Source organism: Lynx canadensis, chromosome X, assembly GCF_007474595.2.
Source record: "Lynx canadensis isolate LIC74 chromosome X, mLynCan4.pri.v2, whole genome shotgun sequence".
In the NCBI taxonomy this organism is placed as follows: domain Eukaryota; kingdom Metazoa; phylum Chordata; class Mammalia; order Carnivora; family Felidae; genus Lynx; species Lynx canadensis.
Genome location: NC_044321.2, coordinates 61,768,010 through 61,840,098, shown reverse-complemented (window position 1 = coordinate 61,840,098; position 72,089 = coordinate 61,768,010). Strand labels below are relative to the sequence as shown.

The window sequence follows — 72,089 nt, the reverse complement described above, 5'->3', positions numbered from 1 at the left end:
ATAGAATTTTTTAGTTTCTCAAGACTGTTTCTTAGTCCCTTGATCTTTGTAGTAGATTCTCTGCTGTCCTCTATGCTTTTTTCTAGCCCAGCAATTAATTTTATGGCTATTGTTCTAAATTCTTGTTCCATTATATTGCCTAAATTGGTTTTGATCAATTCGTTAGCTGTCGCTACTTCCCGGAGTGTCTTTTGAGGAGAATTCTTCCGTTTTGTCATTTTGGCTAGTCCCTGTGGTAGCTCCCAACTGCAGGGCACTTCCCTTGTGCTGTCCGGAGAAACTTCTGTTGGTGGGCGGGGCTTCAGCCAGACCCGATGTCTGTCCCCAGCCCACTGCGGGGTACACAGTCAGACTGGTGTGTACCTTATCTTCCCCTCTCCCAGGGTCAGGACTCACTGTGGAGTGGTGTGGCCCCTGTCTGGGCTGCTTGCACACTGCCAGGCTTGTGGTGCTGCTTCGAGGAGATCTGCCCAAGGGTGTATTAGCCGGGGATGATCTGCAAGGTGCACAGGGGCCGGAGGGGTAGGCTTAGCTAGCTTTGCCATTGGTGGTCCCCTGCTGAGGGGCCCTGCAGCACCAGGAGTAGGCAGGGCTGTTGGAGGGGTGGATCTACAGAAGCACAGCATTGGGCGTGTGCATGGTGCAAGCAAGTTCAGTGACAGGAACTAGTTCCCTTTGGAATTTTGGCAGCTGAACTCTGTCTTCCTGGGCTCAACAACTTTCCCTCCCAGCATCCTCTCACCCTCACTGCTCTCTGAGAGCAGAGTTGTCGACTTTTAACATTCCAGATGTTAAGTCCTGCTGGCTGTCAGAACTCACACAGTCCGGCCCCTCTGCTTTTGGAAGCCAGACTTCGGGGGCTCTGCCTTGCCCGGCACATTGCCCCTCCACCGCCCTGGCTCCCTTCTGCCAGTCCGTGTAGCACGCACTGCCTCTCTACCCTTCCTACCCTCTTCCGTGGGCCTCTTGTTTATGCTTGGCTCCAGAGAGTACATTCTGCTAGTCTGCCGGTTGTTTCCTGGGTTATTTAGGTTGATGTGGGTGGAATCTCAGCAGTCAGCAGGACGAGGTGAGCCCAGTTTCCTCCTACGCTGCCATCTTCCATACTTCCTCTCTCTGGGTCCTCTATTCTGTTTCATTGACTTATGTATCTTTCCCTCCACTAATACTACACTGTCTTGATTACTGTAGTTAAATAGTAAGCTTTAACATTAAGTAGAGTGGTTTTGTCCACTTTCTTTTTCTCTTTCAAGATTGATTTTTCTAGGTCTGGTGACTTTCCAAATGAAAGTTAGAATGACATTGCACATATCTATAAATAAACTTGCTGAGATTTCCATAGAAATTACATTAAACTTATAAATCTTCTTGGGGAAAACTGACATCTCTACTATATTTAGTCTTCCCATCTATGAACATGGTATGTCTCTTTAGTTATTTAGGTCTTTCTTGATTAATTAGCATTATGCAATTTTCAGCATACATGTACAGTATATGTTTTGTTGGATTTATACCTAAATATTTTCTTAGAAGTGATGGTAAGTGGTACTGTGTTTTTAAATACATACTTTATTTATGTATTTATTTATGTATTTGTATATGTATATATGATGTATGTATGTATGTATTTATTTATTCTTATTTCAAATTCCAGTACAGTTAACATACAGTGTTATAATAGTTTCAAGTGCACAATATAGTGATTCAACAATTCCATACATCACCTGGTGCTCATCACAAAAAGTGCATTCTTCAGTCCTCATCACCTATTTAACCCATAAACCCATCCCCTCCCCTCTGGTAAGCATAAGTTTTGTTTTCCATAGTTAAGAGTCTGCTTCTTTGTTTTTCTCTCTTTTTTTCCCTTTGCTCTTTTATTTTATTTCTTAAATGCTACATATGAAGGAAAACATATGGTATTTTTTTAACTAACTTGTTTCACTTAGCGTTATACTCTCTAGCAATTTGCAATGACATGGATGGAGCTAAAGAGTATAATGGTATTGTGTTTTAAATGTCTGTTTATACATGTTTGTTGTTAGTAAATAGAAATGTGGGTTGTTTTGGGGTGTTGATCTTGTGTCCTGCAACCTTGCTGACCTCACATATTAGTTCTAGGAGATTTTTGTACATTCCGGGTGGTGGTCTATGTAGATAATCATATTATCTGCAAAATAAGTAGTTTTATTTCTTCCTTTCTAACATGGATGCCTTTTATTTCCTTTACTCACCTTATTGCAATGGCTGAATTAAGATTAAGACTGATTAGAGCTGACATCTTTGCTTTGTTTTTGGAGGAAATCACTGGTACATAGGATGTTAGCTGTAGGTTTTTTTGTAGATGCTCTGTATAAGTTGAGGAAGTCCCCATCTATTCCTAACTTTATGAGATTTTTTCATCACTAATGGGTGTTGGATTTTGTTAAATGTGTTTTCTGTGTCAATTAATATGATCATATGATTTTTCATCTCCACCCTGTTTGTATAAAAAGTTACATTGGTTTTTCAATTTCAAACTAGGGTTGCATAGCTGAAATAAATCCCACTTGGTCTTGGTGTATAATTCTTTTTGTACAGTGCTGGATTTGATATGCCATTATTTTGTTGAGGGTTTCTTGCATCTAAATGAGTTACTGGTTTTTGGGGTTTTTTCTACACTCTTTGATTTTGGTTTTAGGGTGATACTTTCCTCATAAAAGGAATTGGTAACTCTCTCATCTTTTATTTTCTGGAAAATATTATTTTAAATTGGTGTTACTTTTTCTTTAAAGACTATGTGGAATTCTCCAGTGAAACTATCTTGACCTGCAGATTTCTCTTTCAGGGGCTTTTTAGTTATGAATTCAACTTCTTTAATGGCTATAGGGATATTCAGATGTCTATTTCATTTTGGCTGAGTTTCCTATATCAGTTCTAGCAATATTTTTGTGGAGTCTTTTGAGTTTTCTATATATAGTATCATGTCATCTGCAAATAGTGAAAGTTTGACTTCTTCCTTGCCAATTTAGATGCTTTTTATTTCTTTGTGTTGTCTGATTGCTGAGGCTAGGACTTCCAGTACTATGTTAGATAAAAGTGGTGAGAGTGGACACCTGTTTTGTTCCTGACCATGGAAGAAAAGCTCTCAGTTATTCCCCATTGAAGATGATACTAGCTATGAGTTTTTTAATATATGGCCTTTATTTTGTTGAGGTATGTTCCATCTATCCCTACTTTGTTGAAGTTTTTTTTTCCTTTTTTTTTTTTTAAGCAAGAATGGATACGAGGCACCTGAGTGACTTAGTCGGTTAAGTGTTTGACTTTGGCTCAGGTAATGATCTCATGGTTCATGAGTTCGAGCCCTGCATCGGACTCTGTGCTGACAGCTCAGAGCCTGGAACCTGCTTCAGATTCTGTATCCCCTTATCTTTCTGCCCCTACCCTGTTTGCACTCTCTCTCTCAAAATAAATAAACTTTAAAAAACTAAAAAAAAAAAAAAGAATTGATGCTGTACTTTGTCAAATGCTTTTTCTGCATCTATTGTTCATATGGTTCTTATCCCGTTTTTTATTAATGTGGTGTATCACATTAAGTGATTTGTGAATATTGAACCACCCTTGCAACTCAGCAATAAATCGCATTTGATCATGGTGAATGATCTTTTAATGCACTGTTGGGTTCAATATGCTAGTATTTTGTTAAGAATTTGTACATCCATGTTCATAAGGGATATTGGCTTGTAGTTTGCTTTTTTAGTGGAATCCCTGTAGGGTTTTGGCATCAGGATAATGCTGGCCTCATAGTATGAGTTTGGAGGTTTTCCTTCAATTTCTATTATTTTTAGAATAGTTTGTGAATAATAGATATGAACTGTTCTTTAAATGTCTGGTAGAATTCCCCTGTGAAGACACCTGGTCTTGGAGTTTTGTTTGTTGGGAGTTTTTTGATTACTGATTCACTTTCATTGCTGGGTATTGACCTGTTCAAGTTTTTTATTTATTTCTGTTTCAGTTTTGGTAGCTTATGTGTTTCTAGGAATTTATCCATTTTGTGCAGGTTGTCCAATTTGTTGGCATATAATTTTTCATTATATTCTCTTATAATTGTTTGTAGTTCTGTGGTGTTGGTTATTTTTCCTTTCTCATTGATTTTACTGATTATGGTCTTTTTTCTTTTTTTTTAATTTTTTTAATGTTTATTTATTTTTGAGACAGAGAGAGACAGAGCATGAACGGGGGAGGGTCAGAGACAGAGGGAGACACAGAATCTGAAGCAGGCTCCAGGCTCTGAGCTGTCAGCACAGAGCCCGATGCGGGGCTCGAACTCACGGACCGTGAGATCATGACCTGAGCCGAAGTCGGATGCTTAACCGACTGAGCCACCCAGGCGCCCCATGGTCTTTTTTCTTTTTGATACGGTTGGCTAGGGCTTAATCAATTTTATTAAATTTTTCAAAGAACCAGCTCCTGGTTTCATTGATCTGTTCTGTTTTTTTTTTATTTGTTTCTATAACATTTATTTTTACTCTAATATTTGTTATTTGACTTATTCATCTGGCTTTAGGCTTTGTTTATGTTCTTTTTCTAGCACCTTTGGGTGTAAGGTTAGGTTGTTTATTTGAGATGTTTCTTGGTTCTTGAGGTTGGCCTGTATTGCTATATATCCCTCTTGTGACTACTTTTGCTGCATCCCAATGGTTTTGAATCATTGTGTTTTCGTTTTAATTTGTTCCCATGTATTTTTAAAATTTCTTCTTTGATTTACTGGTTGACTCCTTCATTCTTTAGTAGCATGTTCTTTAACCTCCATATATTTGTGGTCTTTCCAAATTTTTTCTTGTTGTTGACTTCAAGTTTCACGTGTTGTGGTTGGAAATATGCATGGTATGATCTCAAATGTTTTGTAATGGTTGAAGCCTGATTTGTGACCTAGTATGTATTCTATTCTGGAAAATATTCCATGTGCACTTGAGAACAATGTGTATTCTGCTGCTTTAGGATGTAATGTTCTGAATATATCTGTTAAGTCAATCTGGTCCACTGTGTCATTCAAAGCCATTGTTTCCTTGTTGATTTTCTGTTTAGATAGTCTGTCCAATGATGTAAGTAGGGTGTTAATGTCCCCTACTATTATTGTATATTACCAATGAGTTCCTGAGTTCCTTCATGTTTGTTATTAGCTATTTTATATATTTGGGTGCTCCCAAGCTGTTGGCATAAATATTTACAAATGTTAGATCTTCTTATTGGATAACCCCCTTTATTATGATATAGTGCCCTTCCTTATCTCTTGTTACTATATTTGGTTTAAAATATAGTTTGTCTGATATAAGTATTACTGCTCTAGCTTTCTTTTGATGTCCATTTGCATGATAAATGTTTCTCCACCCCTCACTTTCAATCTGCAGGTGTCTGTAGGTCTAAACTGAGTCACTTGTAGGTAGCATATAGATGGGTCTTGTTTTTTATCCATTATGACACCCTATATCTTTTGAGTAGAGTGTTCAGTCCATTTACATTTAGCATAATTATTGATAGATATGTATTTAGTGCCATTTTATTACTGGTTTTATCATTTCTAGAGATTTTCTCTCTTCTTTTCTAGTGTTTGTCACTTTTTGTCTTTCCTTCCCACTCAGAAATCAAGAAAAATCTCAAACAACCTAATCTTACTGTTAAAGGAGCTAGAAAAGAAGAACAAACAAAACTCAAAACAGCAGAAGGAAGGAAATAATAAGATCAGTGTAGAAATAAATGATATATAAAGTAAAAAAATAGAACAGATCAATAAAATCAGGAGCTGGTTCTTTGAAATGATCAACAAAATCAGTAAATTTCTAGTCAGACTTATTGAGAGAGAGAGAGAGAGAGAGAGAGAGAGAGAGAGAGAAAAGAGAGAGAGAACTTAAAATCACAAATGAAAGAGGAGAAATAACCAACACGACAGAAATAACAGGCAATTGTCAATGAATATTATGAAAAGCTATATGTCAACAAATTGGTCCACCTAGAAGAAATGGATAAGTTCCTAGAAATATATAACCTACAAAAACTGAAGCAGGAAGAAATAGAAAATTTGCACAGAACAATTAACAGCAAAGACACTGAGTCAATAATCAAAAAACCCCAATAAAGAAAAGTCCAAGACGAGATGGATTCATAAATGAATTATAGCAAACATTTAGGGAAAAGTTAATACCTTTTCTTCTCAAACTATTCCAAAAAATAGAAGAAGGAAAGCTTCCAAATTCATTCTACAAGGCCACTATCACCTGCCAAAACCAGATAAAGACAGCACAGAATGAGCTACGGGCCAGTATCTCTGATGTACATAGATGCAAAGATTCTCAACGAAATACTAGCAAACTGAATCTAACAATGCATTTAAAAATCATTCACCACAATCAAGTGGGATTTATTCTCGGGATGCAAGGGTGGTTCAGTATTTGCAAATTAATCAATGTAATACATCACATCAGTAAGAGAAAATATTAAAAACACATGATCATTTTAATGGAGGAAGAAAAAGCATTTCACAAAGTACATCATTCATTAATGATAAAAACCCTCAAGCAAGTAGGTTTAGAGGAAATATACCTCAACATAATAAAGGTCATATATGAAAAACACTCAGCTAACATCATACTCACTGGGGAAAAAATCAGAGCTTTTCCCCTAAGGTCAGGAACAAGACAAGGATGTCCACTCTCAGCACTTTAATTCAACATACTACTGGAAGTCCTAGGCACAGCAATTAGACAATAACAACAAAAATAAATGGCATACAGATTGGTAAGGAAGAAGTAAAAATTTCACCATTTGCACATGACATCATACTATGTATTGAAAACCCAAAAGACTCCCATTTGTAGGATACAAAATGAATGTACAGAAATCTGTATTCTATACACCAGTAATAAAGCAGTAGAAAAAGATGAAGCAAACAATCCAATTTACAATTACAACAAAAAAACAAGATACCTAGAAATGAACCTAATGAAAGGTATGAGGGAGCTGAACTCTGAAGACTATAAAAAATTGTTGAAAGAATTTGAGGATGTCACAAAGAAATGGAAAGACATTCTATGCTCATGGACTGGAAGAACAAATATTATTATAATGTCTATGCTACCCAAAGCAATCTACAGATTTAATGCAATCCCTTTCAAACTACCAAGGGCATTTTTCACATAACTAGAATAAACTATTCTAAAATTTTTATGGTATCACAAAAGATTCTGAATAGCCAAAGCAATTTTGGAGAGAAAAAAAAAAAAGCATAGCTGGAGGCATCACAACTCTGGGCTTCAAGTTATATTGCAAAGGTATAGTAATCAAAACAGTATGGTACTGGCACAAAAATAGACTCACAGACCAATGCAACAGAAAGGAAAACTCAGAAATGAAACCACAATTATATGATCCATCTTTAGCAAAGCAGGAAAGAATGTTCAATGGGAAAAAAGACCATCTCTTCAACAAATGGTGTTGGGAACACTGAACAGCTACATACAAAACAGTGAAACTGGACCACTTTCTAACACCATACACAAAAATAAACTAAAAACGGATTAAAGACCTAGATATGAGACCTGAAACCATAAAAATCCTAGAAGGAGGCATAGGCATAAATGTCTTTAATATTGGCCATCAAATATTTTTTCTGGATATATCTCCTGAGGCGAGGGAAATAAATACAAAAATAAACTCGTGGAACTACAGCAAAATAACACCCTTCTGTATATGAAAGATACAATCCATAAAACTAAAAGTCAACCTACTGAATAGGAGAAGATATTTTCAAATGATATATCTGAAAAAGGGTTAGTATCCAAAATATATAAAGAACTGGTACAGCTCCATGCCCCAAAATCAAATAATCAAATTAAAAGTGGGAGTGGAGGGGCACCTGGGTGCCTCAGTTGGCTAAGTGTCCAACTCTTGATTTCAACTCAGGTCATGATCTCATGGTTTGTGAGATTGAGCCCTGCATTGGGCTCCATGCAGTGTGGAGTCTTCTTGGGTTTCTCTCTCTCCCTCCCTCTTTGCTCCTTCCCTGCTTGCACACACACTCTCTCAAAATAAACATGTAAAAAATGGAAAGAAGATATGAACAGACACTTCTGCAAAAAAGACGTTCAAATGTATTACAGACACACAAAAAGATGTTCAACATTACTAGACATCAGGAAAAATGCAAGTCAAAATTTCAGTGATGAAAAAAAAACTACAGTGAGATATCACCTCACACCTGTCAGAATGATTAAAATCATAAACAACAAACATTGGCTAGGATGTGGAGAAAATGGAACCTGCTAGCTCTGCTGGTGGGAATGCAAACTGGTGTAGTCACGGTGAAAAGTAGTATGGAGGCTCCTCATAATGTTAAAAATAGAACTTCCCTACAGTCCAGTAATCACACTACTGGGTATTTACCCCCAAAAGACAAAAACACAATTCAAAGTGATACATGCACCCCTTTGTGTACTGCAGTATTATTTAACATAGCCAAATTATGTAAGAAACCCAAGTATCCACCAATAGATGAATGGTAAAGATGTGGTATGTATGGGGTGCCTTGGTGGCTCTGTTGGTTCAGTGTCCTACTCTTGATTTTGGCTCAGGTCATGATCTCGTAGTTTGTGAGTTGGAGCCCCACATTGGCCTCTGAGCTGGCAGTGCAGATCCTGTTTGGGATTCTGTTTCCCTCCCTCTCTCTGCCCCTCCCCCACTTGCACTCTATCTCTCTCAAAATAAATAAACATTAAAAAAAGATGTGGTATATATGTATATTTATAGGCTCATTATTCAGCCAGGAAAAAAAGAATGAGAAATCTTGCCATTTGCAGTGACATGGATGGAGCTAGAGAGTATAATGCTAAGTGAAATAAGTCCGTGAAAGACAAATATGACATGATTTCATGCATATGTAGAATTTAAGAAAAAAAAATGAGAGGAAAAAATGAGAGAGAAAGAAACTAATAGACTATAACTATAGAGAGCAAACTTTTCATTACCAGATGGGAAGGGGGTGGGAGGATGAGTTAAATAGATGATGGGGATTAAAGAATACACTTGTTGTGATGAGTACTGGGTGATGTATGGAATTGTTGAATTATTATATTGTACAGCTGAAACTAATATAACACTGTATGTTAGGTACATTGGAATTAAAATACAAAAAAAAAGGGTGATGACTGCCATTCTGACAGGTGTGAGTTAATATCACATGTAGTTTTTGTTTGTATTTCTCTGATGTTTAGTCATGTTGATCATCTTTTCATGTACCTGTTGGGTATTTGTTTTTTTTTTTTAATTTTTTTTTCAACGTTTTTATTTATTTTTGGGACAGAGAGAGACAGAGCATGAACGGGGGAGGGGCAGAGAGAGAGGGAGACACAGAATCGGAAACAGGCTCCAGGCTCTGAGCCATCAGCCCAGAGCCCGACGCGGGGCTCAAACCCACGGACCGTGAGATCGTGACCTGGCTGAAGTCGGACGCTTAACCGACTGCGCCACCCAGGCGCCCCACCTGTTGGGTATTTGTATGTTTTCTTTGGAAATATGTCTATTCTTGTACTCTACTAAGTTTTAAATTGAATTATTAGTTTTTTTGCTATTGAATTGTATGAGTTCCTCATATGTTTATGATAGTAACCCTTTATCAGATATATGATTTGCAAATATTTTCTCCCATTCTATAGGTTGCCTTCTAACTTTTTGGATGTTTACTTTGCTGTGCTGAAGGATTTTAGTTTGGTGTAGTCCCACTTATTTATTTTTGTTTTTGGTTCCTTTGCTTTTGGTGTCAAATCCAAAATATCATTGCCACAACTAATGTCAAGAGGCCTACCCCGTATGTTTTCTCCTAGGATTTTTATAGTTTCATTTCTTATGTTGAAGCCATTAACTCATTTTTTACTGATTTTTGTGTATGATGTAAGATAGTGGTTCAGTTTCATTCTTTGCACATGGCTGCCCAATTTACCATTTAGAGGAGATAATCCATTTCCTCTTATATATTCCTGGCTCCTTTGACATAAATTAACTGACCACATATCCTGTTTATTTCTTGGGTCTTTATTCTGTTCCATTGATTTATGTATCTGTTTCTATGCTAAAACCATACTGTTTAGATTACTATACCTTTGTAATATAGTTTGATAGGAGGAAGTATGATGCCTCTCCTTTGTTCTTTGTCAGGATTTCTTTGGTTATTTGGAGTCTTTTGTGGTTCCATAGAAATTTTAGAATTGTTTACTTTATTGATGTGAAAAATGTCACTAGAATTTTCATAGGGGTTGCATTGAATCTATAGATTCTGTGATAGTTATGGATATTTTAACAATGTTAATTCTTCTAATCCATGAGTACAGAATATCTTTCCATTTAATCGTGTCTTCTTCAGTTTCTTTCAACAATGTCTTATATAGTTTCAGTAAATCCTTCACGTTGGCTAAATTTATTCCTAAGTATTTTATTCTTTTTGATACAATCATAAATGGGATTGTCTTCTTACTCCCTCTTTCATATTGTTTGTTATTAGTGTATAGAAACACAATCGATTTTTGTATATTCATTTTGTATGCTGTAACTTTACTGGATTCAATTATGATTTCTAACAATTTTTTGGTGGAGTCCTTAGAATGTTCTCCATATAATGTATCATCTGAAAATAGGGATGGTTTTACTTCTTTCTTTACGATTTGGATGCCTTTTCCTTTTCTTCCCCAATTTCTCTGGCTAGTACTCCTTGGACTACGCTGACTAAAAAGTGACAAGAGTTGGCATCCTTGTCTTGTAACTGATCTTGGTGGAAAAATTTTCAGCTTTGTACCATTGAGAATAATGTTAGCTGTGAGCTTGTCTTATCTGGCCTTATTACGTTGGGGTATATTTCCTCCATAAGCAGTTTGTTGAAAGTATTTTTTATTTTGAATGGATGTATAATTTTGTCAAATGCTTTTTCTACATCTATTGAGAGGATCATATGATTTTTTTGATCATATGACTTTTATCCCTCATTTCATTAATGTGGTATATCACATTGATTGATTTGCAGATGTTGAACCATCCTTGAATTCCTGGAATAAATTCTACTTGATCATAGTGCATTATACACTTAACGTATTGTTGAATTTGGTTTGCTACTATTTTGAGGATTTTTTGTTTCTCATCTATGTTTCTCAGGGATATTGGCCTGTAGTTTTCTTGTACTGTTTTTGTCTGGTATAGTATCATACTGCTGACCTCATAAAATGAGTTGTGAAGTATTCTCTCCTATTTTTTGAAAGAGTTTGAGAATTGCTATTAGTTCTTTAAGTGTTTGGTATAATTCACTAGTAATGCTGTCAGGTCCTGGACTTTTCTTTATTGGGAGGTTTTTTTATTATTGATTCAATTTCCTTATTCATTATTGATCTGTTCATATTATCTATTTATTCATGATTCAGTTGGAGTAGATTGTATGTTTCCAGGAACATATCTATTTCTTCTACGTTTTTCAACTTGGCATGTAATTATTCATAGTAGACTCTTATGATGCTTTGTATTTCTATGGCATCTGTTGTAAAGTCTCCTCTTTCATTTCTAGTTTTGTTTATTTGAATCCTTATTCTTATTTTCTTGGTAAGTTTAGATAAATGTTTGTCTATTTTGTTTAAGAAAAACATCCAAGTCTTAGTTTTGTTGATTTCTATTTTCTTTTTAGTCTCTATTCATTTCCGCTCTGATCTTTGTTATTTCATTTCTTTTACTAGTTTACTGTTAGTTCATTTTGTGATTTCATTATTATACTAGGCTTAGTTTGTTTTCTTTTTTTAGTTTGTTTAGTTTGTTTTCTTTAAGGTGTAAATTTAGTTTATTTGAGCTCTTTCTTTTTCTTTATTGTAGGCATTTATCACTATGAAGTTCTCTCTTAGAGCTTTTGCTGCATCCTATTAAATTTTTGTATGTTGTATTTACATTTTCATTTGTCTCAAGATATTTTTTTTATTTCTCTTTTTATTTCTTCTTTGACCTATTGGCTATTCAGTGGTATGTGGTTTAATCTCCACATATTTGTGAATTTTCCAATTTTCTTCTTGCAATTAATTTCTAGTTCCATACCACTGTGGTTGGAAAAGATACTTGATATCATTTCAATCTTCTTAAATTTATTAAGGCTTTTTTTGCGACATAACATATGATCTATCCTTGAGAGTATTCCATATGTGCTTGAGAAGAATGTGTATGCCACTGTTATATAGAATGTTTTATAAACGTCTGTTAAGTCCATCTGGTCTAACATGCAGGTTAAGTCCCATGTTTCCTTACTAATTTTCTGTTTCGGCAATCTATCTATCCATTGTTGAACATGGAATATTAAAGTTTTCTACTGTTATTGCATTGTTGTTTATTTCTCCCTTAGGTCCGTTAGCATTTGCCTTATATATTTAGGTGCTTTGTGTTGGGTTCATTAATATTTACAAATGATATTGTAATGGATTGAGCCATTTTTCACTGTATAGTAACCTTATCTGTCTCTTATTAACAATTGGCTGAAAGTCTATTTTGTCTAATATATGTATATCTACCCCTGCCTTCTTTTGATTTCCTTTTGCATGGAATATCTTTTCCCATCCCTTCACCTTCAGTTTGTGTGTGTCTTTAAAGCTGAAGCAAATCACTTATAGACATTATATAGCTGGGCCTTATTTTATCAGACACTCTGTGCCTTTTGATTGTAGAATTGAATCCATTTACATTTAAAGTAATTATTTATAGGTTTGGGCTTACTACTGCCATTTTGTTCATTGTTTTCTGGCTGTTTTGCCAGAATTCTCTTGTTTCTTTTTTCTTCTCTTGCTTTCTTTGTGATTTGATAATTTTCTACAGTCATATCCTTAGATTATTCTCTTTATCTCCTGTGTATCTATTATAGGTTCTTGCTTTGTGATTACCTCCAGGCTTATATAAAGCATATTTATAACAGTTTATTTTAAGCTGACAGCAACTTAAATTTAAATGTGTACTAAAGATATGTATTTTTTCTGTACCCCCCCATTTTATGTCTTTGATGGCACAATTTAAATCTTTTAATTTTATGTATCCATTAAATTTTTGAAACTGTTTTTAGTACTTTCATCTTTTAACATTCATAATAGATTTATACATGTCTTACCCACCACCATTACATTATAGTATTCAGAATTTAACTATATAATTACCTTAACCAGTGAGATTTATAGTTTCATGTTTTCCTATTACTAGTTAGTGTCCTTTCATTCAGTTTTAAAAGTCCCTTTAACATTTTTTGTAGGACCAGTCTGTTGGTAATGAACTCCTTCAGGTTTTGCTTGTCTGGGAAATACTTGATCTTTCTAATTCTGAAGAACAACTTTTCTGGGTAGAGTATTCCTGGTTGGAAGTTTTTTTCTTTCAGCTCTATGAATATATCATGCCACTCCCTTCTGTCTTGCAAAGTTTCTGCTGAAAAATCTGCTGATACTTTTATGGGGGGTTCTCTTGCATGTAACAAGTTGTTTTTCTTTTGCTCTTTTTAAGATTTTTTCCTTGTCTTTAACTTTTTACAATTTAATTATGTGTCTGGATATGGGTCTTTTTTGGATTATCTTAGTTGGACTTTCTGGGCTTCTTGGATCTGGATGGCTGTTTCCTCCCCAGTTTATAGCGTTTTTAGCTACTGTTTCTTTGACTAAACTTTCTTCCCCTTTCTGTTTTCCTTTGGGGATCTCTATTATGCATATATTTATTTGCTTTATGGTATCCCATAAGTCCTGTCTTTTTCATATTTTTGCTTCTATGGTGGATGAGTTCCACTGCCCTGTCTTCAGATTTGCTGATCCTTTCTAACACTTGATCTTGTCTGCTGTTCAGCACTTTTATTGAATTTTTCATGTCAGTTTTTATATTCTTCACCTATGTGATATCTCCTTGGTACTTTTTAACTTTCTATCTCTTTGTTGAAATTTTCACTTTATCCATGCACTGTTCTCCTGATCTAGAGGGCATCTTTATGACCACTGTTTTGAACTCTTTATCAGGTAAATCTCTTGTCTCCATTTAATTAAAAGCTGTTTCTGGAGTTTTGTCTTATTATTTTGTTTGGAACATATTGTTTCCCCATTTTACCTGACTTTCTGTGCAATATATAAAACATCTACTTCTCCCACAATCTTGAAGGAGTAGCCTTGTGTAGGGTATGAACATTATCATTTGGCCTCGTCCTAGCTCTTAGTTTTCTCTCAAACCTTAGTGATTTTGCAAGCTAGCATCTTTGTTCTTAGTGGTTCCAGTAGTTGAAGTTGTTGCCAATATCTGTCAGTGTCCGAAAAGGATGGATACCAGTTAGCACTTAATTTGAGCTTATTGGAAGCTGGACCCTCAGCTATAGCTTCTATGATAGGCAAAACAGTCTTTTTCAGGGAAAGACTGGGAGATGAGTATTTCTAACTTGTGCCTCTGTACTGAGATCTTGGGTTATAGCCAGTAAAGAACTGTTTCTTTGTTTGATACAGTATTCTGAAACCTACCAAGTTTCACTGGTCACGAAAGCCAGGAAATCAATAGTTGCATCCTCTGGGTTGCAACCAAAATGCTGGGGTGCCATACATGTGCACAAGCTCCTTTCAAGGAGATACTGGTGACCTGGAGTGTGGCAGAGGGAGATTTCAGTCATCCTTTAGATGTGTGCTAAATTAGGAGCCTGACCCTCAGGTTACAGCCTTAAAACTATTCAATTAGGCCCTTTTTCAGGGAAAGGCTGGGAGATGGGTGTTTCTACTACCTCTGCACTGAGACCTGAGGGAATAGCCAGTGTGAGTCCTAACAAGCCAATTAAGACTGCTTCTTTGTTTGGTTAGTGTTGTGGGTCTCATGGATGCATGCCCCCATTGGATTTCAGGATAGGTCGTTTTATTTTTATTTTATTTTATTTTATTTTATTTTATTTTATTTTATTTATTTTTTTCAATATATGAAATTTATTGTCAAACTGGTTTCCATACAACACCCAGTGCTCATCCCAAAAGGTGCCCTCCTCAATACCCATCACCCCCCTCCCCTCCCTCCCATCCCCCATCAACCCTCAGTTTGTTCTCAGTTTTTAAGAGTCTCTTATGCTTTGGCTCTCTCCCACTCTAACCTTTTTTTTTTTTTTTTTGACGCTAAGTGAAATAAGCCATACAGAGAAAGACAGACACCATATGTTTTCACTCTTATGTGGATCCTGAGAAACTTAACAGAAACCCATGGGGGAGGGGAAGGAAAAAAAAAAGGATAGGTCGTTTTAGAGCCCTGTCTGTTAGGTGGAAGTTTTCAAACCTGGCATACTAGATGTTGGGTCCAAAATCTTGATTCCTCATGGAGATGTTGGCATTTGTGTTTCCTCCCCCATTGTATGTTGCTGTGCTGGTGTGGAGTTTATACTGAGAGTGTATCTCAGCCTTTCTTACCAATTTTGATGTGGTTTTTCTCTCATTTGCCTGGTGTTTATGAGTCACTCAGCTATTTTCTGGATTTCTTTCAGAGGAAATTGTATATATAACTGTGGTTTCAGTGTATCTGTGGGAGGAGATGATTTCAGGAGTCTTTTGTGTCACCAACTTGGACCAGAATCCCAATGTCATTGCTTTTCTGAAGTTCTAAGCCTTCTTTTGTTATCATTTCCTTTTTTTTTAAAGAGTGCTTTTTGTAACCAATTTTAACTGGGAGTGTTACTGGCAACAAATTCTTAGTTTTTCTTTATCTGAGAGTGTCTTTATATTTTCATTCCTGAAGGATATTTTTTGCCTAATATAGTTTGTAGTTCACAGTTTTCTTTCAGTACTTGAAAAATGTTATGCAACTTATTAAAATGGTTTCAAAAGAGATATATTTGTCATTTGAATTGATTTTCACCTATAAGTAATGCACCATTTCTGTGTGCTTTCAAGATTTTTTCTTTGTTTTTTTTTCAGAAGTTTAATTATGAATTGTTTTGGTGGTGTGGATTTCTTCACATTTATCCTATTTTAGATATTCTGTTTTTTTAATATTTTGGCTTATGTTCTCCCCCAAATTGGGAAGTTTTCATTATTTCTTTGGGAAATTTTTTAATTCACACTCTTTTTCTTCTCTCCTTCTGGGAGTTTAATGATATGACTATTATCTCTTTTTTTATTTTTTCATATGTCCCTGAAACCTTGTTCAATTTTTTTTCTTTTAAAATCTTTTATGTATTCAAGATTTTATTAATCTGCCTTCAAGTTCACAGATTCTATCTTCTGTCATCTCCACTCTACTCTTGAACCCATACAGTAAGGTTTTTATTTTTGTTATTATCTATTTCAGTTCTATAATTTCCATTTGGTTCTTTTCTATAAATTTTTATCTCTTTTATATATTTTATTTCTTTGTTGATATTTTTAATATTTTTTTAATTTATTACAAGGTATCTCATAATTGCTTGTTGAAGCATTTTTTGATGGTTACTTAAATCCTTATCAGATACTTCAAATTTCTGATTCATCACAGATGAATTAATTGTTTTTGATTGTTTTCATCATTCAGGTTCTGATTTCCCTGGTCCTCATTATAACAAATGATTATTCTAGACATTTTAAATATTATATTATAAAAGTCTGGGTTATATTTAATCATTATCATAGTAAGCAGTATCCCTTAGAAGTATAGTGCAAAGTTGGGTAAGGTGGAAATTCCTCTCCTATCTACACGTTTTTGAAACCTTTCTAACAGAAGTACAGCAACTATTTGTACTGTATTACTGTCTCTGAGTGTGGACTAAGCTCAGCCCCCCACAGGTTCCTGATGATACCACGAAGGGGGAAATGGAGATCTGACTAACATCTCTGTGTTCCTGTAGGGTGGAGGTGGAAACTCAGTTCCCAGTAGGGTCTCAGTTCCCAGTAGGGTCTAAATGACACCATGGGAAGGGAATGGGGGAGTGGGGTGCCAAGTAATATAGCCTCTCACCACCTAGATTTGCATCTTTGATGCTGAGTAGAGATAAAGGCTGAGCTCTCCAGCAGACCCTGCTGATAGCAGGTGAAGGAGGAATATGAGTGTTGACCAGCTCTATTTCCCAAATTGTTATTCAGTCTTAGTGCTGGTAGGTGGAAATTTAGGTTAAACTTCTCACTAGGCCTTATTGACACAGGAGTAGGAAGAAAGTAGAGTGCTGACTAGCCTGAATTATATCAGTCTTGGTCAGTCTATTGCTGCTGGTTGAGGGTGGCGGAGGTTCAGTTTGCCAATACTAACCCTTCAAAGGGATTATATTACTGCCTCCTGCTTCCATCAGAGAGGTATGGAAGATCTTAAGATCCCTACTTGGCCATTACTGACACCAGTTGACAGGGGAATGGGAGCAGAGCACTGCCTGCTTTTGATATGCAAGGAATGAAAGATCAATTCCATGCTTGGCCCTGCTGAAACTGAAACCACTTGGTAGGGAAATTGGAGCATGTTCCTTGTTGTTTCTGGGGTGGGTTGGATGGTCAACTTCCCACTCTGCCTGTTGAAACTTCAGGGGTGAAGAAGGAGAGGAGTGTGTGTGCTTTTTCAATTGATTTTTGGCTGGAGTAAGGTGGGAATTACTTAAGAGATTTTCTGTGATTAGGCTAGCATTTTCCTAGTCACTTTGTTGAGGGGAAGCAGGCTTTTTCTGGAGGTTTTTTTCCTGTCTGTTCCTGTTTGCAATTTTGAGTTGGAGGCTTCTCCCATACCCTTTCTGGGACATGTGTGAGGAGATAAGTCTAGCAGGGGGCTCACTACTGTATTCTATCTCAAGTTATGAGGTCTTAGGATCTTTGCCTTTCTACATTTTTCTTTCTTTCCACCATTCAGAGTCTTCCTGTGCTGTTTGTTGTGTTATGTTCAGATTTTTTAGTTACAAAAGGGAGGGTCTGGGAGGTATGGGGACACTCTGTCTTGGCAGGATCCTATTCCGTTGATTTTTACCTCTCTAATATGTTTCAAATCCATTAATGTCCCGGAATTCCCATTGTAGCATCCTTAATATTCATAAATTCACCCATCCTTTGGACAACCACAGTGGCCTCCTCACTAATAAATATATATTGTAAGAGCATTTTTCCAACAAAAAATATAGACACCCAAAAAGTTAACAACGGATTTTAAAAAATTACTTCCAGTGCTGAAGACAATTTGGGAGATGGAACTTAGATTCTTAGTATTAGGGCTCCTAGGATTTGATGACTTAAGTTGATAGGAACAATAAATAAGATCATTATAAATTTGGATTGTCTCCCCTAATCTTAAAGTTATGAGTCTTACAATTATGGTAATTCAGAGGAGAAAGAAATCACTTCTAGCTACGGTTTTCAGGGAAGCATTCATGCAAAAGCTTGGTTTTATGGGACAAGACAGGCAAAAAACAAGGTATGAGCAAATGTACGAGGCATACTTGGGGTGGTGGTAGAATAGACTTGTTTGTTAGAAATGGTTTCTGACATTTTTCCTAATTAATGATAATTATCACTTACAGTGCTTTTTAATTTTATGGATTAACAAGTCACTGGATTAGAAATTTTGATTCAGTAGGTCTGAGTGGAAGTGTAGGAATCTATTTTAAACAACCATTTCAGGTGATTGTTAAGTTCAAGGTAATTTGGGAAACAGAACTGTAGAAAACATAATGGCAGATCAAGTTGGAATAAAAGTAGGTTCCAGATTATGGGGGGCTTTAAATGCCAGATGAAGAGCTCAGAATGATGTTGCTGAACATGAGGAATATTTAACATTTGGAATTCTGTGACTCCCTTCTATTCACTACACTGGAAATGGTGCCAGTATTATGGATGTGGGTAGCATAGGTTAATAACTGTTCTCTTGTTTACATTGAAATAACTGTTAGGATTACCTGAACTCTGCAAAAATATGTAGTTGCAGGAATGAGACCTTTAGCTTCATAGCTCAGACAAGGGCTTTAGTAGGGTGTTCTTTAACCTCCATACTCTTGGAGTTTTTCCAGACTTTTTCCTGTGGTTGATTTCAAGCTTCATAGCATTGTGGTCTGAAAGCGTGCATGGTATGATCTCAATTCTTTTATACTTATGAAGGGCTGTTTTGTGACCCAGTATGTGATCTATCTTGGAGAATGTTCCACGTGCACTCGAGAAGAAAGTATATTCTGTTGCTTTGAGATGCAGAATTCTAAATATATCTGTCAAGTCCATCTGATCCAATGTATCATTCAGGGCCCTTGTTTCTTTATTGACCATGTGTCTAGATGATCTATCCATTGTTGTAAGTGGGATATTAAAGTCCCCTGCAGTTACCACATTCTTATCAATAAGGTTGCTTATGTTTGTGATTGTTTTATATATTTGAGGGCTCCCGTATTTGGCGCATAGACACTTATAATTGTTAGCTCTTCCTGATGGATAGTGCCTGTAATTAGTATATAATGCCCTTCTTCATCTCTTGTTACAGCCTTTAATTTAAAGTCTAGTTTGTCTGATATAAGTATGGCTACTCCAGCTTTCTTTTGACTTCCAGTAGCATGATAGATAGTTCTCCACACCCTCACTTTCAATCTGAAGGTGTCCTGAGGTCTAAAATGAGTCTCTCGTAGACAGCAAATAGATGGGTCTTGGTTTTTATCCATTCTGATACCCTATGTCTCTTGGTTGGAGCATGTAGTCCATTTACACTCATTGTTATTTTTGAAAGATATGTGTTTAGAGTCCTTGTGATGTCTGTAGGTTTCATGCTTGTAGTGATGTCTCTGGTACTTTGTGGTCCTTGCAACATTTCACTCACAGAATCCCCCTTAGGATCTCTTGTAGGGCTGGTTTAGTGGTGATGAATTCCTTCAGTTTTTGTTGTTTGGGATGACCTTTATCTCTCCTTCTATTCTGAATGGCAGACTTGCTGGTAAAGGATTCTTGGCTGCATATTTTTTCTGTTTATCACATTGAAGATTTCCTGCCATTCCTCTCTGGCCTGCCAAGTTTCAGTAGATAGGTCTGCCAATAGTCTTATGGGTCACCCTTTATAAGTCAGAGCCTGTTTATCCTTAGCTGCTTTCAGAATTTTCTCTTTATGCTTGTATTTTGCCAGTTTCACTATGATATGTCGTGCATAAGATCGATTCAAGTTACGTCTGAAGGGAGTTCTATGTGCCTCTTGGAAATCAATGCCTGTTTCCTTCCCCAGATCAGGGAAGTTCTCAGCTATTTGTTCAAGTACACCTTCAACCCCTTTCCCTCTCTCTTCCTTTTCTGGAATTCCTATCATACAGATATTGTTCTGTTTGATTGATCACTTAGTTCTCTAATTCCACCTCATACTCCTGGATTTTTTTATCTCTCTTTTTCTCAGGTTCCTCTTTTTCCATAATTTTATCTTCTAATTCGCCTATTCTCTCCTCTGCCTCTTCAATCCGTGCTATGGCTGCCTCCATTTTATTTTATACCTCATTTATAGCATTTTTTAGCTCCTCATGACTATATCTTAGTCCCTTGATCTCTGTAGTAATAGATTCTCTGCTGTCCTCTATGCTTTTTTCAAGCCCAGTGATTAATTTTATGACTATTATTATAAATCCTTGTTCCGTTATATTGTTTAAATCGTTTTTGATCAATTTGTGAGCTGTCACTACTTCCTGGAGTTTCTTTTGAGGAGAATTCCTCTGTTTTGTCATTTTGGGTAGTCCTGGGGTGGCGCCAAACTGCAGGGCACTTCCCCTGTGCTGTCTGGAGTAACTTGTGTTGGTGGGCAGGGCCACAGTCAGACCTGATGTCTGTCCCCAGCTCACTACTGGGGCCACAGTCAGACTGGTATGTGTCTTATCTTCCCCTCTCCCAGGGTCAGGACTCACTGTGGAGTGGTGTGGCCCCTGTCTGGGCTACTTGCACATTGCCAGGCTTGTGCTGCTGCTTTGATGGGATCTGGTATATTAGCCAGGGTGGATCTGTAAGGTACACAGGGACAGGAGGGGTAGGCTGAGATCGCTTTGTAGTTGGTGGTCCCTGTGGGAGGGGCCCTGCAGCACCAGGAGGGAGGTAGACCTGTTGGAGGGATGGTTCCACAGAAGCACAGAATTGGGTGTTTGCATGGTGCAAGCAAGTTCAGTGTCAGGAACTGGTTCCCTTTGGGATTTCAGCCTCTTCTGTGGGCCTCTTGTCTACGCTTGACTCCTGAGAATCCATTCTGCCAGTCTTCTGGCGGTTTTCTGGGTTATTTAGGCAGATGTGGGTGGAATCTAAGTGATCAGCAGGATGAGGTGAGCCCAGAATCCTCCTATGCCGCCATCTTCCCTAAAAGTCTCATTTTCTTCTTTTAAAATCACTTCTGATTTTAGGCAAAGCTGATTTCCAGCCCCATTCACAGCCATTCCTTCCTGGGACTCCAGTCACAACACATATTATTAATTGATAGTTTTAAGTTGTTAAAATTTTTATTACAATCATTAAGATTTCTAATGGTACTGCAAAAGACTTTACAATAAGGACTATATATATTTCTTAGATTAAGCCTATACAGACTGCCTTTTAATGATCATGGTAAATTGTATCAGATTTCAACATCTTCAAGGTCACCTAGGAAAAATGAAAACCTCTAAACTAGAATTCTCTTTTCCTAGCACCTAAATTACAGCATGTGAATAGTAATACTTGTGAGGTCAAATGGGAGTCTCTGGAGCCAATAAAAGGAGATCCAATTGTTTACAACCTTCAAATCATCACTGATAAAGGAACTGACCTGGTAAATTCTTGCAAATTTAGTCTTTAAAATTTTATAATTTTATATTCTACTTGGGATTGAGCTCTTGTTGTGGAATAAGATATCCTTTTAGAACGTTTAAAGTAATGAAATCTTATCCAAAAGACCTACCTTTTCCCTAAAGTTTTATGTACATATTACTTATTTTGGAACAATTTGTTTATTCACTTAATTAATATATCAAGACTGAATGATTTGATATTTCTAGGTTTCACTGACCACATGCACAACTCCTTCAAAACCAAATGAAATTAAATTTTAACAATTATAAGTCTTTGTTATTTCTTACACTGGACAAAATTATGTGAGCAGTACTGAGTCCTCATGATATTATAGACTGTAAGAGTAATTTTATTTTATTTTTGCTGTGAACATATTTATGAGATGAATGGGTTAATTCATATTTTTCTTGTCAAAAACTATACCATATTATGGCAAAACAATATAATTTTCACTTTGTCTCAATATTCTTTAGATTTACAAAGGACCAAACACTTCATTCTCCTTTTCCAAATTTGTCACAAATTCACATTATCGCTTCAAGGTCTGTGCTGGACGCCAATACCACACTTCTGATGGGATACAAGAGCTCTGGGGACCATATAGCCCCAGCACTCTTTTCTCCACACATAAGCAACATCCAGGGCCTGGAAAAGGCAGTGAAGGAAAGGGGGGAAACAGCCCCAGTGAAGAGAAAGAAGAAAAGCCCAGAATGGAGATGAGTGATGATACATTTATTCTAATCCTTGTGATAGGATTTGCACTAGTTGCTATTTTGTGTGCTGTTGTAATTCAATATTTTCTAATCAACTAATTTTTATCCACTTTACCTTTTTAGGAAGTTCTAAAACAAATTACATCAAATATAGAACTTTCTAGATACATCTCAATTCTTACTTAAAAGTAAATCTCGGGGCACCTGGGTGGCGCAGTCGGTTAAGCGTCCGACTTCAGCCAGGTCACGATCTCGCAGCCCGTGAGTTCGAGCCCCGCGTCGGGCTCTGGGCTGATGGCTCAGAGCCTGGAGCCTGTTTCCGATTCTGTGTCTCCCTCTCTCTCTGCCCCTCCCCCGTTCATGCTCTGTCTCTCTCTGTCCCAAAAATAAATAAACGTTGAAAAAAAATTAAAAAAAAAAAAAAGTAAATCTCACTTGGTAGAAATCCTTGTGAACATTCATCTAACAGCAAAAGAACTGCTTTATACTCAAGAAATTCATTGTGACAATGTAAGAGATTTTATTAGGAAATGGGTCTATTTTAAACTTGAGAATGTTAGCAATAAAAACAGTTCCACTATTATATAAAACTATCTAGAATTTCTCATGAAAACCATTTCCAGCCTTAATTCTTCTAATTAATATTTTGCAATTTTTTTTAGAATTATGAGAGGATAACAGCATTTTGGAATTTTATTTAGAAAAAAAGTGGGAAAATCAATTCTATATGTCAACTTACAATCATATGAAATAATAAAAACATATCTACCAATGATCTGTACTGTAATTTTTTCAAAGTAATGTATTTAGCTGTTTCGCTTGTGCCCTGATAAATATTTTGACAGTAGGTAAACTTAGGGCACTTTGGGAGTAGAAGTTGGAAAGTGAGGAGCCATTTTATACTATTCTAAACCTATTCTAAACTCTTTAAAATACATGCAGTGGTGGTTACCCTCTAATCAGAATGACTAAACATACATATAATGACCCAGACTTGTACACAGCATATTAAAATGATTTCTTTTGGTGAGAGACAGACTAGCACACACGGTAGCTCATGGGGAAAATGAATCCCCATAGCAATTGGCTTGGAAAGTGAGAGGGACTAAATTTTGTGGTTTCTTGCAACCAAGAGGGCTTAAAGCCTGGAGTGTTAAAGGTTGCTGGGCTTGGCTAGAATACACCCCAGAGGGGAGTGTGCTGCTCTGGGAAGAAAAAAAAAACAGCAGGCAAACAACCTGCTGATACACAATGAGGAAACAGCAATCTGAAGTGTGCCTGTGCCACACAGTGGGGAGTTTATTCACTCATTTCAGAGCCCACCCCAGACACTACCCATGGAGAGACCCCTCCAGGAAACTGGTAGGCATCATTTCCCTTTACCTGCCCCTCAGCATAAGCACAGGGACACCTGAGGGAACCAGGGTAGCACCAACACTCACTAATTTCCACCAAGCCCCACCCTCCACGCTCACATGGAACACCCCCACCCAGTCACGCTTCCCTCAGTACAGTAGGCCCCATCCCCCAGAGGACAAGTGTAAACCACTGCTCACACCACATCTCCCAACATGGGAGTTCTGCAGAGCCTCAGTTCCAGTGGCAGTGGCAACAGATCTTATTTAACAAACAGACCAAAGTGCACCTAGTTAAAATGTGCCACATGCAGGACAGAGACCAAACACTGTCCACAATAGGCAAAGAAAGCCTCTACAGATGACTGGCCTGAAGTATAAAAGACAAAACAGCAGAGCGCATGCAGTACCCATTAGAGACACTCCCAAACACTGAAGGCCCTGGGGATTATGGGATACTACACAGTAGGGCTCACAGGACCTATTCATAAGGCCATTACACTCCAAGAACAAGAGATATAGTTTACTTTCCTAACACAGAGAAACAGGCACAGAGACTTAGACAAAATGAGAAGACAGAGAAATGTATCCCAAATGAAAGAAAAGGACAAGACCATGGTCAGTGATCTGAATGAAAAAGACATAAGTCACATGCCTGACTAGAGAAAGTAAAGTAATGATGTTAAGAATACTCACTGGGTACTGGAGGAACATGGTAGCATAGGAGGACGCTGGGCTCACCTCGTCCTGCTGACCACTTAGATCCACCCACATCTGCCTAAATAACCCAGAAAACCACCAGAAGACTAGCAGAATGGACTCTCCTGAGCCAAGCATGGATGAGAGGACCACAGAAGAGGGTAGGAATGGGGGAGAGGAAGTGTGTGCTACATGGACTGGCGGGAGGGAACCAAGGCAGTGGAGGGGCAGCCCGCCAGGCAAGGCAGAGCCCCCAAGTCTGGTTTACAAAAGTGGAGGGGCCGGATGGAGTGTGTTCTGACAGCCAGCAGGACTTAACATCTGGAATGTTATAAGCCAACAGCTCTGCTCAGAGAGCGGGAGGGCAAGAGGACAACGGGAGGGAGAATTGTTGAGCCCCAAAGGCCAGAGCTCAGTTCGGCGGGGAACAAAGGCGCTCGCCAGTGCCATCTCCCTCGCCCATCACCCAGCCAAAATCCCAAAGGGAACCGGTTCCCATCATGAAACTTGCTTGCACCACACAAACACCCAAAGCTGTGCTTCTGTGGATCCATCCCTCTGATGGGTGTGCCTCCCTCCTGGTGCCACAGGGCCACTCCTGAAGCAGAACACCGAAGGCAAAGCAAGCTGAGTCTGCCCCTCCCACCCCTGTGCACCCTGCGGATCCACCCCAGCTAATATGCCAGATCCCGCAAGCACCACAAGCCTGGCAGTGTTCAAGTAGCCCAGACATTGGCCACACCACTCCACAGTGAGTCCTGCCCCTAGGAGAGGGGAAGATAAAGTACACACCAGTGGCCCCAGCGGTGGGCTGGGGGCAGACATCAGGTCTGACTGCGGCCCCGCCCATCAATGCAAGTTACTCCAGACAGCACAGAGGAAGAGCCCTGCAGTTCCGCACCACTCCAGGGACTATCAGAAATAAGGAAACGGAAGAATTCTCCTCAAAAGAAACTCTAGAAAGTAGCGACAGCTAACGAACTGATCAAAAATGATTTAAGCAATGTAACAGAAAATGAATTTAAATAATAGTCATAAAATTAATCACTTGGCTTGAAAAAGTATAGAGGACAGCAGAGAATGTATTACTACAGAGATCAAGGGACAAAGAAACAGTCAGGAGGAACTAAAACATGCTATAATTGAGCTGCAAAATAAAATGGAGGCGACCACACCTCAGATTGAAGAGGCAGAGGAGAGAAGAGGTGAACTAGAAGATAAAATTATGGAAAAAGAGGAAACTGAGAAAAAGAGAGATAAAAAAAATCCAGGAGTATGAGGGGAGAATTAGAGAACTAAGTGACACAATTAAACGTAATAACATACGCATAATTGGGATTCCAGAGGAGGAAGAGAGAGAGGGGTACTGAAGGTGTACTTGAAGAAATCATAGCTAAGAACTTCCCCCATCTGGGGAAGGAAAAAGGCATTGAAATCCAAGAGGCACACAGAACTCCCTTCAGACATAACTTGAATTGATCTTCTGCACGACATATCATACTTAAACTGGCAAAATACAAGGATAAAGAGAAAATTCTGAAAGGAGCTAGCGATAAACAGGCTCTGACTTATAAAGGAAGACCCATAAGACTAGTGATGGATTTATGTGCTGAAACGTGGCAGGCCAGAAATGAATGGCAGGAAATCTTCAATGTGATGAACAGAAAAAATATGCAGCCGAGAATCCTTTATCCAGCAAGTTTGCCATTCAGAATGGAAGGAGAGATAAAGGTCATTCCAAACAAACAAAAACTGAAGGAATTCATCACCACTAAACCAGCCCTACAAGAGATCCTAAGGGGGATTCTGTGAGACAAGGTACCAGAGACATCACTACAAGCATGAAACCTACAGACATTACAATGACTCTAAATCCATATCTTTCAAAAATAACACTGAATGTAAATGGACTAAATGCTCCAACCAAAAGACATAGGGTATCAGAATGGATTAAAAAAACATGACCAATTTATTTGCTGTCTACGAGAGACTCATTTTAGACCTCAGGACACCTTCAGATTGAAAGTGAGGGGGTGGAGAACTATTTATCATGCTACTGGAAGTCAAAAGAAAGCTGGAGTAGCCATATTTATATCAGACAAACTAGACTTTAAATAAAAGGCTGTAACAAGACATGAAGAAGGGCATTATATAATAATTATAGGGTCTATCCATCAGGAAGAGCTAACAATTATAAGTGTCTATGCGCCAAATATGGGAGCCCTCAAATATATAAAACAATCACAAACATAAGCAACCTTATTGATAAGAATGTGGTAATTGCAGGGGACTTTATACCTCACTTACAACAATGGATAGATCATCTAGACACATGGTCAATAAAGAAACAAGGGCCCTGAATGATACATTGGATCAGATGGACTTGACAGATATATTTAGAACTCTGCATCCCAAAGCAACAGAATATACTTTCTTCTTGAGTGCACATGGAACATTCTCCAAGATAGATCACATACTGGGTCACAAAACAGCCCTTCAAAAGTATACAGGAATTGAGATCATACCATGCATACTTTCAGACCACAATGCTGTGAAGCTTGAAATCAACCAAAGGAAAAAGTCTGGAAAACCTCCAAAAGCATGGAGGTTAAAGAACACCCTACTAAAGAATGCATGGGTCAACCAGGCAACTAGAGAAGAAATTTAAAAATACATGGACACAAATGAAAATGAAAAGACAACAATCCAAATGCTTTGGGATGCAGCGAAGGCAGTCCTGAGAGGAAAATACATTGCAAACCAGGCCTATGTGAAGAAACAAGAAAAATCCCAAATACAAAATCTAACAGCACACCTAAAGGAAATAGAAGCAGAACATCAAAGACACCATAAACCCAGAAGAAGAGAAATAATTAAGATCAGAGCAGAAGTAAACAATATAGAATCTAAAAAAACTGTAGAGCAGATCAATGAAATCAAGAGCTGGCTTTTGAAAAAAATAAACAAAATTGACAAACCTCTAGCCAGGCTTCTCAAAAAGAAAAGGGAGATGACCCAAATAGATAAAATCATGAATGAAAATGGAATTATTACAACCAATCCCTCAGAGATACAAACAATTATCAGGGAATACTATGAAAAATTATATGCCAACAAATTGGACAACCTGGAAGAAATGGACAAATTCCTGAACACCCACACTCTTCCAAAACTCAATCAGGAGCAAATAGAAAGCTTGAACAGACCCATAACCAGCGAAGAAATTGAATCGGTTATCAAAAATCTCCCAACAAATAAGAGTCCAGGACCAGATGGCTTCCCAGGGGAGTTCTACCAGATGTTTAAAGCAGAGATAATACCTATCCTTCTCAAGCTATTCCAAGAAATAGAAAGGGAAGGAAAGCTTCCAGACTCATTCTATGAAGCCAGTATTACTTTGATTCCTAAACCAGACAGAGACCCAGTAAAAAAAGAGAACTACAGGCCAATATCCCTGATGAATATGGATGCAAAAATTCTCAATAAGATACTAGCAAATCGAATTCAACAGCATATAAAAAGAATGATTCACCATGATCAAGTGGGATTCATTCCTGGGATGCAGGGCTGGTTCAACATTCGCAAATCAATCAACGTGATACATCACATTAACAAAAAAAAAGAGAAGAACCATATGATCCTGTCAATCGATGCAGAAAAGGCCTTTGACAAAATCCAGCACCCTTTCTTAATAAAAACCCTTGAGAAAGTCGGGATAGAAGGAACATACTTAAAGATCATAAAAGCCATTTATGAAAAGCCCACAGCTAACATCATCCTCAATGGGGAAAAACTGAGAGCTTTTTCCCTGAGATCAGGAACACGACAGGGATGCCCACTCTCACCGCTGTTGTTTAACATAGTGCTGGAAGTTCTAGCATCAGCAATCAGACAACAAAAGGAAATCAAAGGCATCAAAATTGGCAAAGATGAAGTCAAGCTTTCGCTTTTTGCAGATGACATGATATTATACATGGAAAATCCGATAGACTCCACCAAAAGTCTGCTAGAACTGATACATGAATTCAGCAAAGTTGCAGGATACAAAATCAATGTCCAGAAATCAGTTGCATTCTTATACACTAACAATGAAGCAACAGAAAGACAAATAAAGAAAATGATCCCATTCACAATTGCACCAAGAAGCATAAAATACCTAGGAATAAATCTAACCAAAGATGTAAAGGATCTGTATGCTGAAAACTATAGAAAGCTTATGAAGGTAATTGAAGAAGATTTAAAGAAACATTCACTTTTCATAGATGACATGATACTCTACATGGAAAACCTGAAAAACTCCACCAAAAATCTATGAGAACTGATACATGAATTCAGCAAAGTTGCAGGATACAAAAATCAATGTACAGAACTTGGTTGCATTTCTATACACCAATAATGAAGCAACAGGAAGAGAAATAAAGAAATCAATACCATTTACAATTGCACCGAAAAACATAAAATACCTAGGACAAAACCTAACCAAGGATGTAAAAGTTCTGTATGCTGAAAACTATAGAAAATTTACGAAATTGAAGAAGACACAAAGAAATGGAAAAATATTCCATGCTTATGGATTGGAAGAACAAATATCGTTAACATGTCAATACTACCCAAAGCAATGTATACATTCAATGCAATCCCAATCAAAATTGCACCGACATTCTTCTCAAAGCTAGAGCAAATGATCCTAAAATTTAGATGGAACCACAAAAGACCCCCAAAGAGCCAAGGTAATGTTGAAAAAGAAAACCAAAGCGGGAAACATCACAATCCCAGATTTCAGCCTCTACTACAAAGCTGTAATCATCAAGACAGTAGGTACTGGCACAAAAAACAGACACATAGACCAATGGAATAGAATAGAGAACCCAGAAATGAACCCACAAATGTATGGCCATCTAATCTTTGACAAAGCAGGAAAGAATATCCAATGGAAAAAAAAGACAGTCTCTTTAGCAAATGGTGCTGGGAGAACTGGACAGCAACATGCAGAAGTATAAAACTGGACCACTTTCTTACACCATACACAAAAATAAATTCAAAATGGATGAAAGACCTAAATGTGAGACAGGAAACCATCAAAATCCTAGATGAGAAAACAGGCAACAACCTCTTTGACCTCAGCCACAGCAACTTCTTACTTGACACATCTCTGAAAGCAAGTGAAATAAAAGCAAAAAATGAACTGTTGGGACCTCATCAAGATAAAAAGCTTCTGCACTGCAAAGAAAACAATCAACAAAACTAAAAGCAACCGACAGAATGGGAAAAGATGTCTGCAAATGACATTTCATATAAAGGGTTAGTATCCAAAATCTACAAAGAACTTACCAAGTTCAACACCCAAAAAACAAATACTCCAGTGAAGAAATGGGCAGAAGACATGAATAGACACTTCTACAAAGAAGACACCCAGATAGTCAACAGACACATGAAAAGATGCTCAACATCACTCATCCTCAGGGAAATACAAATCAAAACCACATTGAGATGCCACCTCACACTGGTCAGAGTGGCTAAAATTAACAACTCAGGAAAAAACAGATGTTTGTGAGGATGTGGAGAAATGTGAACTTTCTTGCACTGTGAGTTGGAATGCAAACTGGTGCAACCACTCTGGAAAACAGTGTGGAGGTTCCTCAAAAAATTCAAAATAGAACTACCCTACAACCTAGCAATAGCACTACTAGGAATTTATCCAAAGGATACAGGAGTGCTGATGCATAGGGGCACTTGTACCCCAATGTTTGTAGCAGCACTTTCAACAATAGCCAAATCATGGAAAGAGCCTAAACGTCCATTAACTGATGAATGGATAAAGAAATTGTGGTTTATATACACAATGGAATACTACGTGGCAATGAGAAAGAATGAAATGTGGCCTTTTGTAGCAACGTGGATGGAACTGGAGAGTGTGATGCTAAGTGAAATAAGTCATACAGAGAGAGACAGATACCATATGTTTTCACTCTGTTGTGGATCCTGAGAAACTTAACAGAAGACCATGGGGGAGGGGAAGGAAAAAAAAGGTTAGAGAGGGAGGGAGCCAAAACAGACTCTTAAAAACTGAGAACAAACTGAGGGTTGATGGGGGATGAGGGAGTGGATGGTGGGTGATGGGTGTTGAAGAGGGCATCTGTTGGGATGAGCACTGGGTGTTATATGGAAACCAATTTGACAATAAATTTCATATTAAAAAATACTCCACTTATAGCAATGGACAGATCATCTACACAGAAAATCAACAAAGAAACAATGGCTCTAAATGACACGCTAGACCAGATGGACTTAATACACACACACACACACACACACACACACACACACCATTTCATCCCAAAGTAGGAGAATACATATTCTTCTCAAGTGCACATGGAACATTCTCCAGAATAGATCACATATTGGGTCACAGATCAGCCCTCAACAGGTAAAAAAATATTGAGATCATACCATGCATATTTTCAGATCACAACATTATGAATCTAGAAATGAACCACAAGAAAAAATTTGGAAAGCCCTCAGATACGTGAAAGTTAAATAACATCTTACTAAAGAATGAATGGATCAACCAAAAAATTAAAGAATAAATTAAAAAAATACATGGAAACAAATTAAAATGAAAACACAAGAGTCCAAGTCCTTTGGTGTGCAGCAAAGGCAGTCCTAAGAAGAAAATATATTGTAATTCAGGCCTATCTCAAGAAATGAGAAAGGTCCCTAATACAAAACCTAACCTTATACTTAAAAAATCTGGAAAGGAGCAGCAAATAAAGCACAAAGCCAGCAGAAGAAGGAAATTTATAAAGATTAGAGCAGAAATAAACAATATAGAATCTAAAAAAGTAAAAAAAAAAAAATTTTAAAAACCAGTAGAACAGATCAATGAAACTAAGGACTGGTTTTTTGAAAGAATAAACAAAATTGATAAACCCTTAGCCAGACTTCTCAAAAAGAAGAGAGAACCCAAATGGATCAAATCACGAAGGAAAGAAGAGAGATGAAAACCGACACCACAGAAATACAATTATAAGTGAATATGATGAAAAATTATATGCCAACAAACCGGACAATCTGGGAGGAATGGTCAAATTCCTAGACACTCACACACTACCAAAACTCAAACAGGAAGAAATAGAAAACTTGAACAGACCCATAACCAGCAAAGGAATTGAGTTGGTTATCAATACCTCCCAGCAAACAAGAGTCCTGGGCCAAATGGCTTCCCAGGGGAATTCTACCAGACATTTCAAGAAGAGTTAATCCTATTTTCCTCAAACTGTTCCAAAAAATAGAAATTAAAGGAAAGCTTCCAAACTCAGTCTACAAAGCCAACATGACCATGCATCTAAAGCCAAAGACCCCACTAAAAAGGAGAATTACAGGCCAATATACCTGATGAACCTGGATGCAAAATTTCTCAATAAGATACTAGCAAATCAAACCCAACAGTACATTAAAAGAATTATTCACCATGATCAAGTGGGATTTATTCCTAAGCTGCAAGGCAGGTTTAATATTTGCAAAACAATCAATGTGATACACCACATTAATAAAAGAAAGGATAGGAACCATATGATTATTTCAAGAGATGCATAAAAAGTGTCTGACAAAATACAGCATCCTTTCATGATAAAAACCTTCAAGAAAGAGGAATAGAAGGAATGTATCTTAACATTATAAAAGCCATATATGAAAGGCCCACAGCTAATATCATCCTCAATGGGGAAAAACTGAGAGCTTTCCCCCTAAGGTCAGGAACACAACTGAGATGTCCACTCTCGCCACTGTTGTTCAACATATACTGGAAGTCCTAGCCTCAGCAATCATAAAACAAAAAGAAATAAAAGGAATACAGATCAGCAAGAGAGAATTCAAACTTCACTCTTCACAGATGACATGACACTCTTCATGGAAAACCTGAAAGACTCCACAAAAAAACTGTTAGAGCTGATACATGAATTCAGCAAAGTCACAGGATACAAAATCAATGTACAGAAATCAGTTGCATTTCTATACACCATTAATGAAGCAGTTGCATTTCTATACACCAATAATGAAGCAGCAGAAAGAGATATCACAGATTGGTCCCATTTACAATTGCACCAAAATCAATAAGATACCAAGGAATAAACCTAACCAAAGACGTAAAAGATCTGTATGCTGAAAACTACAGAAAGCTTATGAAAGCAACTGAAGAAGATACAAAGAAATGGAAAAACATTCCATGCTCATGATTGGAAGAACAAAAATTGTTAAATGTCGATAATACCCAAAGCAATCTACACACTCAATGCAATCCCTACCAAAATAACACCAGGATTCCCCACAGAGCTAGAACAAACAATCCTAAAATTTGTATGGAACCAGAAAAGACCCTGAATAGCCAAAGCAATCCTGAAAAAGAAAATCAAAGCTGGAGGCATCAAAGTTCTGGACATTAAGGTGTATTACAAAGCTGTAATCATCAAGGTGTATTACAAAGCTGTAATCATCAAGACAGTACGGTATTGACACAAAAACAGACACCTAGATCAATGGAATAGAATAGAGAACCCAGAAATAGGCCCACAAATATATGACCAACTAATCTTTGACAAAGCAGGAAAGAGTATCCAATGGAAAAAAAGACACTCTCTTCAGCAAATGGTGCTGGGAGAACTGGACAGCAACACACAGAAGAATGAAACTGGACCCCTTTATTACATCATACACAAAAATAAATTCAAAGTGGGTGAAAGACCTAAATATGAGACAGGAAACCATCAAAATCCTAGAGGAGAAAACAGGCAGAAACCTCTTTGACCTAGGCCACAGCAACTTCTTACTTGACATGTCTCTAGAGGCAAGGGAAATAAAAGCAAAAATGAAAGATTGCAATTCATCAAGATAAAAAGCTTCTGTACTGCAAAGGAAATAATCAGCAAAACCAAAAGGCAACTGATGGAATGGGAGAAGATAATTGCAAATAACATTTCAGATAAAGGGTTAGTATCCAAAATCTACAAAGAACTTACCAAACTCAACACCTGAAAAATAATCCAGTGAAAAAATGGGCAGAAGACATGAATAGACACTTTTCCAAACAAGGCATCCAGATGGCTCATAGACACATAAAAAGATGCTCATCACTCATCATCAGGGAAATACAAATCAAAACCACAATGAGATACTACCCTCACATCTTTCAGAATGGCTAAAACGAACAACTCAGGAAACAACAGATTTTGGCAACAATGTGGAGAAAGAGGATCTCTTTTGCACTGCTGGTGGGAATGCAAACTGGTGCAACCACTCTGGAAAACAGTATGGAAGTTCCTCAAAAAATTCAAAATAGAACTACCCTACAACCCAGTAATAGCACTACTAAGAATTTATCCAAAGGATACAGGAGTACAGGAGTGCTGATTCGAAGGGGCACATGCACCCCAATGTTTATAACAGCACTATCGACAATAGCCAAATTATGGAAAGAGCCCAAATGTCCATCGACTGATGAATGGATAAAGATGATGACACAATGGAATATTACTTGGCAGTCAAAAAGAATAAAATCTTGCCATTTGCAACAACGTAGATGGAACTAGAGTGTATTACGCTAAGCACAATAAGTCAGTCAGAGAAAGACAGATATCATATGTATTCACTCATATGTGGAATTTGAGAAACACAACAGATGAACATAGGGGAAGGGAAGGAAAAATAAGATAAAAACAGAGAGGGAAGCAAACCATAAGAGACTTGTAAATACAGAGAACAAGCTGAGGGTTGCTGCAGGGGAGGTGGGTGGGGGGATGGGCTAAATGGGGGTGGACATTAAGGAGGACACTTTTTGGGATTGAGCACTGGTTGTCGCATGTAAGAGATGAATCACTGCATTCCACTCCTAAAGGCAAGACTACACTGTATGTTAACTAACTTGAATTTAAAGTAAACAAAAAGAAAAAAAGAAAAATTAATAAATAAAAAGTTGAAATAAAAAAGGATGAATGTATAGATGCAAAGTGCCTATCTAACTGACAAATAACTGCTCTACCAAGACAAAACCTCCAGTACTAAGTGAATAGACATTTCTAGAGAGCTTAGAACTAATTCCTACAAATCTAAAAACCTGATATTCCTAGCAAGTAATACTTAGGAATATTACATACTCAAACACTTTTTTTGAAAGGACATTTAGGTTGATGTCACCACACTGGACTGACACCAAGAATCAGTCTAATGTGGACTTGATAAGACCAAAAATTCATATAAAAGTGAATATTATGTTAGACTATATTCAGTTTTACCACTACATAAAAGAAAAGAATGATGGCTGCAGTTAATGGCTGCAGGCAGTTCAGAGAAGTATTATTCGATAAGAAACAGAAAGAGCAAAATTATCCTACTGTAACATGGGGCCAAGAAAAACATTTCATTGTTATTTTTACTAAATATAAGCAATAGAAGATATGTTTAACTTGTCATAAAGTATTCACATTCTCTTTTTTAAACATCTTATATTTATGTAAACTAAGAATACATACTACAACTTATAAAATTTAAATATCCAAGAATTAAAATAAATTGCTGTAACGGGACAGAAATATGAAAAATATTATATTTTCTCACACAAAGTATTTAATTAGTCCTACTATTAATACTAATTGCCACTCTTAATTAGTCCTATTGTCTTGTTTAAATAATAGCATGTATGTAACAGAAAATACAGAAAAGCAATTTTAAATAAACCTCTATTTTCATATTTTTATATTAAAGCAATAACACATGTGCACAGTTATTTTTTATATATTATAGGCCTTTCATAGGTCTTTTCATCTTGTATGGCTGTGTCCTGTGTTGGCGCCCTGAAATTTCATCACCCCAACTGTATGGTACCATTCGGATGGAGGAACAAAAAAATTAAAAAGTTGGTGTTTGTAAATTACATAGACAAGAAACTGGTAAACAGTGGTGCCTCCAGTGACAGATAAATTAGTGGCTAGAAGAAACCAGAAAGTTTCTTTTTCTTATTTTTTTAAATGCATTTTTAAAATTTTGCACCTTGTGTATCTACTACCTATTCCAAAGTGAGAAAATCACTATTAGTCTTATATAGTAATCGTCCACGGTCAGCTGAGAAAGGTGCTTGTGGGACCATAGGGATCAGTGTTCCCCTGGAAATGGTGTGTTAAAAACACGTGATTCTTGGGGGACCTGCCTCATATTCAAGATGGCTGACTCGTCGACAACTGATTCAGAGGAGCCTGATGAGGTGAGCTGGTGTCCAAAACTGAAGGGCCTGCTAACCCCCAGAAATCAGTAAGAATTTGTTTTGTGAAGGAAGCCATTAGAGGGCTTTAAAGAAAGGAATACAATTATGTGATGTATGCCTGAGAGATCCGTTGGGTTGTGTGAAGAAGGTGGGGTAGCCCTATTTTCAGGACCTTTTTCTGTAGTCTTGGTGAGAACAGCTGTTGGTTTGGACTGTTAGCGTGGTTAGTACTGGATGAGGATGTGGAAACACAGACATGGTCCGACTTTGGGAAGTGGCCCTGATAAGACTTGTTATAGATTGTGGATTGTGGGGAGGGTGCGTAACATAGCTGACTGCTGTTACTGGCCTCGGTAGCTCAGTGTGCCTTTTCGTGGGATAAAGAACACGGTGGTGGATTATAGAGAATAGGAAAGAGTTCTCTCAGGGACACTTTAAGCCAGAGATAGTTAACTGATGCATGGGGTTTTTTTGAAAGTCAGGTTATTCTGTGGAGACTGGAGAGGGGAGAAAACTACTCAAGGAGAAGGGACAAGGGTGGAGAGGCTCAGCAGGGTGGGGAATCTTGCAGGCCCACAAAGGCTTTAGCTTTTCATCAGTATGAAATGGGTGAGGATGACAAGGCGTTGAGCTTGACGAGAGTTGGCCAAAGGCCTGCTGTTGCCAGATTTAACAAATGAAAATACAGAACGCCGAGCTAAATTTAAATGTGAGATCAACCACAAATAATTTTTTACATAAATATAGCCTATGTAGTGTTTGGGATATACTTTGGCTGAAAACGTATTTGTTGTTGATCTGAAATTTTAACTGGGTGTTATTTACACAGGCAACCCTACCACAAGGGCACGTGGAGGCAGGGCTTGTGCAGGTATTACAGGGAGATGGAAGGGCCGGAGTGGCAGCAGGGAAAGTGTGAAGAGGGGTCCCAGCAAAGACAAGGGTTACCCGTTTGGTACATTTTACTGGAGAACAGCTCTAGAAAAACGAGCTTCTTGGTTCTTCTAAGCGTTGGCCGAGGGTTCCCCGGGGAAGGCTTACTCGTCTCTGCCAATCCTCCGCGGCCTGCCGAATCCGCTAGCCCAGCTGCCCTCAGCCTCCACCGCGTGGAGTAGCAGTAGAAAAGCCGCAGCCCGCTGGGCCAGAGTTGTAACCCCGCCTTCCGCACCCCGCAGGGGTGGAGTCTGAGCGAGGAGCCTGCGATCAGCCCTCTCTCCTCGGATGACAGGCGGCAGGATAACATGGAGTCGAGCAAGATGGCGCCTCCCAAGAACGCTCCGAGAGATGCCTTGGTAAGTGCAAAGGATGAGAGGCGGGGCATGAAGCTCCGCGCGGCCAGCGTCTAGGGAGGCAGGCCCCGGCGGAGGGCCTGAGGCTGGGCTCGCGTGCGGCTTCAGCCCAGCCGGGGCAGCCAGGAGTGGGATAAGGGGCTGCCCGTCTGGACCTTGGGGCGCTTCTCCCGCAACCCCCGCGGCCCCGCTAGAGGGAGGCTTGCGGCCCGCCGAAGTGCGCAGTCCAACCACCCGGCTTTGTCTACTGGGCCTTGGGCCCCAGGCTCTTTGTGGTCTCGCCAGGTTGGCCAGCCGGGATTCTTGCGTCCAGCGTTCTTCCCCCATCGTCACAGAAGAAAATGACAACCAGCTGTAAGCCACCCCTTTCTTTCCCGGGGTGAAAGGCAACCCGGGCCTTTTTCTTCTCTTTGCCCCAGCCCCCACCCCCGCCAAAAAAAAAAAAAAAGTTTTCAGCAGAGGTTACAACGGGTTTGGGCGTGATTCTGATACACACTTGAGAAGAAAAGGATAGGAGTACAAGTTTGGAGCCCAGAGAAAGGGGGATCTTGTATCATAAATACAAATACTACCTTCGGCCCAGTCTTGATTTCTAGTGCCTACATCATACATCTGACGTTTTTATTCGAATCTACAGGTGATGGCACAAATCCTGAAGGATATGGGAATTACGGAGTATGAACCAAGGGTTATAAATCAAATGTTGGAATTTGCTTTCCGTAAGTTAACAAAACACCAAAAATTTGCCTAACTTGCGAATCTGAAAAGATTGTTTTATTGTAAGAACATTTTCAACTAAATTGCTTTAACAGTTAATAAATATCATAGAACTTGGCTAAAGCAGAAAAAAGGAGCTCAAGCTAGGGGACAGTAGTATTTATACTGTGATATCTATTTAAAATTGATCATATAGAGGGGAGCCTGGGTACTTCAGTCATTAAGCTTCTGACTCTTGATCTTAGTTCAGGTCATGATCTCCTTCCTGCTTTGAGAGATTGAGCCCCTTGGGCTCTGCTGTGACAGCAGAGTCTGCTTGGGATTATCTCTCTCCCTCTCTCTGCCCTCCCCTGCTCACCTCGCTGTCTCTCTCAAATAAGCTTAATAAAAAAATTTTTAGTTGATCATGTAGATCAATTAGATATTAGAACCAAAATTCATAAATTTTCTACTGGTAGAACCTTCCATTAAGAAAAATGGCCATAAATATTAGGCTGTTTTCATAGGTTTAAGAAAATAATGTTTTGTTCTTAAAGGATATGTGACTACAATTCTGGATGATGCGAAAATTTATTCAAGCCATGCTAAGAAACCTAATGTTGATGCAGATGATGTGAGACTGGCAATCCAGTGTCGGGCTGATCAGTCTTTTACTTCTCCTCCTCCAAGAGATGTGAGCAAAGTTATTTGAAGTTCATTTTACTTAAAAATTTTTAAATTGTAGTTCTAATAAGGATTTTTTTTTAGTTTTTACTGGATATTGCAAGGCAGAAAAATCAAACCCCTTTACCACTGATTAAGCCATATGCAGGACCCAGACTGCCACCCGACAGATACTGCTTAACAGCTCCAAACTATAGGCTGAAGTCCTTAATTAAAAAGGTAAGAATTTTTAGTCAAATTAGTTTTTTAAAAAGATGAGATGTGTTAGGGCAATTTGTAAAAAGCACATTCCTATAGATTAGTAGAAAAAAGACTAAGATAATTTACTAGGATTTTTAAAATTTATAGCGTTGAAAATACCATGTCTGCAATTAACTACTACATTAAAATACAAAATTTTTAGAGCTAAAAAGAACTTTAATGTTCATCTAACCTAACACTTAATTTTCACAACAGGAAACTGAGCCTCGATCCATCTGTGGAGTTAGTAGCAAAGCTGGGACTTATTCCCAGGTCTCATGCCTCCAAATATTTCCACTGTTTATCAGTTTTTTGTGACACCTGATAACAGAGTAAATGATATACCATCAGGAATTGGACTTATTTTCTGAAATATGACCTAAGGCTCTCCCACCACTGAGAAAGTTCTCCCCACATTCAGCTAGCTGCCTTTGTTGTCTGAAATTCTGCTAGAAGAGAGTTTCTTTTTTTTTAGGTTAAGATATTGACTAGTTAAGATTAAAAGTCATAAGGATGTTCGGGCGCCTGGGTGGCGCAGTCGGTTAAGCGTCCGACTTCAGCCAGGTCACGATCTCGCGGTCCGCGAGTTCGAGCCCCGCGTCAGGCTCTGGGCGGATGGCTCGGAGCCTGGAGCCTGTTTCCGATTCTGTGTCTCCCTCTCTCTCTGCCCCTCCCCCGTTCATACTCTGTCTCTCTCTGTCCCAAAAATAAATAAAAACGTTGAAAAAAAAAAATTTTTTTTAAAAAGTCATAAGGATGTTAGTTGTTATCCCCCAAATAAGACTCTACCTTAAACACTATATAGAATTTTCTATGTGTATGTTCATATCCATGTCCATATGCATATGCATTATATTTATATGATATATATGTTTGTGAAGACTAGTTTCAATGTTGGATTTAGAACACTGATGAAACAAAAACGACATTCTTGCCATAGGTTTATCCATTAATAAGTCACATCAGCAATCCTAATTTCATTCTTGGTAAGTTTAGGGGTCAGATCTAAACAACATTAAAACTAACTTGTTTTTGAAATCCCCTAGGGACCTAACCAAGGAAGACTAGTTCCACGGTTAAGTGTTGGTGCTGTTAGTAGCAGACCTTCCACTCCTACTATAGGTAAGTGAGAGAGGGAAATGGTTTTTCTGACTGGTAAAGAAGTTCCTTGGCACTTAATTTTAAATTATAATCCAAGTCAAAAGCTGAGTCAGAAATTCCCAAATGTGTATTGCCATTGATACATTTACTTATCCTCTAGTAAAACTATAAACATATATCTTATCAGATTTCAAAATGAGAAAGCCACAAGGAATATCTGATCCCAAATGAGTATAGAATTGGACATTACCCAGTGTTGTTGGAATAAACTGGGATACCAAAAACAGTTTAAGCTGTGTTCTCTGCCTTCTATACAAATCAAGTTGCCAAACACAACTCATGGCAGTAGCCTATTTATTTTCAGAAATTAAAGAACTTTCAGAGTAAACTGGCAAGAGAATGCAACCCAAACAATTTTAAAGTGTACAAAAAGCATATCAAAGAAAAACTCATTGTTTTTAATACTAATCTTTTCAGAAGTAGTACTGATTGTCCTGTGTTGTCCCTTCAAGGTGTCTCCTGTGTCGTGACAGGTCCCCATCATTCTTTGAGCTTTTATTGCTTTTTGGCACAAGATGATCTAAGCTCATCTTATATTTTCCCTTACTCTAGTTCTACAACCAGCCATTTCTCCAGAGCCCTAGTTCCTTTTAGTGGAGAATGGTATTTAGAAACCGTTAGGTTTCTTTTTAATGTTGTTGCTTAGGTAATAAGGGAAACATAAATAGATTTAGAGTTCCTGATTTTTTTTTTTGGTCCTACATTCCTGCTGGATTTCTTTCATAATCAAAGTATTTTCAGAAATAATCCTCTTTGACCAGTACTGATTTCTTGGCTCTTATGTTTTATAACTTGAGTCCTATAGATGTCATATAGCTCTAATGTAAGCAGCATTGATTTATGCAGTGTGTAGACAATCTCTTCATATTCTCATTTAAACATTTTAAAATCAACCGGGTATAGTATTAGTTGTACACTTCCAGTTACCTGCATGTGACCTTTGTGGGCAGAAATTCGCATATATAATTTGTGTAACTTTTAGGTCATATACTGTGTATCTGTGGATTCATATTACTTTAGTGAATACCAATTTTTTAAAAACTCTGGGCTGTGGTAATCCACTGCACGTGTTGGCAAGTTAACCAATTTTAGCTATCAGTTGTGATTTTTAGACACTTATTATACATGTTTTAGAGATTTTTAAAATCTAAAATGAGGGAACTGCTAAAATCTAGTATTAAAATACAAGTTATGAACTTTGAAAACATGGAATTCTATAAAGTATCCAAGATCTAAGCATCTACTCTGTTCAGTTTTAAAACCTAAACTCCACACTTCCTTAAATGTTAAATCGTTATGGTAATGGCCAAGAAAACATCTACCTATTGTGAATTTCTTGACAAAACAAAACACATACTGTTTCATTAAGCTTCACCAAATTCTTTGAACTGATCCTTAATACAACAGAAAACTTGCCTAGGAATGAAGATACCTTAGAGTAAGGCCTCACCTTCTCAGTTTGGGAGAGAAAGCATTAGAGCCAGATTCCTGCGTACCTTTGAACTCTCTTCCCCTATTTAGGCTTTCTTCCCCTATTTAGGCTTTCTTCCCCTATTTAGGCTTTCTTCCCCTATTTAGGCTTTCTTCCCCCATTTAGGCTTTCTTCCCCCATTTAGGCTTTCTTCTCCTTTGTTTCTGGAGAGGGTAGTTGTATTTTTTTCAGCAACTCTTCCCTGGGCAGACTGCTGGTTCCAGGAGAAAGGGATGTATGGAAAACCTGCATCCCCAAAGGAAAAACTAGGAACACACATGTTTCCATAAATGTATTTTTTAAGAGAGCTATGATGTCAGTATACATCTTTGAGTCTTGCAAAATTTATTCATTAAACAAAAATTGTTGAGTGCCTATTAGGAGTAAGGCACAAAGACCATATGTTCTTAAGGATAAAAAGTGTTAGCCAAGCTTGTAATTTAGTGAACAGGAGAAGATACTAATAAAGGTTCCTATGACAAGGCAATTTCAGAGGCAGGCATTGACTTCTGAGCAAATCAAGGAAATTTTATAAAATAGGGTGGTATTTGAGTTGTACCTTGGAATAACTGGTAGAGTTGAGGGGGGTTTGGACTAGGTTATCCCCACAATCCCTTTCTGTTTAAAAAAAGTACTTGGATATAGAATAGGAATATGACTTTTGTACCCACCTGGGGACCCTAAGAGGTATATTTGATAGGCTTTTGTTAGATGCATGTTGATTTACCTTCATAGGCATAGTAGACATCTTCTAATTCTCAGTAAGTGACAGATTAAAAGTGCCACCTAAGGTAATTAATAGAAAACTTGGGTCTTTATTCTGCTGGTTTATTTGGACACTCAGTTTCACAACCTCACGTAGCTAAAATTCAGTGCCAGGTGGTTTGAAGAGCTATACATGGATTATTTTAACTTTCACAAGAATCTTATGTGATAGTTATCTCCATTTGACAGGTGAGAAAACTAAAGTATTAAAAGATTAAATAACTTGCCCAAGGACACTCATCTAGTAGGTGATAAAGCCTGAATTCAAACTCAAGTAGGTAGACTCCAGAGCCTACATTCTTTACTACTATACTGTCCTGAACTTTTAGCATTTAAACCATTGAGTTTGTACTTTGCTTATTTCTGATTTTTTTCTCACCATTCATTAGTTCCTTGTGCTTTGAAGGTAGTTTCTTATAAGCTAAGGAGTGCAGAATATGAACCTGTGTAATGAAGTCACCTAACTAACATGGTCTGTTAATTACAACTACAGCAACCCCACAAACAGCTTCTGTCCCAAGTAAAGTTGCACCTCCAGTGTCAGTGACAAGCCAAAGATTTACAGTGCAGATTCCACCTTCTCAGTCCACACCTGTCAAACCAGGTAACATGATGGGGAGGGTGGCATTGAAAGTGGTTCTTTTATTTTTTCTGAATCTTAAAATTTGTGAATAATTTGATTATAGAATAATTTGTATTCTTATAGCAAGAGTTAAGTTGTTTTAATATACCAGGAAGGTGGCAGTAATGCTGCAAATTAGTGTTCTTCAGAAGGGTCTATGACCCCACTAAAATTGTATGAAATTTTACAAATATGTAATGTTTTGGAAATGGAGAGTATTCAGCATGATCATCAGATTCTCAAAGAACACAACTAAAATAAGTTAGGGTCCACAAATCTAAGGCATCTTCAGGGAAAAGCACTTAGGGTTAAAGCTCAAAAAAATAATATAACTTAGTGTACAACAAATAAAAATTGTACTTTTACTCACTTTATGGAAGGATACATATAAAGTTGGAATAATATATAAGTAGAATTCTGTTATAGCCTAATTTATTACTGAATATATTTCAATTGAACATCTTCTGAAACCTAAATGTACATAGTGAACTACTTATATAAAATACTGGCTTATAATGGGAATGTGATTCCTGACCTTGAACATGTGCCCTTAATATGTTCCATGATGAATCCAGCACACTGCTTCCCATGGCTAAGTATTAACTAAAATTTTAGGTAGTTAAGTTTAAAAAAAAACAGAACTTTAATGTTGTACTAGATACTATTTTAAATACTGTAAAGTATTAGAAAATTTTATTCAACTCCTAATGCAGTATAAATACCCTAGTTTCTTCTATGATGTAGTTGCTATTCATGCTATTAAAATTGTTGTTAGAATTATAATGTAGATTTGTTGAATACCTTTTACCATGTTTCTGATTTGGGGTAATTCAGTTTGAAGGTGTTTTCTCCTGTTTATAGTTCCTGCAACGACTGCAGTTCAAAATGTTCTGATTAATCCTTCAATAATTGGGCCCAAAAATATTCTTATTACCACCAACATGGTTTCATCACAGAACACGGCCAACGAATCAAACCCGTTGAAGAGAAAACATGAAGAAGATGATGACAATGATACTATGTAAGGAATACAATCAAGATGTATTTCAAACGTGTAGTTGGTTTGGAGCCCAGTATACTGAACTAGAATATTCTTTATCTTCTCAAGTTTTATCTTAGAAAACTTAAATGTAGCTGCAGTATTTTTCACATTGGCTTAAACTGTTAGATGTCTTAAGCATACCAGTGTTTTTTCATTAGGCTCCAAGTAAAAAAGTATTTGTTTCTTAATACATTAATTCATTAATGTTAAATTCCATCATGACAGTTTTTTACTTGGAAGCAGTTTTCTGCCATGTTTCACTGACAGCAGCACTTAAGTTTCAATTGCTACAGCCTGATCAGTAATCTTTAACAGCATCATTTCTATCTACATTTAAATACTACTTTCTTTTCAAGGTAAAATAGTCACAACTTTGGTTTTCACCAACTTTTTTTAACCAAATCTCTAAATTTAGGAAGCATTTTTTTGGAAAAGATGGATTTAAAGGGATTCTAAATCCATTTTAAGTGTATTTGTTTCTTGTTGTTCTCTAACCTCCCACCTCAACCCTGTTTCTAGATCCCATTCATTTTCTGTACTGCCTCTTCCCCATAGGGTTGTTTCACCCAGTGCTCTTAGAAGGCCAAAACTGGAATTTTCAAAGTGTAGTTCCTGATAATACAGTTCAGTGTCATTTTCCTATTTTTAAGACCTGCTTTTACATGCCTGATATTCTGTGGTTCACTTTAACCCCGAAGGTTTGCCTTGCTGTTTTACTCTCCATACCAGAACAGTTGAGTTTTACACCTTTCCTTTTATGCTCCTTGAGCTTTATTCTGCTTTTAACAGGTAGTTTTGGGGTCAGCTACAATTTCGATCTTATATTCCAAGTTGATAACTCCACCATATTTCACATTTCTAAATTTAACATAGAAGATGCTGTAGCTTCAAAATCTGCATTGAGAAGTATATTTACACTGGACTTAGGCAAAAACCACTGAAGAGCAAGTTTTCTTCCTTTTTATCACATACATATATGCTGTAATTACTACTGCTTGAACCCTTCAATTGGTATAATTCATTTTTCTAGCTTGTTGCTGAGGTTATCATATATGAGATGGGATCAAACCTGAAAATTCTCTAATGGTTTTCCTTCCTCTAGAAGGCCAACAATAAAAGCAAATCAGTGTAATGTGACTGGCACTTAGGTGTACCAGTAGGTTTCCCAGTAATGTAATGTTGCTGAACACTTTTCTCTTATTTTCCATTTATACACATTTAAACCTCTTAGTGGGAAAGACTGCAAAGCTTTCAAAAATATTAAATAGGTTTGTTGTTTTTAAGTTTGACATATTCAACATTGGAATACTTTTGCAGAATTTTCTAAAATAAATTTTCGGGGCGCCTGGGTGGCGCAGTTGGTTAAGCGTCCGACTTCGGCCAGGTCACGATCTCGCGGTCCGTGAGTTCGAGCCCCGCGTCAGGCTCTGGGCTGATGGCTCAGAGCCTGGAGCCTGTTTCTGATACTGTGTCTCCCTCTCTCTCTGCCCCTCGCCCGTTCATGCTCTGTCTCTCTCTGTCCCAAAAATATATACACGTTGAAAAAAAAAAATTTAAAAAAAATAAAATAAAATAAATTTTCATATCATATCATAATTTAGAACTTGTAGCCAAGGATCCTCAAAACTTCAAACACAAGAAAGTTTCATGTTAGGATGGTGCTCTAGATAAATTGAAGAGAAATAGTCCAGTAACAGAAGACATGTCTCACCACAGTCTGCGTGTTTTTGGGTATTAGGAAAAAGGTGATATCAAATTTATAAAAACAGATCTGATCAACATCATAGAAATGTTCATTATATAGCATAGGAAATCATTACTTGAATGTTCTCAGGGAGGCAGCATGTCAGAAGGCCTAGGGTCTAGTCCTGGCTCCATCATTTACCAACTATGTGACCTTACTTCACCTCTGAGCCTAGTTCTCTAGGCTAGTATACTGAACTAGGATAATAGGAATTATTATTCCTGTAATAGAAGAACACCGACCCTGCCTACCTCACAGGGATGTTGTGAGGGTTTAATTGATGTGAAAGTTCTTTGAAAATTGTAAAATGGTTTATAACTCTAAGGAATTGTTCATGTATTTGTTCCAAGATTATTAATAAAAACTGAACTTAACCATTTCTTTCATTTTTGATTTAAGGGATTCAAGGAAGATGAACAAGACCCAGTAATTCTGAGGTCCAAGAAGCAATTAAGATTTAATGGGTGACTTAATTATAAATCAGGGAATTGCTTGCTTTTATTTGGAATCAGCATGTGACTCATAGTGGAGCAAAACAAAAATGAATATGGGCTTAAGTCTGTTAAAAACATATCATGCTGTTGAGACTGCAGTTGGAGTGTTCATTCACTTGCTAGGTCAGCCAGGGGATGCATTGCTCTTTCAAATGCAGACTGCTTTATCTTGCAGATCTCCCTTCCCTATAATTGCATCCACCCAATATAGCTTCTAAAATGACTTAAGGCAGCTCTTGTCCTCCAGCTTCTAGGTGGAATTTTTTAAGAGTTACTGAAGGTAAATGTGGTGAGGACATTGTTGTCCCAAGTTCTTCCTTTCACAAGTGGGAAACAAGTGTTTTTGATCTGAGTATGAATATAGGAGTACAGCCAGTATGTGGGGAAAATAGAAAACATAATGCACACTGGTCCCAAGAAGTCCAGAGTGAAAGTACTCAAGAGTTAGGAAAGACAACACTAATCAGAACAGCACATTCAAAACAGTGTGTATAGTAGGCTACCATATATATTTTAATTTGTATGTATATACATACATAGGATATGCTTTTTATATACATTAAGTAGCTCTAGAATGAATGAAACCAGTCTGACGGTAGCTGTTTCTAAAGAGGGTAACTGGTAGTTGGGGGACTGAGGTAGGAAGGTGTCTTCTCATTGTATACCCCTTTTTGACTTTTGTATCATGTGCTAGAGGGAAGTTTTGGACATAAAGAAAACAAGGAAAGTAGGAAACACAGAGTTTAAGAGACTGAATTAGTTGATGACACAAAGATCATAATCTCTATACAGGCATATACATCTATCATATGGAGGTTAAAACTGAATTTGTGACACATGCTAAAACTTTGCAATATTTTATCAATAATTCATAATTCTGTATTAAATCAGGAAGCACATCCTTGTACTACTATTCTAGTTTATGTGCTCACAAGTTGTTTGTTACATATTACCTTTCTCAACTAGGTGGTGAATTTCTTCAAGACATAAATGCTATCTTATATTCCCTCCATTATGTCCTAAGCATATGGCAGGTACTCAAATATTTGGCTATTTGTGTTTCCCCATTCATTCTCTGGATTAATGAACAAATAAATGGAGAATGATCCTGGAAGCAGAGTCTAGTAGAAAGTACTTAAAAGGTACAATCCAGGTTGGTGGATGGATGAATTGACAGTTGTAGAATCTAAGTGCTAGGTTTACAGGTGTTTATACAATTCTTTTAATTCCTCTGTACATATGAAATAAAATGTTGCAATTCCTCTGTACATATGAAATAATAAAATGTTGCAGGAAGGTAATCAGTAGGGGGGGGGGAAGTCTAGCCCAGCTGTAACATTAATTTGCTGGATCTATGAATAGCACCTCTGGGTCACCTCTACAAAAAAATCAGCCTAGAATTACTGCTTCTCACACCAGGATATAGTGTACCATTAGAGGTATGCAGAAACATGGTGCATTTTAAAATTTACTACAACTATGGGGACAATATTAATTAAAATTCAAATGAATTTTTTAAAAATTCAAGCCTTCAAAATTGTTTTGTTTAAAAGCAACCACCAAAATTTTCTTTTGCTCTTCTCTCTCGAGTTAAATACTCCTAGGCTAGAAGCATCATTTCGGGGAGTAAGGCACAATGAAAAGGCAGCCTTTGGAGTCCAACAAACCTGAACTTGAATCCCTGCTGTTACATACTAGCTTTGTGATCCTGTCCAAGATCTTGTTTCTTAAGAAAGGTGAAATACACATCTAGTATGTAAAATGTAAAATGCCCTGCAGACTTTTGAAATCTCATGTTTACCTCTGCTCACTCCCAAAACTCCATTAAAATGACAGGAAAGAAAAAGGAAGGGAAAGTTACAAGGATAATACATGAATCAGAATGTCATTAGAATCACTTCTCAGCCTTTTTGCTAAGATCAAGTGCAGAATGTCATTAGATTTTAAGCAATGACAATGAAGCAAAGCCTTAAAATCTGGGAAACTGATATGTACACTGATTCTACATATAGCCAAACAGGCAAGTATTAGGGGTTGAATAAAGACATTTTCAGACATAAAAGGTCTCAAAAACTCTGAGTCCCAGATACTCCTCAGGAAGCTAGTAGAGTTCTGTGTTTCACAAAAAGAGTCAAGCAAGAAAAAAGGGGGAAAAGGAATCCAGGAAAAGGGAGGCCCAACACAGGAGGTAAAAGGAATCCCCAACAGGGTTACCCCAAAGGGATTTCTTCTAGAAAAAGAAATCCCAGAGCAACAGCTATATAGCAAACCTAGAAGGCAGCCAGGGTAAACTGGAGTGAAAGCAGAGGACTCCAGGAGGAATATCGCTAATAAAAATGAAGACTTGTCTCACATGTTTGAATACACTGGGTATGAATCAGCGATAGGTACATAGAAAAAAAGTAAACTTTCAAAACTTATTAACCCCAAAGAAAATAAAAAGGTACATTATATAATCATACCGTATGACATAGCTCAGCTGTGAATACTATTTATAATCACAATGTAGACTACTGATGTAATCTAGGATTATAACAAAACTATACTGGGCAAATTAAGAAGGGAAGTATATGTGGAACAGAGGCTATAAGAATGCTAAATCTTCCCATGGCATGGCATTAATACATATCGTTTCGTAAAAATCAAGAGATTAATAATATTAAGTATGTTACAGAAACATGGAGGTAAGTACCAGAAAAAAAGCTAAGTGTTGAAAGCAGTCATCTCTGGGGGATGGAAATCACAAATGGGAGGAATGGGCTGAAGCCTATTTTGTTGTCATAAGCCTTGACGTTTTTAAATTATGGTCATGTGTAACAGATATAAATAAAATCTAAAATAAAGCACCAGGGTGCCTGGGTGGCTCAGTCAGTTAGGTGTCTGACTCCTGATTTCAGCTCAGGTCATGATCTCACTGAGATCAAACCCCACATCAGGCTCTGCACTGGGCATGGAGCCTGCTTAAGATTCTCTCCCTCTCCCTTTGCCCCTCCCCTGCCCATTCACTGTCTTTAAAACACAAACCAAAAAATAAAAAATAAAAAAATAAATCACCTATTACATTATTATCTGCCATAAAGTAGGGATTCAATAAAATAAGTACACATTTATGGGGCACCTAGGTGGCTCACTCAGTTAAGCATCCAACTTTGGCTCAGGTCATGATCTCACGGTTCATGAGTTTGAGACCCGCATCAGGCTCTCTGCTGTCAGCTCAGAGCCTGCTTCAGATCCTCTTTCCCCCTTTCACTCTTCCCTTCCCCGACTCTCCCAAAAATAAACATTTTTTAAAAGTACACATTTATCTAATCTCCCCTACCCCCCCACCACCACTGCTGCCCCGTCTCTTGCATTCACAATGTAGCTGATTTGATCTCTTCCCTCAAGATTCTGTTCTCAACCTAACAAAGTATGACAGGAAAAAAATAATCCCATTTCAATGGATACTTTTATTATTTATTGAATAGATCACCAACTTTGTCTCCCTACCTACCATTAGAATATCATCTTATTTCCGTTCTGAGTAGTGAAACAATGACAAAGCTAATCAGAATAAGCTACTTCAAAAAGAGAAGCTAACACAGCTCATTTTCTTTTAACAGGCAAAATATAAATATATGCAATCTAGAATGCACAATGGTTTAGTCACTAAGAAATTCAAATGGTATCTTGAAGAATGTAGGCAAATCCAGGGTGCAGTAAAGAAGAGCTGAGATGCCGTGCAACTGTTTTAAGGGTTCCTGGCGTTACATCTCTTGGCCACTAGCTGAATCTTGACATGGGGGAAGATTTTAGCTAATGCCAAGTAGAGATGCAACAAGTGCTAAGTTGACTTAGGGGCTGTGCACAGGAACCAAAAGGCAGGAAAGTACTAAACACTGCTGAGAGCATCCACCCCAGGAAGGATTTTACCTGTTTTTGAGAAAGCACACACACACAGACAGCATTACTATAGGACCATGAAGCCAGATATGCCTCCTATCTTCCCAACATGTCCCAATAACATGTCTGCTCTTCCTTAGGATAGATCTATGACCAAGAGTTGGTTAACTTTTACATTTTGGATCCCAGGTCTACTAGAGTGTAACCTTTCTGGAATAAGTCTTCCTCTCTGCCCCTCCCAACCCAAAATGGATGCTAGGAGCCTTATTTGAAGTTCCTCCATTTGTACTGTCCAGCTAATAATGAACAGTAATGACAACACTACCTACTAGCTCCACTCCATTTTACCCACTTCTCACCACATAACCCCCCACCTTCCCCCAAATAAGCCTAGGAACAGAAGAATCTCACCTTCCAGGAGCTCTAAACTGGCACCACCCCCAGTGCTCACATGGCTGACTTTATCCTCTGTGTTCCATTTGGCACAGCAAGTGGCAGTGTCTCCACCACCTGTTGAATGAAAGCCAAGTTAAAAGGAAAGAAAAGAAAAAAAATAAAAAGTATTGGCACCAAACTATAAGGCAGTATGCTCGTAAGCCCAAAAGGTAGCTGACGAACCCCCAACTCCATCTCATTAAGATGTTCTTCCATGGATTATACACACCCGTTCAGCTCTCAAGATTCAACTGGCAGCAAGAAGCTCACTAAAACTTAATCATTTCCCTTCTACTTCCTGCTGATCAGAATTCAGTCAGATCACACTGGCATTAACTTTGTAGAGGATCCTGTACCTATGATGGTGATGCAGCCCCTGGAAGTGGCTTTCACCACCTCATCCATGAGGGCTTTGGTTCCTTGGGCAAAAGCTTCCCATTCAAATACGCCCACAGGGCCATTCCACACAATCTGCTTAGCCCGAGCGACTGCCTCAGCATACTTCTTGCTGCTCTCAGGACCACAATCCAAGCCCTAGGAGGCAGAATTAAAGATGAGTTACCAAGAAAAGCTACTTACAGAAGTAAATACCACCTCCACCAAGACCTGAACTCAAGGCAGAACACTAGAGTTTCTTGTAGAACCAAAAGATACCCTTCAGTCTTTAAAATGATAAACCTGCTCATGCCCTTTATGGAAGATCAAATGGAAGGGAAAACCTCAGGTTATTTGATTTAAAAAAAAAAAAAAAACATTCTTAACCACACTATTTATGACTATGAAGAACTAAATCAGTAGTTTTCAACCAGGGTCAATTCTGCCCATCCCCAGGGGCCATGTAGCAATGTATGAAGACATTTGGTTGTCACAACTTGGGAAGAAGGGGGAGATTCTACTGACATCTAGCGAGTAAAAGTCAGGGATGCTGCTCAACATCCTACAATGTGCAGGACAGCTCCCACAACGAAAACTACCTGAGATGTCAATAGTGCCAAGGTTAAGAAATACTGATCTAGATTCAATGGTTCTCAAACTTTGGCATTGGAATCACAAGGAGGGCTTGTTCCAGCAAAAATTGCTGGGCCCAACTCCCAGAATTTCTGATTCAGTAAATCGGGGGTAGGGCTCTGAAACTTGCATTTTTTTTAAACAAGTTCCAAAATGTTGCTGATGCTGCTATTCTTGGAACCACACTTTGAGAAACAATGAAATAAATAACATCCACATGCTTAACAAAAGGAAAATGAGTAAGCAAACTAGTATGTCAACATATGATTTTATACAGCTATTAAAATGATAATATGTGGAGGAGTGCCTGGGTGGCTCAGTTGGTTGAGCATCCAACTCTTGATTTTGGCTCAGCAGTTATAATCCCCGGGTTATGGGATCAAGCCCCAAGTCCAGCCATGGGCTAAGTGTGGAGCCTGCTTAAGATTCTCTTTTTTTCTCCCTCTGCCCCTCTCCCCTGTTCACACTCTCTCTAAAAAATGATATGTACAGAACACTACAATCAACTATTTAGTCTTTAATGTACACACACCTTTTTTCCTCTTTATAATCAGTATAATTCTATCTTAATGTTTTCATATAAGATTTTTATATAGGTTTCTAGGTAACAACATAATCCAGAACAGTCCAAATCATGATAGTACATAGCACCATCCCCAGCACATAGTCAAGTACTTAATAAACCTTAAATAAACGAGGAAACACAACATGGTTTTGCCCCCACATTACTGATGAAGACAGCAGCAATCATACCATTGCTTTTTCCCCCATGGATTCTCTCTTGAGGAGGGTCTCACTGCTACACTTGGAGCCCTCTCTGACAGAGATTTCCTGTAGAGCTTCTTTTAAAATGTTTGCTAGTTGGTTGAATGAATGAGTGAAGTGAGTGAATGTATGAATGAATGAATGAATGAAATCAAAATGTTTTTGTTCACTCATATTACCAACCACCCAAGTGACTCACCATCCAGCCAGCAGGTATGCCAGAGGCCACAGTGGCTTGCCCAGTCTTGGCATTCTCATCAAACTTTTCAGCAGTGACAAAGTCAACAGGCAAAGTAATTTTCACACCATTCTTCTCAGCTTTGGACATCAGATCTTTGACGATCTTGGCTCCCTCTTCATCAAACAGAGAAGTGCCAATCTATACACAGGAGCCAAGATGAAGATCAGCCTCTATACTAAGAACATGATTACCTCACAAAGCATAGGAATAAGATACAATACAATATAAAGAAACAATTCCAGGACAAAAGAAAAACAACTTTCAAAATAAATAAAAATGGAAGTTTTGTTAGGGCTCATGTCAGAAGCTGGTTTGCTTTTTAAATTTACATAACCTGCTATTTCTCATGGAGAGCGATTTCACATCCACTTAGCATTGGTTTCCTACCTCCATGTTGTTGAGCACCTTAAGGAAGGTAAAAGCCATTCCACCACCAATAATCATCTCATTGACTTTGTCCAGCATATTATTGATCAGCTGGATCTTGTCTGCAACTTTAGCTCTAGAAGGGAAAGCAAGAACATCACCAAAAGAACAGATGGACTAAGGAAGTGATATTAAATAGTGCCTGAGTTTTTATACCAAGGCATAGGAACAAGGAAATGTCCTCCAAGTGACAAAATTATTGGCTAACTACTCTGGAAAATAGTATGGAGGTTCCTCAAAAAGTTAAAAATAGAACTACCCTACAACCCAGCAGCAATTGCACTACTAGGTATTTACCGAAAGAATACAAAAGTACTAATTTGAAGGGATCCATTCACCCCGATGTTTATAGCAGCATTATCAACAATAGCCAAATTAGGGAAAGAGCCCAACGTCCACGGACTGATGAATGGATAAAGATGTGGTATATACATACAATGGAATATTACTCAGCCATAAAAAAATGAAATCTTGCCATTTGTAATGATGTAGATGGAACTAGAAAGTATCATGCTAAGCAAAATAAGTAAGTCAGAGAAAGACAAATACCATACGGTTTCACTCGTGTGGAATTTAAGAAACAAAACAGATGAATATGGGGGAAGAAAAAAGAGAGGCAAACCAAAAAACAGACTCTTAACTATAGAGAAGAAACTGAGGGTTGCTGGAGGGGGGAGGTATGTGGGGAGAATGGGTTATATGGGTGATGGGTATTAAGGAGGGCACTTGTGAGGAGCTCTAGGTGTTCTATATAAGTGATGAATCACTAAATTCTACACTTGAAACTAATATTACAGTGTACGTTAACTAACTGGAATTTAAATAAAAACTTGGAAGAAAAAGAGTATTGGCTAACTTTGCCCTATGTTTCTTCAACCCAAAAGGCCAATCTATTTCTAAGAAAACTTCTACGACATAAAGGACTTAGTATACCTACTATTGGGGTGCCTGGGTAGCTCAGTCGGTTGAGCATCTGACAGTTGAGTTTGGCTCAATTCATGATCTCAGTCTTGGGATCGAGCCCCACATCAGGCTTTATGCTGGGCCTGGGTATGAACCCTGCTTAAGCTTCTCTATCCCTCTGCCCCTCCCCCATTCACACTCTGGCAGAACGAAAAGAGAAAAGAAAAAAGAAAAGAAAAGAAGAGAAGAGAAGAGAAAAGGAAAAGAAAAGAAAAGAAAAGAAAAGGAAAAGAAAAGAAAAAAGAAAAAGACCTACTGTCTAAAGAAACCATGAGACCCAAACAGGTCTAGTTTGCCTTCTCCCCACAAAAACCAGAAGTCAAGACAGCTAATTATACTTCAGCAAGACTGCTAACTGTGGGATCCCTGAGCCCACTCAAAACTGTCCCAACCCTACAGAAGGGATCAGATCATATACCAAACAACTATATACCAAGCAAAAACAGGTATCCACACTCTTAGATCTATGTTCAGTTGCTGGGACATGTGGTTTATGGCATTTATGATTCCACTGGACCACTTAACTCAACACATCTATCAAGCACCTTCTCTGTGCCAAACAGTGTTCTAGGTCTTTGAGAAATCAGTGGGCAAAAACCAAAGACCTCTACACCTTCAGAGCTTCTAGTATAAGTAAATAAGACAATAAATACAGACAAACCTTTCAGCTCCCTGAGAGAGAAAAAAAACCTAAACATAAACACTCCTATATATATAAATTCCATTGAAACAAACAAGAGATCCCCTTGGGCCTGTTTCCCTCTTCATTCAATAAACAAGATGATGTCTGGGGCGCCTGGGTGGCGCAGTCGGTTAAGCGTCCGACTTCAGCCAGGTCACGATCTCGCAGTCCGTGAGTTCGAGCCCCGCGTCAGGCTCTGGGCTGATGGCTCAGAGCCTGGAGCCTGTTTCCGATTCTGTGTCTCCCTCTCTCTCTGCCCCTCCCCCGTTCATGCTCTGTCTCTCTCTGTCGCAAAAATAAATAAACGTTGAAAAAAAAAAAATTTTTTAAAAATAAATAAAAAAATAAATAAAAAAAAAAAAAAACAAGATGATGTCTACCCTGTGAAAGGCCCTATGCTACGATTTGTGAGAGGGAGGTTCAAAACAACAGTGACATGGGGTACTGAATGGCAAGAGACTGTTTATCTCCCTTGTAAAGATTGGTCACCACCAAGGGTTAAACATGGATTAACTACTATCCCCACACACAGAGCAAGAGCACAAGAGAGAGAAAATAAGAGGGAGAAAAGGAAAGAGAGTCAATCTCTTCTGAAGAATGTGGGATGGATAATGCTACAGCTCAAGTGCCCAGCTTCTTCAACAAATCAATGGAATGAAAACAATAAGGAAAAGGATACTACTACAGAATAAAATATGCCTAACAACCAAACTCAAGGCATGGACTTCATCTGGATCCTTATTCAACCAAACCAACTGTAAAAAGATAATTTTTGAGATGACAAAGAACTTCTGAATACAAACTTGATATTAGATGACAGTAAGAAAACTGTTAAATTGTATTAAGTATAACATGGTGGTTACTGAAAAAGAAATCTCCTGATCAGTTATGAGATACATACTGAGCTATTAAGTGAAATTATATGTCTAAGATTTGCGTGAAAATGCTGTACTCCTGACAAAAATGTCAGTAATTGTTGAAGCAAGGTATTAGGTACCTGGGGGCTGATTATACTGTTCTCTCAACTTCTGTACATGTTTGGTGCTTCCACAATGTTTTTTAAATAAAATGTAAAATTTCCCCCAAACTGCGAATGGTCTAAGACTATACTGGAACAAAGGTGGCAAAAAAAGACCCTCCACATCAACTTTCCCCAAAACAGCGATTTCAGGGTCAGCCTAAAACCTAGTCATAACAACTAGGTGGCACTCATTCCCATATTACAGGACTACAGAAGGATGAAGAAAAGCAGCTCAAATCCTAATCTCTAGAGCAGCAAAGATAAGAGTATGACCTTTATAACTCAGTGCACAAGAGGGGTAATACTTCTAGGACACAGATGACAACCTGTACCCACCTGAATTATTTTTAGGACCCTGAAACTGGGCTCATGAAGCCTGAAGAGCAACTATGCTACCTGAAATTGACACCGAACTCCAGAGTCAGCTTTCATAGGAAAATGCTGAGTGTGTTCAATCCCATGGAAAAAAGAAAACATGCTCACAGAAGGGTCAGTGGCATCCAGCCATAACAAGGGTGCTACCTAGATAGCCATGCCAAGTGACAGGAAGTTATCTTATCCAAGCAGTACACTAGGTCCCTGTGCCCACTCTATCACCTAAAATCTATCTTCCTAGCCTCCTTAACCTTTGCAATTCTGAAATTTCTACTTCTAACTAAGCCATTAGAATATCATTATCTACGTGGTACCTTTCCCCACAGGGGAAAATATGAAAAGGTATATAATTAGGGGAAATGAGTTCCAAAGGATAAATTAAATACATATGAGGAGATTTTCATGGTTATTCTTGCCATACTATATGTATGTGAAAGGCTCAAAGGCTTCAAAAATAGTAAGATGAGCAACTATGGTAAATTTTTCCCATTCTTCCCTCCAAAACCACTTGTTCTCCTTCTGGGCCCTGTTTTGTCCCAGGAGGCTGACCTGCATGGACTGCATCAAGGGGCTCTCTGGCTTCCAGTTGGATTGCAGCCAACTGGAAGTGGGAGAGGAAACATCAGAAGACTGAAGGGAGATGAGAGTATTTATTTCCCTGGCTATCCCAATGTCCCCTGACCAAGGCTACAGTTTCCATCAGAGGGCCCTCTCTACACAACTACCCTCTCTGGATTCTGATAACCACTTCTCTTTGTCCCTTCAGGCCTAGGGACTGTGATGGCTGTTTCTAGCCCCAGATTACTATACTGTCCTTTTGGGGTTTCCCTGAACCCTACCTATACCGTGGTAGATAGATAGAACCTTTATTAAATTCTCCTCAGTTACCCACTTTGATTGTGCTTTCTGACAAAAAACCACCCAAGTCATGGCCTACTATCAGGCAAATATACTATTTAAAACATGATCTCAGAAAGGTTCTTGATACCCGCCCAGAATGGCCAGGAAGGGTCGCTCTGGGCTCTCCAAGGCCTTGGCAAAGTAGTTCAGCTCCTTCTTCATCAAGAAACCTCCAGCCTTCTGTGGCAGATTGACTCCCACCATGGAGCTAGAAAAGAACAGACATATTTAAATTTTGGTCAATCCCTTACCAATTCTCCCAATTCTAGAGGCCATCTCCTTATCGTTGAAATACATTCACAGTTTTCAACCTTAAACTGCAATAAAAACACATAAGGTTTTTGATTAATAGAGCAGCGCCAAAGGGAGCAAGTAAAAAGCAATGACCTTAAGTAGAATTTAAGATACCCAATTAATAGTCTTCAAGTCAAGGGTTTAACCATAATAAGCAAATCAGCCAATTGGTGACAACAGGAGAAAATTCTTCAATTGCTTCCTAATAACAGCATAAGACCCTGATCTTATAGGGGCACTTGGGTGGCTCAGTCGGTTGAGCGTTCAACTTCGGCTCAGCTCATGATCTCATAGTTCATGGGTTCAAGCCAGGCTCTGTGTTGACAGCTCAGAGCCTGGAGCCTGCTTCGGATTCTGTATCTCCCTCTCTCTCTCTCTGCCCCTCCCCCACTTGTGCTCACCCTCTCAAAAATAAATAAATAAACAACTTTAAAAGACTCTGATCTTACAATTTTAACACAGGGAGGACTCTACCTGAAATATCCTAAGAGCAACCTCTTCCTAAAGCTTGACAAAAAGCTCCATAATTTTCAACATGTTTCACTTTTATTTCCTCAATAAAATAAGAACCAAGGATATTCAACAAGGACCACAGTCTAGGGGCACCTGTGTAGCTCAGTCAGTTGGGTATCTGAATTTGGCTCAGGTCATGATCTCACAGTTTGTGAGTTCAAGCCCAGCTTCGGGCTCTGTGCTGCTAGTTCAGAGCCCAGAGCCTGTTTAAGATTCTGTGTCTCCGTCTCTCTCTGCCCATCCCCTACTTGTGCTGTCTCTCTTTCTCTCTCTCTCAAAATTAAATAAACATTTAAAAATTTTTTTGGGGCGCCTGGGTGGCGCAGTCGGTTAAGCGTCCGACTTCAGCCAGGTCACGATCTCACGGTCCGTGAGTTCGAGCCCCGCGTCAGGCTCTGGGCTGATGGCTCAGAGCCTGGAGCCTGTTTCCGATTCTGTGTCTCCCTCTCTCTCTGACCCTCTCCCGTTCATGCTCTGTCTCTCTCTGTCCCAAAAATAAATAAAAAAACGTGGAAAGAAAAAAAAAATTTCAAAAAAATAAATAAATAAATAAAAATTTTTAAAAAAAGAACCACACTCTAATTGGAAGTTCCAATTAGAGACTGAAAGGATCATGTTCTATATAATACATCACTTACAGAAATCTCCAAAAACAACCCAGAACTTGGGCTATTCCAGTAAAGAGAAGATTACTGTTGCCAGTTCAACATCAAACAAGACTCTTAGTACCTGTGGGCTCGGTGAGCAGTGCCAAAAGCATCATTGACATAGACATCTCCTAGCTTGGAAAGTGAAGCTCGGAAGGCTTCTATTTTGGCTGGCTCAGCTTTAACCTGCAACAACAAAAATACAAAAACAAACAGAAAATGTTGATTGCTCCTAAGACAACTATAAAAGCATTTCATACCAAGAGTCCTTTTGAACATCTCTAAAGACCCAGAGTTGGTGGGACAGCAATTTTCACAACAAGCAATAGGATAGATTTCTTTTTCCAAATACTCCAGGTCTTTTGGTCACTTCTACATTCTGCTCTCCATCATCTTGCCTCAAATTGAAAACTTAAGATTCCTGAACCATGGCTTAACTTCTAGTCACACAAAGCTAATCACATCCCACTGACCTAGGACAAGATTCTGATTATCTTTCCCTTTCCTTAGCTTGACTCATATCCTCATTTTAACATATCCTTGTAAAAGTCAGGATTATACTTGACTCAGGCTTCTAGATACCACGGCCTTTTTGCAAAGGGAGAGGCCCTCACACATATTCTTCATGAGCCTGGGACAGAGAAGGCAGGTGGACACATGGCAACAGAAAAGGACCTAAGAAATATTTTATATATATTAAAAGGCTGTATTTTATAGAATCTTCCCTAGAAGTTAGGCATCTAAGAAAACAAGAAATACACTTCTACCAAAAAGAGAAGCAAAATTAGAAGTAAAACATGGCTTTGAAATGTCACCTAGGCACCATGGGTGGCTCAGTGGTTAAGCATCTGACTTCAGCTCAGGTCACGATCTCATGATTTGTGAGTTCGAGCCCTGTATCAGGTGAGCCCTGCTTCTCTCTCTTTCTCTCTCTCTCTCCCTTCCTCCCTTCCTCTCCCTCTCTGCCCGTCGCTCACTTACACCCTCTCTCTCTCTCAAAAAAAAAGTCTCACTTTTGAGAGAGACATTTTTAAGAGAAAGGGGAATCCAAGGATCCCCCCACCCAAAAAAAAGGGACATAAAGCAGGATGGAAGGATGGACAAAGATCTCCAGAAAGAGACGAAGAAAAATGCACGGGGGGACATGGCACTGAAGAATATACAGCACAGATGTTTATTTTAGTCACTGCCAATCCCACTCCCCTGTGTTTCAAAGTGAAGGAGGCTACACAAAGAACAGGGGCTTTCCTCTAATGACCCAAAGAATGCAGGGGCCCTAAATGCTAAAATTAAAGACTGCAGAACCCACATAATCTTTCTAGAATGGAATATCACCTGCCCTTGGTGACTGGAAGATTATTCGTGTAGTAATGAAAACACTGCCCAAATGGCAGGACACCTGGGTTCTAGGCCCAACTCTAACACTAATTCACTGTGAAAACCTTTGGCAAGTTGATCTCTGTCCCCGACATCTTCTCATCTATTAAAGACATGATAACCCCTTTAAGAACTGTTTAAGGAAAAAGGGGGCAAATTGAAGCTCTTCATGAAAAAAGGCACTATAGAAATTAACAATATTCAGAACCCATTTCTCATTTTTGATCTGCCAATAAATAAAATGTTCCTAAAAGACCAATGTGGGTACACTGGAAGAAGGAAAACTCTTATGTCCCTGCTTTGTTGTTGTTTTTATCTATTTTCAACTTACTACTGGGTCTTGAAATTTCGAGCATCAAAGCCACTGGACACTTGACACTAATGTGTGTTTAAATGCAAAGTTAATTAACTAAAAATGTCATAGGCTAGCACAGTTAGTTCATCACTCCCTGAATAACAGGTTTTCCCTCTATTTGCTACCACCTCTAAGTCCTAGAGTCTGTGCAAGTGATTCTCACTCTAAAAGGGCACCAAATTTGAGGTCAGCATTTGACTCCTACTACTGTACCAAGACCATGCCAAAGGCAGGATAAGGCCTGAGTTGCTAAGAAAAGAAACTGCTTGAAAGCTGGTACTCCGATGACCTTAAGAAACACCAGAGGGGTGTCTGGGTGGCTCAGTCAGTTGAGCGTCCAACTTTGGCTCAGGTCATGATCTCACATTCATGAGTTCCAGCCCTGCATCAGATTCTGTGCAAACAGCTCAAAGCCTGGAGCCTGCTTTGGATTCTGTGTCTCCCTCTCTGTCCCTCCCCTGCTCGCACTCTGTCTCTCTCAAAAAATAAAAATAAATAAAATGTTAAAAAAAATTTAAAAAGAAACACCAGAAGTACAACAGGAGATTGAGATACTAGCCTCAAAGAATCTTGTTCCCCAAGACACTAAACACCTTAAGAGTGGAAAGTTCTAAAGGATGACTTCAGCTTCTCTTCTACCAATAGGCAAATTCTAAATCATCCTCAAAGAGCCAGCTTATCATTTAATATTTGAATTATGGTTGTCAGGTCATAGTAACCTATCTTGTGGATTATCTACAGTTGCTCTTTTTTTGTTTGTTTTGGGTGGTTTTTAACTATGGTCGTTTTTGCACAACACCAGAGTTGAGTAGCTCCAACAGGATCATATACAGTCATGACTGTACAGCTTACAAAGCCTTATCGTCTGGCCCTTTATAGAAAAAGTTTGCTGATCTAAAGGACTACGCTAAATATAAAGCCCAGCAACAGCACCACTGCCTCTAACTTTAGTAAAATGAGTGCCTTTCTGAGACTTAAATTTCTTTATGAAATGATGATAATACCTGTATACTTACTTATCTTAAAGAGAATTTAAAAAAATGGTTTACACTGCATAAAAAAAAAATGCCTTAAATCCAAGGCACTGTCATCATGAACATCATTTACCCAATTACAACAAATTTTCCCAAATAGTCCCTTTCCACTTGACTTAGGAAAGTACTTTTTCTGCTCACACAATTTTTTTATAAGAAAATCCCAATTATATCACATTTAATTTATGGTTTTAAGAGTACCAAGCTCAACCATTAAGTTAATTCCCCTTCTAAATAAGAATATTCATTGTCCTTCCATAACACATTAGGGCCCATTGCTTAAAAAAAACTGTCCCAGTCTTAAAAGAATCTAATACTGGCTCTGTTGGAGGAACACCTGGTAGAGCATGGACACCCACCCCCCCCCTCAACTGCCTGTGAATGTCTGCTCTCAGCACTTGGGAATCATAGCCCAAGTAGGATTATCACATAATGTCAGATTTCTCATGTCATCATAGGCCAAGTGGGTACCAAAGGAACAATTGCAAAAGCATGTCCACTGAATACTCATACCCAAGTATAGCCGATATTCTATTCCTTGACGTAGGTGGTGGTTACACAGGCATGTGTACTCTGTGGTAATTCATCAAGCTATGCATTTATGTGTGTGTATATATGTGTATATATACATACATATACATATATAGGTGTGTGTTAAACTTCAATAAAAAGGTGTGTAAGGAAAAAATAAACATGAACTACCTCTATTCTTCAGTCTTCTACAGACTCAGCCCTCCTCACCCCCAGTAATGTCAAAGTCCCAGGTCCTACCTTATTCCCAGAAGCATCTTTTCCCTTCCCTTCTTCTTCCACATGAAAGCGAAGGTTCTCCAACAGGATGACAGACCCAGCAGCTGGGTCAGCACAAGCTTTCTCCACTTCTGGGCCCACACAGTCCTTTAAGAATAAAACATCCCTGGGGAGAGCACAAGATGGAGACACTTGAGCAGTCTGAAAGAAAGAGGAACAACATGCTTCACAACATCTCCTGTCAGAGTCCACCAGCTCCAGACCCTGGCACTTACTTGCCAAGCAGAGATTTGAGTTCTACCGCAACTGGCTCCAAAGAGTACTTGTCAGGCATGGGGACACCATCAGGCCGGCCCAGATGGCTCATAAGAACAACTGACTTAGCTCCATTGTCCAAGCAGAATTTGATGCTTGGGATGGCAGCCTTGATTCTGTAACCAAAAAGAGACAGGCAGTAGAGCAAGGTTACTCCTATGAATTAGTGGGAACTATTTTATTTATGGTCTCATAAAATATAAAGCCCTTTTTCTTCTCTTAAATGCCTTCAAATCTGTTGGCAACTCAGTGATGGTCCTCATGTTCATGTTCAGGGAAAGAAATCAATTATGATGCTAACCTTCCACCTAGGATTGTTCCATCTGATCCTGTTTTGCCCCTTAGGCAGAAAAGATTTAATATAGCAGGCTTGAGGCTGCTATCTTTAGAAAGACTTGCTTGCAAAGTTGGCCCCTGGCCAGTGTCTGAGAACCTGGCTTTCAAAGTGGTCCCTTGGTTCTCTGACATGGGCTGTTCACTGCTCCTAGAGTGTACAAACTAGGTGATTTATGCTGAACACCTGCTTTCCTCTAAGAGTCTAGAAAATTGTTGGTTGTTAGGCAGTGGGCACTCATATGACCAGCTCCCAATAAAAATCTTGGGGGCTGAGTCTCTAATGGGCTTTTCTGGGCAGAAACAACACATACAACTACTGCATTTTCCACTGCTGGAGGGAAAGAGCACTGGAAGCCCCTGCATGGATTTCTCCAGATTTTATCTGTCTTTTCCCCTTGCTGATCTTGTCATGCATCCTTTCACTATAATAATAAACCTTACCAGTGAGAACTATATGCTAAACTTGTGAGTCCTTTTAGTGAATCACCAAATATGTGGGTGGTCTTAGGGACCCTGAAACATCCCTCTTATGTGACTGAGAAGAAACATCCCTCTTATGTGACTGAGAAGACCCCTGAAACATCCCTCTTATGTGACTGAGAAGAAATCTAAAATTCCCAAATCTTGGGGCACCTGGGTGGCTCAGTCGGTTAAGTGTCTGACTTTGGCTCAGGTCATGATCTTGCAGTTCGGGAGTTCAAGCTTCGCATCAGACTCTGTGATGACAGCTGGGAGCCTGGAGCCTGCTTTGGATTCTGTGCTGTGTCTCCCTCTCTCTCTGCCCCTCCCCTGCTCACACTCTGTCTCTCTCTCTTTCAAAAATAAATAAACATTTTTTTTAATTAAAAAAAACAAAAAAAATTAAATGCCCAAATCTTAGCACCATTAAAAGAAATTTGAGGAAAATTTAAAAATACGTAGTAACTTCTTGAGGGCACCTGTTGGGATCAGCACTGGGTGTTGTACAGAAACCAATTTGACAATAAATTTCATATTAATAAATAAATAAATAAATAAATAAATAACAATAAAAATAAAAATATGTACTAACTTCTTTGCACTCATTACAGATCCTAAGGCACTTTTTTTGTAGGAAAAAATACATTACATAGAACATAGTTTAAATAATGTATCACATTATCTATAGTTTAACCAAAAACTTATTAAACTCCCTTTAAACATGTCAAATTTTTTTTAAAGATTTAATACAAGCTTTACATTTTTGCCAGTCTTTCAGAAATTAAAATTGATAATGAATAAAATCATTCATTTATTCAACAAACATTTATTGAATTCTTCTTATACCAGTTACCTTTCCAGATTCTGAGAATACAACAGTGAATAAAAACAGTCTCTGCTCTCACTGAAGTGAAATTCTAATGGAGAGACAATAAATACATGTATATATATAAAGTATATATGTATATACATGTATATACATAATTTATATATGTATATATTATATATATATGTGTGTATATATATAAATATGTGTATGTGTGTGCATGTGTGTGTATCAGGTGGTAATTAACGCTGTGTAAAAAATAAAGGTAGGGAGACAATGATTGGGGAATAGTGGTGGAGGGGATTTTAGATAGGGTGGCCAGGGAAAGTCTCTGATAAGGTGACATTGCAGCAGAGAATGGAATAAAAAGCCAAGTTATGCTTCTAAAATATATTATGCTATTTGACATATATAAAAACTCACTAATACCAAATAAAGAAGAAACCTTCATTAAGCACAAAGTTTGCCCAAAAAAACAAATTAATCTTCAAGGCTATCCCTTATTGGCAAGTTCTATTATTTCTAATGCTTCAGTTTGTGAACTCAATGCATTTTCTGAAAATGAAAAAATGTACTCAGACATGTTTATCTGCCTTTTATTCATAAAATACCTTGATAAGCTTGTTTCCTATCTTTTCTGTGTGCTGCAGAAAATGAAACTCAAGAAAGGTCAGAGCTGCCTTGTATAAAACAAAGACCTTCCACTATGGCACAGCAGGGATGTATTGGTAGAACGCCAGACTCTACTCTGGGGCCAATATCTGAAAATGTTTTGGGTCTAGACCTGTACTGTCTAATAGGTAGCCATTAGCCTCATGTGCCTCTTAAATACTAGAGATGCGACTAGTCCAGATTGAGAAGTGCTATTAAAATACATGTTGCATCTTGGAGACTTACTACCAAAAATGTTCACTGTCCCTTTAATTTTTTATTGATTACATATTGAGATCATTATTTTTGACTTACTGGATTAAATAAAATGTTATTTAAAATTAAGTTCACCTGTTTCTTTTTACATTTTTAATGGGGCAATTGGAAAACTTTATATCTGGCTCAGATTTCTATTAGACAACACTGCTCTAGATCATTGGAAAACAACTTTCCAGCTCAAACCCTTCATTTAAAATTAAAAATTACTTTAAAAAAAAGGGGGGGATGCCTGGGTGACTCAGTTGGTCAAACGTCCAACTCTTGATTTCTGCTCAGGTCATGATCTCACAGTTCGTGGGATGAAGCCCAGTGTTGGGCTCTGTGCTGTCAGCATGGAGCCTGCTTAGGATTCTCTCTCTCTCCCTCCCTCCCTCCCTCCCTCCCTCCCTCCCTCCCTCTCTCTCTCTCTGCCTCTCCTGCATTCACAAGGTCTCACTCTCCCTCAAAATAAATAAAAACATTAAGAGCAATACTATCATATAAAATTTCTGCTCCTGATTTTGGAGCCAGGATATTTAGAACAGCCTAAACTAACTGAAAATATTACTTCAGAAGTCTTTTCCTTTACATCAAAATTCTCAAAAACTGATTGTATCTGGGCCATGTGGAAAAATACACGTAAGCTTAAATATTACTAGTATTAAAAAATCATCTTGCACAGTTCTTTATTTTCCAAGGGAAGCCAAGTAACCTTCGACTTTTGTTATTTTTTAAAAATGCATAACCCCAAATCCTTCAAATTTTCAAAACATGGGAAGATTAAAAAAATCACTTTCTGAAGATGACTTATCCCAATTTTTACATTTTTATAATAAAACAGACCAGAGAGTGGGTTTGTGGAAAGCCAAGAATATATGGCTTAAGTTACCATAGTTCTACAATAAAAAAAGAAAACCATTTCATCTTATTTAGCCATGGACACACACATACATCTTAAACCAAGCTCAAGGTTTAGCAGAGACCTTACCTCTGGTTGTTTGTTATCTGGTTGTTCTTCATTGGAACATTGAAGTCCACTCTAAAAAAGAAACAAAATTTCAGGTTTAGAGCCATGATCCATTCGATTTGTTGTTCCCTCAAAGATTAGGAGAGGCACTTTTAGTGAACCAGTTAAATAAGGTGGGAGTTCAAAATCCACCTTCAAAATACTGTGCCATTAGAAGTCAAGACAGTGGTTAGCCATGGAGAGGAAGGTGGGAGTAGGGCCTGTGATAAGACACCAGAGGGTGCTTCTGGGGTTACAGTGTATTTCTTGACCAGGGTGATTAAACAAATGTGTTCGTTTTGTGATAAGCCTTTGAGCTTATGATTTGTGTCCTTTTAGGTATATATCTCATACTCTAAAAAAGGAATTTTTAAAAATAAAAATCAAACCTAACTGAAATCACAGGAACTAGCCCTGAAGTCCTGGGAAGCTAAAACCAGTTCCATCTAAAAAGATTTTTATGTGGACCTAGCATGATAGTAGCTAATAATAAATGGCAGCTGGATAGGTAAGGGGTAATTAAGGAATACATCTTGATTCTGATTCCTTTGGTATTATTTCTGGGTCCTAGTGAAGGTAACTAACATCACTAAAAAGAAAAAAGTAACTGGAAAAATAAAACACATCAATTGAGTATCATTCTTTTTGGAGAAAGCCTGGGGCCTTGTGACCAGAAAAAACTCAGTGTTGAAGACTGAGTTCACAGGATTCTTCAAGCGAAACACACACTAAAAATAAGATACCTTCTTTCAAAAAACCTGATAGGAGAGGGTGGAACATGTGACCCTGCCTACCTGACAAATAGGCAATTGGAAGAGAAGTGATCAAGATGGCACAAGCAAATAATTTCTCTCCTTTGTCACCCAACAGATTACTGCTTTACCATTCATTTTTTAAGAACCAATAATTCCTCCCCTCTTCTTCTGAACTCCTTGGAACGTCAGCCTAATTCAATCTGACTGAAAACAACTACATGGGATAGCTGATTGTAGGGTCTAAGTGTTGCCTGCAAAATCTTCCCTAAATTTCTTTCTCATCTTCAGAGGAGGAATGATAGTATCTACCTCTTGGTTATTGTGAGAATTACATGAGTTAGTGATCTGTAAAGGGCTTAGAAGAGTACCCGGTACATGGTAAGTGCTATACAAATGGCAGCTATTATTATGTATGTTAATGTTTCTCCAACCATTACAAAAACAGCTAGCAGGTCACACACTGCAGGGAAGGTATGACCTAGTGGAGAAGACCGCTGCCATGCTTGAGGCCTGGCAGACAATTACAAAATCCTAGACCTATTAAGAAGACCACCAATTTCCTATATCCCCTAGAACAGTACTCCAATCTACATCATTGAAGAGCAGCCTTTCCAAAGGTGGATTGAAGGAATAATTCTATGTTCAAACATTTTAATTAAAAGTCTTCAAAAATAAAAGCAGTATGCCTCTGCTCAGAAATACACTCTACTCAGTTTCGGGCTACTTGATTATGATTCCAAGCATCTTCTCTAAATATCCTGAACAAGGCCCCTGCCAGCCTTAAAGTACATTCCAAAGAAGACAGAGTATCCCATTGCCTGTGTCATTTTCCTTCTTACAGGCTCCCAGAAAGGCCTGTGGTCAAAAGCACTAATGGCAACAGGCTGAGCCCTAAGCCAACCTTTGCAGTGCTCCCTATTCCCTCCCTTACAGGGAGGAAATTCTTTGGGCAGAAAAACTCAAGAATCTGTGTCATCTATCCAAGCTGCCATGGCATACCTTACTGATGAGAACTGGACTTCTCCCTTCTCATTGCCTGTGGATTACCTCCTTTCATCATCTCCTAGAATCTCAACAACAGCTCTGCTTTTAGCATCTTTCTGAGGACTCCACCACAGAAATTACTCTTGCCTACACATTCCACTTCTTCTATGTAAAATCGGCAGCCCTTCCATTTCCACTTCCCTGAAACACTCCTGAACTTAGCCTCAGGCGTGAACTCGGTTATCACTACGCAGCTATCAGAATGGCTGAAATAAAAAACAGTAACACCAAATGCTGGTGAGGATGCAGAAAAACTTATCACTCATACACTGCTGATGGGAATGTACAATAGTGTACTTGCTTTGGAAACCTTCCTGGGAACTCCTCAAAAGGTTAGGCATATGACCCAGTGATTCCACTCCTAGGTGTTTACCCAAGAGAAATGACAGCCTATGTCCACACCAAGCAAGACTTGTGCATGAATATTCAATGTTCACAGCAGCTTTATTTGTAATAGGCCCAAACCGAAAAAAAGCCAGATGTCCTTCAAGGGGTGAATGGCTAAACAAACTGTGCAACATCCATACCATAAAATACTACTCAGCAATATAAAGAATGAACGACTGATACATGCAACAACTTGGATAAATAGAGGGTATTAAGCTGAGAGAAAAAAAAAAAGCCAATACCAAAAGGTTATATACTGTGTGATTCCACTTATATAACATTTTTGAAATGATAAAATTTTAGGGACAGGGAACAGATCAGTAGTTACCAGGTGTTGGAATGGAGGGAGTGGGGGGAAGGTGCACGACTCTGAAGGGGTAGAATGAGGGAGGGCTTGGTGGTGATCAAACAAAACAGTTTTGTAATTTGACTGTGGTAGGAGTTACACACAACCTTTGTGTGATAACACAGCAAAGAACTATAAACTTTATTCCAATGTCAACCTCCTACTTTTGATATTGTACCAGAATTTTGTAAGATGTATCCACTGGGGGAAATTGGGTGAACAAAGACTTCTCTGTACTATTTTTGCAACCTTCTGTGAATCTGTATGTATTTAAAAATAAATGTCAAAAATACTGATTTAGAGTAAGATATCAAGTCTCTAACACCTGCAATTTCAGGGCTCCAGGCCCATTAAAAGCTCTCAAGAGTACCATGCCCACTCTTGCTTCACTGGAAATACCCTCTGACTGGAAAATTGGAGTATTATGAGCATCTTAAAGACTTTTTCTCTGCTCAGTTTTTCCTCTCCATTTCTTTTTCCACTACATCAAAGCTGTTGCTTAACAAGTTACAACAGGTTCAAGAAACAGGTTTAAAACAAAATAGGGGTGGAGGGAGCAGGTAAAATGGAAGTGCTTCACAAGTCAGCAAAGGAGTAAGACTGGCAATCTTTGATAGGAAGAAAGGAAGTGACATTGCAAAAATAAGCAGGAAGTTTACTCAAAAGGCTATAGAGTCAACTGGAGACCAAAAAAATGGAGATGGAACCTGATAATTACCCAGTCAGGTTTCTGGCTATCTGAAGTTCCCCAACAAATCAGTAAGTTTCCCTGGGCAATTCAAAGCAGGAGCCAGAAGACTCAGCAAACATCAGAGTTTTCTTTTGCAGGACAAAGAGAGGAGGCAAGGGAAGCCACACTCAGGAGGCCCCATTTCTGAATCACTGCCAGCAACCACCACATAAAGGCACTGAAACAAGAAGAAATTTGAGCTGACAAGGCATAGCTGGCCTAGGCTCTTCCAAAAAGTAGTCCTACAAAATGTGACTCCATTCAAAAGAGATACATTAATAGGGAACAAAGTAACTTCTTGTCCTCAGGCCAAATAATTAGAATTTATCCAGAGTACAGGGGGAAGAATATGGATTGCAACCTTCACAGACAGTCTTTAACCTGTCCTTGTTTACAATGGTGAGTATTCAGAGGATGTGGCTGGCAGCCAAAGAGACCCAAATTCTAGTCCTAGCTCTGCCACCAATTTGCTAGTTCAGTGACCTTGGACAGGTAATTTTCCATCAGCGAAACAGGACTAGCCAATCATTTCAAGGCTCAGGGTTAATCTGTGTTAAGTGAAACTTTGAGTCCTTGAACAGCAAGTTATTTCATGTTGGGTCCGGAGGGAGAAAAGATAAGCACCTCCTAAAGTCTCACTCTCCAACAGCCCAGTTAATTCCTCAAACCAGTTTCCCTGAGGAGAGAAAATAAAGCCCAAGACTGCAATTGCAGGAAGGTGACCAGCAAGCGTGACGCCCCACCCCTTGTCTTCCAGCTGGTGTATGTTATCTCGAAAGGTCAGCCTTGAGCCCAGTGGAGAGGCAATAATTAAAACCTAAGATCCGGTTGCATGCCAACATCCACTTGGCCGATTTTTATAGAATCTATCCCCTTTCCTTAAGATCATCAGAAGGGTAGAAAGGGCCCATTTTTAATACCAGGATGGCTTTGATTCCTACTTTGTCCAGAGTGCTAATGCCTAGATCATTTGGGAAAATGTGGATGCCAGGTGTTTTTCATGGCCCTAAGATATTGAGTTTTTCTATTTCCACAACAAGACAGAGAAGGCCACTTGCAAGCTAATAGTGGCCACAATGAAATTAGAGAAAAAGGGAGAGCTGCATCAACTTTTACGGTGCCCAGAGTTCTGAAATTCATAGTGCCCTCCTATATTTAAGCCTAGGGTAAAGGGAGATTCCCTACTGCCTAATGTGTCTGTTAATATCCAAAAGATGCCCTCACTTGAACCAGCCCAAATTGGGAAAGGGGCTGGATCACACCATTCACATGCCTGTCCATCAATCAACCACTTCCCAAAAAGGACAAGACTGCACAACGCTATCAATGCAAGCCCTGTGACTCCCAAAATGCACCATCCTTGGATCCTATCAAGGTATATCAACAGTCAAGCCCAGCAGTTACATACCTAACTGTCCTCCTGCACTTTGCTCCTGGCATGCAAATATACCGTAGGTTACAAAAAGGATAAACGCAAAAGTTCCATGCACCATACAATTTGGGCATACAAGGGAGAAGCCATGTTGGTTAAGTGACCAGGGTTCCACATGTGCAGAGTAAAAGACCCCTAAGTGCCTGGGTAGCCATCGTCACTTCTAATATCCTGTTTCTCTAGCCAACTGTGAGGTGAGGTTGGAGAAAAAGAATGAGCAACCACACCCTGCTCTACCATCACCCAGCATGTGTCACAATTCTGATGTAAACCCCAGGCATGGCCTGTAGTCCAACGGTGGCATGTAGAGACGCCTGTTACATAAGCTCTGTAGGGCCTCCTTCTGTGCACCCCACCCCACTCCACCCTCCCATCCCCAATGCTTTAGGGGGTGCTACTCCTGAACATCTAAATAACCTCTTCAGGGAAATTTTTCCTTTTGTGCAGTGACCTTTGGATTGTGGGCCTTTTCTTATTTATCTGGGATGGTCTAGGGCGGTGGGGGAAGGGAAACTAACCAAATGACCTTTCAAGGTCCCCTTCTTGGGGCCTAGGGATTTGCAGGCTAAGCATTACGTCTCACCTCGCCGGCTGGGAGCTGGAGGCGATGGAACCTCATCTCAGGAATAGGAAGGAGGGCAAAATGGGTCCCGGAATTGAGCCCTTCCTCGGCGGAGCCACCTCCAAAGGGCAAAAACGGCTCCCTTTCTCGGGTGGGGCAAGAGATTAGAAACCGTAAAAGTGGAGCAAAGCCTCAGCCACAATGGTGGGCAGCCTCACTATGCAGGGCTAGAACCCACGGGGCCGAGCCAAGGCTAAAGCAACTTTGGACAGGCAAGGAAGCAAGTTGGCTGTGGCCAGAGACGCGGCAGCAGAGCCCTTGAGGGAGCATGAGCAGATGTGCAGAATTACCTCATGATGACCCGCTTCGCCTTCACGTTCAGCTTGTCCAGAGTCAGCTTATTAGAAAGCGACATCCTGGCAATTCAACGGCAGCAAGGCTGAAGGCTTAAACAGCGGAGAAGAAAGCGGCCGACGTACGTTCTAGTAGCGTGCGGAATGCAGAGAGCGGCTCAGGCCACACCGCCCCGCCTACCAGCCCTCCCTTTCCCCTCTCGCGCGCTGCGCATAGCAGCCACTATTGGCCGAGGCTAGAAGACGCCGACGCCCTGCCATTGCTCTGAGGCGCTGTCCGTCTGCGAGGACACTGGTGGGACGTGCGGTTTTAATTTGTCACGTCCAGCACGCAGCAGGCCGCTGGAGGCCTTTGTGATTTGAGGGCGGGAGCAGGAGGCGGTGCCGCGCTGTCGGCAGCGGGAGGAAAGGTTAGTGTGTGGTGCTCCAGGCGGACGTGGCGAAAGTAACAGGCTCAAGGCCTCCGCCCGGGCCCTGCAGCTGCCCCACCCGGAGCAACTGCAGCGCCCAGCAAACCCCAGACAGCCCGGGGAAAAGCGCCGCCCCCCACCCCACAGAATTCTTGGCAGCCCTACCAGGTTAGATGCAAAGGGCACTTCCTTTTGGAAAACTAATCTGGTTTCCTGGCTGCCTAAAACGGAATTCTAAGTAAGGCTGCTGATTGACCTTAATAATTGAGACCTCTCAGAATTCGGGAATGGCCTAGGTCCCCCGAGCTTCCCCTTTTTTATAATTAAAAATGCAATGTCTTTGTTCCGGTTTTGACACAATTAATGCTAATGGCAAATAGCATTTTTCATATATTAACTAATAATGGTCACAAAACTCGGAAGTAGGTATTGCCTTCCTCATTTTACAGATGAAGTAAATGATGCAGAAGGAGGTTTAGTAACTTTCCTAGGGTTTCAGATCTTGCAAGTAGTGGATTCAAACCTAGGCAGTCCAGACGTAGAGTCCATATATCTGAATAGGGAGAGGGTTAACATTAGGCAGGGAGAGATGAA

General features: G+C 38.8%; 3 protein-coding genes across 3 annotated transcripts; 2 read left to right on the top strand and 1 right to left on the bottom strand.

The window, feature by feature from the left end:
- Window positions 1-14,750: 14,750 nt before the first annotated feature.
- LOC116737741 (fibronectin type III domain containing protein 3C1-like) lies at window positions 14,751-22,604 on the top strand. Its single transcript, XM_032592063.1, has 3 exons — window positions 14,751-14,838; window positions 21,590-21,711; window positions 22,205-22,604. The coding sequence occupies exons 1-3, from the start codon at window positions 14,751-14,753 to the stop codon at window positions 22,541-22,543; spliced, it is 549 nt and encodes a 182-aa protein (XP_032447954.1). The 3' UTR covers window positions 22,544-22,604.
- Window positions 22,605-36,938: 14,334 nt separating this feature from the next.
- On the top strand, window positions 36,939-45,047 carry TAF9B (TATA-box binding protein associated factor 9b). The gene is made up of 7 exons (XM_030305688.1): window positions 36,939-37,041; window positions 37,676-37,757; window positions 38,292-38,428; window positions 38,503-38,637; window positions 39,705-39,780; window positions 42,549-42,659; window positions 43,539-45,047. Exons 1-7 carry the CDS (start codon window positions 36,991-36,993, stop codon window positions 43,700-43,702), a joined length of 756 nt encoding a protein of 251 aa, XP_030161548.1. The 5' UTR covers window positions 36,939-36,990; the 3' UTR covers window positions 43,703-45,047.
- A 4,339-nt stretch (window positions 45,048-49,386) lies between these two features.
- On the bottom strand, window positions 49,387-71,256 carry PGK1 (phosphoglycerate kinase 1). The gene is made up of 11 exons (XM_030305337.2): window positions 71,083-71,256; window positions 65,459-65,509; window positions 61,901-62,056; window positions 61,647-61,791; window positions 58,192-58,295; window positions 56,744-56,863; window positions 52,676-52,790; window positions 52,247-52,426; window positions 50,631-50,808; window positions 50,251-50,349; window positions 49,387-49,869 (listed from the first exon to the last, which is right to left on the bottom strand). Exons 1-11 carry the CDS (start codon window positions 71,145-71,147, stop codon window positions 49,829-49,831), a joined length of 1,254 nt encoding a protein of 417 aa, XP_030161197.1. The 5' UTR covers window positions 71,148-71,256; the 3' UTR covers window positions 49,387-49,828.
- Window positions 71,257-72,089: the final 833 nt, after the last annotated feature.

Excerpts from the sequence above, each read along its gene's own strand:
- PGK1 (XM_030305337.2), bottom strand. The coding sequence starts at position 71,147 with ATGTCGCTTTCTAATAAGCTGACTCTGGACAAGCTGAACGTGAAGGCG. Across the intron at positions 50,809-52,246 it reads GCATACCTGCTGGCTGGATG|GGCTTGGATTGTGGTCCTGA; the intron begins GTGAGTCACTTG and ends TCTGCCTCCTAG. Across the intron at positions 50,350-50,630 it reads GGGCTGCATCACCATCATAG|GTGGTGGAGACACTGCCACT; the intron begins GTACAGGATCCT and ends TTCATTCAACAG.
- TAF9B (XM_030305688.1), top strand. The coding sequence starts at position 36,991 with ATGGAGTCGAGCAAGATGGCGCCTCCCAAGAACGCTCCGAGAGATGCC. Across the intron at positions 38,638-39,704 it reads TGAAGTCCTTAATTAAAAAG|GGACCTAACCAAGGAAGACT; the intron begins GTAAGAATTTTT and ends GAAATCCCCTAG. Across the intron at positions 39,781-42,548 it reads ACCTTCCACTCCTACTATAG|CAACCCCACAAACAGCTTCT; the intron begins GTAAGTGAGAGA and ends TTACAACTACAG.
- LOC116737741 (XM_032592063.1), top strand. The coding sequence starts at position 14,751 with ATGGGTGTTTCTACTACCTCTGCACTGAGACCTGAGGGAATAGCCAGT. Across the intron at positions 14,839-21,589 it reads TAAGACTGCTTCTTTGTTTG|CACCTAAATTACAGCATGTG; the intron begins GTTAGTGTTGTG and ends CTCTTTTCCTAG. Across the intron at positions 21,712-22,204 it reads CTGATAAAGGAACTGACCTG|ATTTACAAAGGACCAAACAC; the intron begins GTAAATTCTTGC and ends AATATTCTTTAG.